General features: G+C 43.1%; 1 protein-coding gene and 1 long non-coding RNA gene across 2 annotated transcripts; one reads left to right on the top strand and one right to left on the bottom strand.

Moving 5' to 3' along the window:
* Positions 1-12,938: 12,938 nt before the first annotated feature.
* LOC134430667 (uncharacterized) lies at positions 12,939-15,640 on the bottom strand. The gene is made up of 3 exons (XR_010030891.1): positions 15,602-15,640; positions 13,165-13,237; positions 12,939-13,058 (listed from the first exon to the last, which is right to left on the bottom strand). It is a non-coding gene; the product is annotated as an uncharacterized LOC134430667 (long non-coding RNA).
* Positions 15,641-30,334: 14,694 nt separating this feature from the next.
* NDRG1 (N-myc downstream regulated 1) lies at positions 30,335-70,757 on the top strand. Its single transcript, XM_063174461.1, has 16 exons — positions 30,335-30,380; positions 43,774-43,852; positions 46,488-46,523; positions 53,929-54,034; positions 55,439-55,559; positions 58,189-58,251; positions 59,833-59,893; positions 60,350-60,436; positions 61,597-61,653; positions 62,586-62,689; positions 63,079-63,135; positions 63,936-63,987; positions 64,759-64,806; positions 66,344-66,379; positions 67,685-67,736; positions 68,901-70,757. The coding sequence occupies exons 2-16, from the start codon at positions 43,790-43,792 to the stop codon at positions 69,164-69,166; spliced, it is 1,209 nt and encodes a 402-aa protein (XP_063030531.1). The 5' UTR covers positions 30,335-30,380; positions 43,774-43,789; the 3' UTR covers positions 69,167-70,757.
* The last annotated feature ends 739 nt before the right edge of the window (positions 70,758-71,496 follow it).

Genomic DNA, 71,496 nt, shown 5'->3' with positions numbered 1-71,496 from the left:
AAAAAAACCCAGCAGCTGGAGTATGTCGTTAAGCAAAGTCCTTTCTCCCTGTTGGTATTTGACTTTAGTGTTGTGTTTGGACCTTCCCGGGATGAGCTATCAGCTGTTTGTGTCCATCTGAGTCTGGCTGCTTCCTAGGGTGTACCAGGTGTAACAGGGATGCTTTGCAGACATCCAGTGTGCAAATGCAGAAGCACCTCCCCAGCAGGAGCTGGGGAGGATTAGGGCTAGAGACATCTTAACTGGTGTCCTTAAACCCATCCAACTCTTGAGGTTATTTACCCTGGAGAAAAGGAGGGTCAGGGGAACCTTTTCACTCTCTGCAACTCCCTGAAAGGAGATTGCAGCCAGGTGAGAGTCAGTTTCTTCTCCCAGATAACAAGTGATAGGAGAAGAGGAAATGGCTTCAGATTGTACCAGGCAAGCTTTAGACAGGGTATTAGGAAAAAATTCTTCACTGGAAGGGTTGCCAAGCATTGGAACATGCTGACCAGGGAAGTAGTAGAGTCACCATCCCTGGAGATGTTCAAAAGACATGGACGTGACACTTAAGGATGCAGTTTAGCAATGGACTTGGCAATGCTGGATTAATGGTTGGACTCAATAATCTTGCAGGTCTTTCCCAGTCTAAACAATTCTGTGATTTTAGAAAGCTTAATATGGCTTCAGGCAGCCTGAATGCTGTTTGCTTTGGAGGCACAGGGTCTGCTGGCAGTCCCATGGGCAGTGTGATGGTCAGGTGTTTGTGAGGCCTCCATGTGGATTGAGGCTCCTTGTGGATTGAGGCTCCCATGCTCACCCCAAAGCAGCTCTCTGTGGGAACAAATAGTTCATATCTTACAAACTCCTGCATTCATGCCTAATTTGTTAATCCCTGTCTCACACAAACATTGAACAAACAGCACTTGCCCCCAGACCATATGACTTTGTCCCTTTGCTGTCATAGCAGTGTCACTGCTGTGTAAATATTTTGAGCATTTATTTGGTCTGAGTGTTGTTTGTGTGCTACATCCACATCCATACTGACATCACTGTCCACGAGTCCACTTTCTCTCAACCCTTCCAAAGTCCAAATTAACCCTCTTTCTGCCAGGAGAGAAAAGATGTCCCTGTGCTCCCCACCAGATTCCCAAACATGTGCAGTACTTCCAGTGGCACACTCCCAAGTACACATCCTCATATAATGCCAATGGACAAAGTCCAAAGGATTCCTTCTGTTCACCATCCTCCCGTCCATGTGCTCAAAGCCCTTGCTCCAGTAAAGTTCATTGACCTTGCCAAAGCCTTTCCTGCATTTCCACTCTTGTTTAGCTCATGCTTACCTGCTTTTTCTCCCTGTCCCACCCTTTACCTCCTGACACCTGAGTCATACAATCATTGAATCACAGAATCCTTAAGGCTGGGAAAAATCTGAACAATCATTGACTCCAACCATTAACTAGCACCACTATGATCACCTTTACACCACATCTCCAAGTGCCACATCTACACATCTCCTAAATATCTTCAGGGATGGGATTAGACTATCATCATTAATCACTCTAGGACAGATGATGAATCCTGGAGTGATTTATGATGATAAATAAATGTCTTTCCTTCCCCTTCCTTTCCTTCCATTAACAGACTGCCTTCCCTGGGCAGCCTGTTTCAAGGCTTGACAACCTTTTAGCAAAGAAATTGTTCCTAATATTCAAACTAAGTCTCCTCTGGTTAAATTGAGGCCATTTCCTCTTGTCTTATTCCTTGCTACTTGGGAGAAGAAGCCAGCTCCCACCTCAGCACAATCTTCTTTCAGGGAGTTGTAGCAAGTGATAAGGTCTATCCTGAGCCTCCCTTTCTCCAGAATGAACACCCCCAGCTCCCTGCAAGGCCCCTCACAAGATTTACTCTCCAGACCCTTCCCCAGCCATATTACCCTTCCCTGGATACACTCAATGCTTCAATATCTTATTTGTAGTGAGGGGCCCAAAACTGAGCACAGGATTTGAGGTGTGACCTCATCAGTGTCAAGTACAGGGGGTTGATCACTGCCCTGGTCCTGATCCCTGGTCCTGGTTCTGTTTCTGATAAAAGGCACTGCTTTAGGGCCCTTCTGGGAAGCTCCTTTTTGCAGGACACTGATCAGTTCCATGTCATGTCAGCACTGCTTTCAGGTTGTTACCAAATCTCCACTGTTCTTCTTTACCAGGCCTTCTTTTCCTAACTGAGCTTCCTCACTTAGGTTTCATCCTTGGCAACTGCAGACAGCATTTCATTTCAACCAGCAGTGGCAAAGAGGGTCAAGGTCCTCTTGCTGGAGTAAATCAAATAACTAAATCTGGCATGCTGCTGTCCAAGTGGAAAAAAACAGGCCTGTGCACAAAATACTGCAGAGCATGGAAGTTCAGTGTGCCGTGCCACGGTGAAAGCCATGACCTGTGCACCTCATGTGATAGCAGGGCTAACTGAGCTCTGAAAAGAGATAACTTTTCTAGCAGCCTCCTAAAGGATGTGGGTGGCAAAACAGCAACAGTAATCAGCAATGCTAATTGCAGTCACACATCAGTTCTCATTGGTGTTTTCCAACTTTTCACATAAAAGACATTGTTCCACTAGAAAGTGGAGGTCAAGTTAGCTAATAATTCACAGCGTGTTTACTTTCTCCCAGGATTGTTTAGGATGAATTGTATCTTGTGCTTTAAAGCTGTTTGAAGCAAAAAAGCCTGGAGAAAAATAGTTCAGTTTGATTAAAGATTTTTATAGCTGAGCTGCCAATCAAAGGGATTCAGGTGACTTGCTGCTCTTACTGTCTGGTGAATGAGACTCCACTGTGTTGTTGATTAATGTGAGGGGAGTATCTCTGAGCAGTTGATCTGCTTTTTCCTAAAATGTTGGTGCCAGTGAAATGGTGCTATTAGGCATATCTAAAACCATCCACTATGTCTGTTGCTAAAAATCATGGGACTGTGAGTCAGTCATCCTGGATGACTTATGGTTCTCTCACTGATTCACTGAAAATGAATGTCTACACAGCACCCAGCATGAACCAAATGGAAGCTCAGATGCAAAGAGCAAACAAACTGAAGGCCAGAGGGTTTGTCCCTGGCTAATTAGGGTAAATTATAAGTCTATAGTTTCATAAGTCTGTTTTATTAGGTTAAGGTGTTTCCAGTTAGGAGATGTACTCATTCAGAATGGACTGGTTCCTTTGCAATCATGTGCCCTAGGTTATCTAACCATATAATGGGTGAATAATGCATTTTCCCAGCTGCGAAATGTGCAGACATGTTAAAGTGCTTTGAAAGGAGTGTTTTAGTCATTGCATTGCAGTGAGTTATTTTCTCCAAGTTATGGAACATGACTTTAATAGGTAAATGGGGGAGATTAAGCTTTCAACCACAACATATCTATTTATAACCTAAATATAGAATGGATTAAAAAACAATCAAGCAAACAAACAAACTATAATTTGTATTCAACTATAAGACCTGGTACAGCACTCTGCAGTGAGGACAGTTGGTGATTCAGCTTTGTCAGCAAACTAGACCATTTCCAGCCTCATTAATGACATGGGCCCTCTAATGCCACCTTGCATAGACAAAGGTACTTGTCCCAAATTTGTCAGCTAGTCATTAGCAGCCACTGAAGGCAGAACTCTCGCCTCCAGGACTCTTCTGGGAGTTCAGCACCAATCCTGGTGCTGCCCCTGTGAAGGGCAAAGCTTTAGGTCAGATCATTGCTTGGCTTGGCCTCCTCTCAGGGTCTGCTCCAGCTCCACCTCACCACCCTTTCCCAAATGCCTTTCCCATTCCCTTTTGCTGACATTGCCTCCCAGCCCAGCAGAGCCCCAGGAGGGAGGGGCTGTGCCCTGCAGGAGCTGCCCAGGGCAGGCAGAGGAGCCTGGGCAGCTCTGCCCAGCAGTGAGCAGTGAGCCAGCACCAGGGAGATCCTGCTGCTGCTGCCCCAGCACCTCCTCCGTGTCTGGGCCACTCACTGCTGCCTTTCTGCAGCAAAGCCATGAATATTTATTTCTTTTAGATGAACTGGCACAGAGCCCAGGCTCGTATGTCCTGCAAAAATTAAACACTTAAGCTCTGCCTTTCTTTAACCTCCCTATAACTTGTCCCTAGGGAAGTGATGGCTTGGCCCCCCAGGCTGCGCACTTCATAGTGCACCACCCCAGTTACATCCATACACACAGAACAGGGGCAGAATTCACACCACATTTTGCAAATTGACGTCTTGTCAGGACACAAATAAGGGAAACATTTCTCATCCAAGTTCAGGTCATATGCTGGATCTTTGCTTGGACCCTTGGTGCTGAGTGACTGACTGTACTGTTATCTTTTATGGACCTGCTGTAAGGACCCTGGGCAGTGGAGCATGTCCTCCTGTGCCTCAGAGGAGCAGCAGGCTCTCTGCTAGAGGCTTTCTGCACTGAAAGTCCCTGATGCAAAGGGAACCACCCCCTGGTTTGGCTGGGACCCAGGGCAGATTGGAAGGACTGGTTTCAGGACAAGGTGCCAGGCAACTAAACAGGCACAACTGGAACTTCATGTGCTTTATTACTCAGTACTGTGATAAGAGCTTTCCTTGCTTGTTCATGTCCCATACCCATGCACTGCCAGTGCTGCCCTCGGATGGGGCAAGTGCTGCTGTTGGTACCACGTAGTGCTGGTAGGGAACTGGTTCTTTAAAGCCTCTGTGCTTGCCTTTCACGCAGACCAGTCACTGAACTAGTTCTGTGGTCAGGCTGATTGAGAAAGCAAAACATTGCTACTACAGGCATCTGTTTGTGCCTGTGCTTGGCACAATCTAGAGGCAACACCACCTCCCAGATCTTCTCTTCCCTGCATCTTATTTTTAATGAATTTTTCATTTCCTGTCCTGCCCCCCTCCCTTAGCAAACCTCTGTTGTTTCATTGCCAGAGAATGTCATCAATCCCATCTTGAATTCAAAAGGTATTTTTCTAATTCCAGTGTATTCACCTTGCTCATTGCCAAAAGTCTTTATGAAAATCATGAATGTGTTGGAGGCTCAGAGGGTAAACCAACACATGGGAAGGGGAAAGAAACCTTCTCTTCTACCAGCTCTGGAGACTGGCAGAAGAACTGGAATGAACATTCACCTCTGCTCTCAGCTATTCCTTTCTGCAATGCTCCTAAAGCAAATTATGCAGGACAGTTCCAAATGATTATCCCTTGTGTTCACATTGGGCTGGGAAATGGATTCCAAATTGCCATGGGAGAGGAGCTGGACACTCTTAATGCCTTGTGGTTGCCTTTCTTGAACCATTTTGGCCTCAAAAATACAAAAGGCTTTGTTTTGCTCAAAAGAGGCAGGGCAAATCTTTGAAAAAGGCAAGTTTAAGCCAACTGTACTGGTTTTAGTATTCAGCGCAGCCCACAATGCAGGGCTTTGTGCAGACTCCAAGGAGAAGAACACATGTGCACATTTCAATGGGAACTGAAAGAAATGTCCTGTCAACTGACCAGGAGCTGGAATGTTTAGGGATCAGCTTTCCAAGTGAGTGCCATGGCATAAGAGCTGTTAGGAGATGATTCAAACCAACCTGCAGAGCAAAGCTCTCTGAAAGAATCTTGCCCTGGACAGATGATCTCAACTGAAATAGATCTCCTTCTGAAGTGTGTTTGAGTAACAAATGCATAGGCAGGAAAGGATGTCTGATCTCTTTTAGGTTTTGCTTCTCCTGGAAACTCTCCCAGAGGAGTGTTTAGGCACAGGAGAGGTTGAGAGAGACCCAAGCAGAAATGTCTATCTGGTTAGACACACTGCTAGGATGCACTTGTATCAGTGGTTACTCCTCCTAGATGGAGTCTAATCATCCACTGCCAGTCTACTGGATGATGCATTTGTGGGAGGGACTGTTGTTTCTTTTTCTCATGGAAAACCAGCTGAATTACTTTTATCCTTCAGCTTGAGCTGATTTTCATGAGCAGATGACTGAAGAATGCTGCCACATACTGCTCTGCCAGTAGGGCAGTCATTGACAGCCAGGATATCAGGGGAAGGAAGGTGGACACAGCAGAGTCCAATGAGATCTCAAAAATGTGTAAAACCACCAGCCAAAGCCTAAAAAAAAATAAAAGAAACCTTTCATTCCCTCACTTTGCTCAACCCCTGCAGCTCCCCAGAGCCTTGTGCCCCAAGCTGTGAGTGGAGAACCTTGATAATTGGCACAGCCAGGGCAGACTGAATCCTGTGATCTAGGGATCTGGTAGGGAGAAGAACACTCCAAGTTCCATTTGGGCCATGGTGGAAAGGCAGGCAGAATCTCCCTCAGACTGTTTCACAGCTCTTCTGCATGACTCTTGTTTGCCCCAGAAACACTGCTACACCATGAATAATGACAGACATCCTTTATATGGAACACCTTTTGTGTAGCACATCCTCTGCCTGTCTGTAAAGTACCCTAAAAATACCCTAAACAGTCATTTTTGAATGGGACTCTGCTCCAGTACTCCTCTGGAGTGTGGGTTAGGGTACAGCCAAGATCAGAAGGTGCCTGGCTCCAAAAGGAAACCCCATACACAGGAGTCATCAGCAGTCACCTGCTCTCAGGAGAAGGCTCTGCATCCTCAGCACACAGTGATGGCTCCATTTCTCTTCTGCTTCAGGCAGATCAATCCAGGGTAGGACAGCAATGCAGCAAAGCCATGCACTTCATGTTCCTGTCAGGTGGCAGCGCTTGTGTTGGATGTTCAGATCACGTTTATGCACTGTTTATGGAATCTTATGTCTGGATTTCATGGTGAGGTTGGGCATGTAAGGCCTGAGCCTTGGCACTCCTGAGGCCAATGACTGGCCACAGGTCCCCTAAGAGAGGTTGGTTTTGTTTTGTTTCACCTCTCACTGCATGATGAAATGTGCTTTTGGTGCCTTGTGTTAAACACCAGAGTTAATACAGAATCCCACCATGTGACAGTGTTCACAGGGGTTCTTGGACTGGGGAAGAGATGAGGCTCTGACTCCATGTTTCAGAAGGCTTGATTTATTGTTTTATTATATATATTACATTGAAACTATACTAAAAGAATAGAAGAAAAGGTTTCATCAGAGGGCTAGCTAAGAATAGAATAGCAAAGAATGATCACAAAAGTTTGTGGCTCAGATCTGTGTCTGAGCCAGCTGACTGTGATTGGCCATTAATTAGAAACAACCAACATGGGCCAATCACAGATGCACCTGTTGCATTCCACAGCAGCAGATAATCAATGTTTACATTTTGTTCCTGAGGCCTCTCAGCTTCTCAGGAGGAAAAATCCTAAGGAAAGGATTTTTCATAAAAGATGTCTGTGACACCACCATGGAGCATCATGTCTGTGATGGGGAAAACCCTGGGATTCAAGCACAACTAGAGCCCATCTCAGAGTGTGGTTGGTCAGCTACTTTCCACAATATTTCTGCTGTGCATAGAACAGTTCTTGTCCCTGTGCAGCTGAAATATTACACAGACCAACAAGCTATTCCTGGCCTTTCCTCAAATGTAGGCATCCCTGCCCACTGCCTCAGGGTGTGTGCACATCAGAGGGAGAAAACCTAAGCTGGCAGAAACCATCTTTCACAAATTCTTACCTCTCTCCTGAGCAATTCATTGTGCTTGCAGCCATCACCACATCAGCCACACTGTCACTGAGACATGAACACCACCTCCTTCCATTGGCTGCCCACCTGGAGAATGAGCTTGGCTGCTTTGCATTGCATGGAACAGTGACAGTCCTGGCAAAAGGAAGAGCTGAGATCAATCCCCCTGATTGCCAGGGGTGTCCCCACCTTGACCCTGCACCCACAGACGCTGAGATCTCTGGGCCACAGTGCCATGGCACTGCTTACCTGCTCAACAGCAACACCAAGAGCCAAGGTGTCCATGGAAAAGGGTGTTTCTAAACTCTCTGCAAGCTGTTCTTCTTTCCCAGGCTAACATGTTGTCAATTACATGGACTTCAAAAAATGCTGAGAAAAACATGTGGTTTGCACATGTATCTAGAAAATAGGCACCTCCCTTCCCCAAAAGCAGTCTATTCCTTCTTCTTCCCCATGCCTGTGAAAATCTGTTTCTGATTTCCATTAATTTTTTTCACAAACATTTGAAAATCAGAAGTTCAATACTCTGAGGTTTTTCAGTCCTCTGGTTTGAGTAACCTGAGGAGCTGACCCCAGATCTGTACACCTTGTTACCCTAGCACATAAGAATGAGGTTGTGAGGTTAGCTCTCAAATTTGTGCTTACATGCCTTCCAGAGTTCTGTATTTCTGTTTGAAAGGAAATGTTAGGCTGTCCTTACAAGGCTGTGCCCCTTAAAGGTGAGTACACACCATAAAGCCATGCTACCCGGGGGCCTTGTTTGACTTGCAGACAGTTTTCTTCCTTGCATCCCTCCTAGACATTCTTCTGTGTCTGACAGCAGATGGACAGATAGAATTTGCCTTTGTGCCCCCAAATGCCCCAGTTTCACTGAAAAGTGGCCCATGCATCAGGCAATCAGCTCTGCTGCCCTGTGGGGCACCAAAAACTTATTTCCTCTAGGAACTGATCCTTGTGTCCTGTCACAAGGTGCACCAGGGTGGTGATTGTAGAATATGAACCTGAGGGTGCATTCCTAAGGAAAGCACAGGAGCCTGGGGATTGAAACACAGCAGGGATGATGACAAAGGCAATGTAAGGCACCTGGCTTGGTCTCACCCTCACTGCATGTGGGGAAGGCTTCTTGGGGGAGCTGCTACCCACACCAAGCCAAACTTTTGTCTTGGGCAGAGCTGGTTGGGCTGTTCTCTAACAGATCCTGGAAAGAAGAAATAGTCCTGCAGTGTGGGCAGTCAGAGTTTGAGTTGCCTCAGTTTCTTCTCTGGATAAGTTTTATTTTTATATAACACCAGAGCACAGGTGGGAGATCAAACTGTTCAGAACCCACACCACAGTCTCAGGGACAGACAAGACACAGTCCCTGGTTTTTGAAGGAGGCTCTTCTGCTTAAAGTAATCACCCCTGTTCTGAATTTTTAGATTCAAAAGTGAAGCACCAAGTATGGGCCTTTTTGGCTACAAAAAAGCCCATCCTTCATGCTGAAGGTACCCTTCCCTAAATGATTTTCCTTTCCTCCCTCTTCTGCAGCTGGTTGACAGAAGGCCTTAGAGATTAGCTGCGTTCCTGTGAGCTATTTATACAGAAATATTTTGTGTTGAAAGATGTAAGCCCTTTGTTTCCTCTGTATATACACAGAGATCCCTGCAGGCAAGCAAATCCTGCTTTGTTTTGGATCAGATGCTCTGTGAATTGCTGTTGTAAAACAGCCCCAAGTGCATTTTTATGAGTCAGTCTCACCTTTTTGCTTCCACATATCACCAGGCACTCTCAGATGTCTGTGCAGCTTTCCAATTGCAGATTACCCTAGTTAAAACAAGTCTAATCCCCACTTGGGATGATGCTTCCAAAACATTTTCTCTGAAACAATATTTCTTGATAAATTTTCCAGGCAGAGAAAACATTTAGCTCCCTGGTTGAGCAAAATAGGAAAGCCCCCAGTGACATGCTTGGCCAATTTGGCTGGCTGATGTGTTGGATTAGGCAATCCTCATAAGTAATGGAATCCTCAAATCCTAAAATAAAATCTGTGGGATCATACAGTATTCTCTGCTTGTGTGAATGGAGAGGGACTGTGCTTCCACACAGCCCAGGTGAGAGGGTCTCAGAAAGCAAGTGGAGATGGGAATAGCACAGAAATGCAGGCAGACAAACATAGGGATGGATTTCACCCCAGACATCCCTGCCCTTCCTCCCTTCCCACAGCAGAATGGCTCATCTGCTGGAGCACAGTCAGGCTCCTATGGAATGAGCAAACTCAGGGATGAGACCCTGGCAGAACTGCTCAGATGGAGGTTTTTCTATTTATCTGTGCATTGTGGAGAGCACCAGCAATTTGGGAATCTGAAAAACCAGTGAGCTCCACACTGAGCCAGCTCGATGGGTCCTGAGACCCTCTAACCAAAACTCCCACAGCTTTCCAGCCCCATAAGCAAGGACTTTGGCACAGGAAAAAATTCCAGAAGCATGAAGCCTGAATACTGGCTTTGGAGGAGAAGTCAGCTGGCAGCTCAACATGGCCTTTCCAGTCTCCAAACCTTCTTCTTCTCACTCCTCCACCTCTCCTCAGTCTGACAGGAGCAGAGGTGATTGGCACAAGCTGAAAGACAGGATAATTCCATGGATATAAGAAATATTCCTTGCCATGCAGGTGACTGAGCTCTGGCACAGGCTGCCCAGGGCACTGGTGGAATATCTCCCTTTAAGGGTAACAAAAACCAGATCCAATCCTGGGCAACCAGCTCTGGGGGCTCCTGCCTGAGCAGGGGGAAGGACCAGGTGACCTCTGGAAATTCCTTCCTGCCTCCATCATTATCTGTGGTTCTGTGAATGCACAGGAAAGGTCCCTTCCCCTGAATGCCCTCACACTCTGTGGAGCAGCAGGGAAGCTCAGCATTAGCACAGACCTCTGTTACAGCTCTGACTGGGAACCAGCTTTATGTGACCCAGGATGAGTCACTGGACTCACAGGTCCGTGGCCAAATACTTCATTTTGTTACACCCATTTAGTCCTGTGGGCTTCAGAGAGTGGGAGGGTAATGGAGCTGCTCCAGCTACATTTTATTAGAGCAAAACTGCATCTTGGTCCAAGCTGTTTCAAAAACACTCAATAAACAAAGCACACTTTATTATAATGTCCTGAAAAGGTCACAAAATCCTATTCCTTTGGGAAGATAATTAATTTAAATAAGACTTGGTTGAGCAATAATAGCATTCTAAAGGGAATTTTGCTTTTCCTTGGACAATATAGGTTGCCATCAATTGCTGAATCCTTCCTCAGTTGCACAATTTAGTGATACAAACATAAACTGCTGCTATTTACTGGGCACTATTTACAGTTCTAGATCCTCTGAAATGAGGTTTTATGCTAATGGCTTCCACACTTCACTGGAATTTGGGTTGTAAGAATTTATATTTGAAGACTTTTCACCTCAGCTTTGATTCAAAGATTTTATTTTTTGTTGCTTGGAAATTATCTGTACCACACTCACTAGGCGTGCTGCAGCTTTAAAGGGCTTCTTCAGATCAACTCAAAGCACTCTGAACACTTTTCCACATTTTTATGATATCTTTGGAGAGTCAAGGATGATTGTTTTCCACATTGAGACAGCAATATGTTCCAAATGTCTCCATCCCTCCCAAATAAATATCCCAACCAAACAAAAAACATGTCTATAAATCAAGTTTCATTATATGGTTTTTATGAAACTTTTTAAGGCCAGCACAGATGAGGAAGGATGGTGGATGACTCTGGCCTGCAGTGGAATTTTATTCTGTTTTGCAAAGCAGAAGTGCTGTAGGAAAAAAATGTCACTGTTGCTGCCAATGTTGCCTTCCAATAACAAAAGTTAAATTTTAACCAATAGGTTTGTTATAATTGATTCTTTTTACATGGAACTATTCTAGGGAATGGCTGATTGTTTTGAATCAAGCATATTTATGGAGAGTAAAATAAAATATATTTGTGATTTGCAGTTTTTATTTTGCTAAGTGGAATATTCATACTCATTCAATTTCTTATTTCTATCAAAAAGGGAAAGTCTTACACTTTGAAAGACAATAATGCCTCCAGCTATATTTATACAGAACCCAGACAACAACTCCACATTTTGTCTCTTGAGTTTTCTTCCTCTGTCTTCTTCCTACCTCATATATTTTATATTCTTGTAAGTCTAGCAGCCCTGATTGCTGGGATCATGCCTGGCATTAAACATTTAACAGAGACCTTTTGTTGCTCACTGAATGGTTATGACAAATGGCAGGCTGTTACAGCAGGAGCTGTGTTATCAAAAATCAATCAAGAGCGTGCCAAAACCTCTGACTCCTTTTGCAGAATTCCAGTGTGGAACAGGCATTGTATAGATTGGGGAAAGAGACAACTCATGAACTCCAGCCAAATAAAAACCTTAGGATGAATGAGGAACACAGAGATGTGCAGCTGGAGCCAGCAAGTGTGTCACCAACTGTGCTCTTTTTCACTTGATTTTGCATGAAAAATCCCTGAAAGAGGGAGCCTTTAAAGGCTGACTGCAGTAAGGGCTGGTGAGGGTGAGTGCCCTATCTGCCTTTAAGGAGGTGGAAGTGAGGAAGAGGAACAAATCCAAGAATTCAGTTGAATGTGGAAAGCTCTTGGAATAAATTATGCAATGGCCTGTGAGCAGTTGGAAGAAAATACAGTGCTCAGAAATGGCCAGCAGGGTTTTGTCAGGAGCAAAGCATGTTAATGGAATTTAGCTCCCTCTCTGACGTGGTGCAGGGCTCATGTGGTCAGGTTTTGGAAGTCCAGGGTTTACAGGGGATGCTTCTGGGAGAAGGTGCCAGAATCTTCCCACCTGTCTGACAGAGCCAATGCCAGCTCCAAGATTGACTCAGCACTGGCCAGGCCACCAGCAACAGTGGCAACTCTGGGATAATGAACTAAAACAGGGGGAAAATCTTCTGTGCAACAGCAGCCAGGGGAAAGAGGAGAGAGAGAATATGTGGAAAAACAGCCCTGCAGAAATCCAGGCTGATGGAGAAGGATGGGGAGCAGGTGCTCCAGCCACGGGAGCAGAGCCACCAGAAGCTCAGACTTGGTGAGGCAGCTCTGCCCCTGCAGCTGTGGAGGTCCATGGGGGAGCACAGATCCACCTGCAGATATGGAGGTCAGTGATGGAGCACAGATCCACCTGCAGATATGGAGGTCAGTGATGGAGCACAGATCCACCTGCAGCCAGGGAGGTCCATGGGGCAGCACAGATCCAGCTGCAGCTGTGGAGGTCCATGGGAGAGCACAGATCCACCTGCAGCCCATGGATGTCTGTGATGGAGCACAGATCCACCTGGAGCTCATGGAGGACCCCCTGCCAGAGCAAGGAGATGTGTCCTGATGGAAGCTGAAGCCTGTGAGGAGCCCAGGCTGGAGCAGGCTTCCAGGAGGACCTGTGGCCCAGGGAGGGGAGTCCACACTGGAGCAGTTTACCCTGAAGGATGCAGGCTGTAGAAAGGAGCCATGGAAGAACAGTTCATGAAGGATAATTGTGTGATTGGACTCCATGCTGGAGCTGGGGAAGAGCGTAGGGAGGAATGTGGGATGAATTTACCTCAACATCCATTCCCCATCCCCCTGGGCTTCTGAAGGAGCATGAGGTAGAGGAGTCAGCAGTGAAGCTGAGCCTGGGAAGGAGGATGGAGGGAAAGTGCTTTTAGTTTTCCTTTCATTTCTCACTGTTGTTAATTAACAATAAACTAAATTAATTTTCACCAAGTCAGGTCTGTTTTACCCATGGCAGTAACTGGTGAGGGATCTCCCTGCTCTTATCCCAGCCCACATAATTTCCACCTCATTTTCTCCCCTCATCCTGCTAAGAAGGAGTGAAAGAGCAGCTTGATGGGCCCTTGCTGGCCAGCCAAGCTCAATCCACCACACTCAGCTGATGACAGGGAAGCATTGATGTAATTCATTACATTAATAATAAAGCTTTGGTATAGATGGTCTACAAAAACTCCTATAATGTAACCACAAAATTCAGTGATATGCTCATAGCAGGGTGTAAAAGTTGCTACCCAACAGAGTTGGAACACAAAATAGCTCCTTTCAGATTGTGATTCATATCACTAAAATAGAAATCCAATTTACACAAGCAATGGGCATCAACATGTGCAGGCAGGTTCAACACTCAAACTGATGTCATTAAGCAGAAGAAAGGGCCTAAGTTAGTGAATTTATTAAAAACATAGAAATCAGAAATCATTGACTAATTAGGAGAAAAGAGAACCTCTCAAGGCAGCAGTAACAGAGAATAGGCTCTACAAACTGAATATGAAAGAGAATGATATTTGGGAAACCAAGCAAACATCACCCTGGGCTGTATTAGCAGAGCTACTGTAAGTCAGACATAGGAGGTAAACTTTGCCCTCCATTTATCCCCTTTGAGTAACAAATCCAGAGGACCCTTCAGCACTTCTGAATTCCAGATTTCAGTGCCAGCTTTGGATATCAGAAGTTAGAAAGGATGTAAAGAAAACAGAAAATGAAAAACTGTGATGCTGGCATGCCCTTTAAGCAGCAGGACTTATGAGGAAATGTTTTAAAAATAAAGTTTGTTGTGCTTTTCTATACTAAAAGGGCAAAAGAACCAGTAGAAACACCACAGAAACACACAGAGAAAGAAAGCCTGAAAACTGCTGGCCTTCCCGTACTTGGAAATGTTATCAAGAATATTACATATTAGAAGGAAAGCTTGTTCTCTATTTCTGGAGGATTTTAAAAGAGGTTTAAAAAGTGTTGATAAGCAATGGTTACATTTAATTGACCCTTGTTCCAAAGAGGCACAGATTCCCATTCTGAGTTCTCTTCAACTCTAGCTTTCTATAATATGATATGAAAATACATGTTCTTTCCACTAAGAGCTGCTGGCAGCATTCTCACTTTAAGGGGGAAAAAAAGTACTATTTGGAACTGCTGTGAATTTCTTTCCAACTCTGGTTTCCTGTAAATAGACTAAAGCCTTGATTTTCACTCAAAGCCTCAAGGCTAGTAGCCTGGTTTTTCAAATGTTTACAGTAAGTCAGTACTTTCAGTAGTGTTTCCATCTAATATCTTTTTAAAATCCCTTTTTATGCAGCACTACATTGCTTTTGGTACTTTTTTTTCCTGAAGTTTTTTTCTGTTTAAATGGTCACAAAAACAAGAAACCGCTTGAGCTTCCCTAATCCTCTTTCTATAGGAAGCTGGATGAAAACCTTCTTTCAGTCCTTTAAAGGGTCACATTCCATTTTCCAGGGTGTCTGAGCCTCCCTTCTCCACATGTTCTGGTGATGTTTAGGCTGTTTTCCTTCTTGAAACATTTACACCATTAATAAACTGGTCACAAAGCAATAATTAAATATTTGCACTATGAGGAGGTTCAGCACAAAGGAATAAGCGGGAAAAATCATATTTAGCTTCCAGTTACTTGTGTTTTGTCTGCTTAGCACAGTGATGTGTGCCCATGTTGCCCAGAGCCCTTGCCAATGGAGCTTCCTGGACTTAAAATCATCTTAAAAGCAGTTCAGGTTTCTGAAACCCAGCAGCTCTGCCATGTGTTTATCCTTAAGTGAGAAACAGTCTAAAGAAGATGAAGTTGACTTTTACCTCAGCTACCAGATCCCTCCCACCCCTTTTTTATTCATGCTTTCTGCTACTCCATCCCTCTCTCTATGACCAGAAAAACAGGAATCTGTTCCCATTCAAAAAAGGATTGAACAAAGAACATTACAATGCCCAGGTTTCCCTCTTAAATGAAAGCACCTCAAATCCTTTCTCAATCAGTCAGACTGGGATAGATATGCTGTTCCTTTTCCACTTTTATAAACAAACCTCCTATATTAAGGAACTGATTAAAGCATTTAAACAGAAACACACATCAATGGCAACCATGAATCATTATTGTTATTTAACTGCAGAAAGGACTTCGGGTGTCATAACACAAGTGAGTGTTTATGAGAAAGAGGTGTTTTAAAATAGTGGTTAATGCTATCCTTAAATATTTACCAGACCTGCAGGCTCAGTATCTCGCTCCGTGCACTGGCTCAGCCTTTCTGCAGTCCCAGGGAACATTGGAACTGAGGCCCCTTCAAATTATTCCAGGGAGGTTTGACACTTGGCCAGGAAAAGTCCTGAGTACATAACAGAACTGCTGGATGTTGGCAGTGGGCACACAGACAATGTGGCTCTAAAAATGTCTAGTTCAGTTCACTGCAGCTGCTGGGGGAAAAGGACACTTCCCCTTTTGGTGAGGAAAGTTCTGCTTTGACAAACTTTTAACAAGAGGCACTGGCAGCTGCAGAGCCCAGGGCACTTTTGGTACCAGCAGTTATCACGGGACATTGTTTGGGCTTTTTTCCTGCCTGGGGTTTTAGTGTGCTGCTGGTACTGTGTGATGACACAGGCAGAGAACACAAGCTACCCTGCAGCACTGAGAGGCTGGTCCCCAAGGGCTGGACACTACTGTAAAGCCACTTGGATACAGGTGAGGATCCATTTTCCACAGCACCTTCCCTAGAACAGAAATTCTCATCACCTACTCTTGCAAATTTGCCTGAAGGAGGGTCCAAACCAAGGATGTGGATTGTCCCATCTAGAAAAAGCCCTGAAGGACTTTATCATAAGGCAGATAGGGTTACAAATCTTGTCCTTTGAGGATAGAACCCACCAGATTCCTCCATCACCTGAGTGTTTATCACTTGTGAGTGATAAACCTGAGCTCTTGCCTGAGGTTATGGAGAGGTGGGAGATCAGACCTCGATGAGCTTCCTGCAGGTATCTCAGGAATTCTTTGGGACCCTTCTTGGAAAACCATCATACACACAGAGAAAGAACAGATGTGCTCTGGCTTTCATGTCTTCATCTGGAGCTCTCAGCATGGTCAAGACCAGGATTAAGCTAAAACCTGATGAAAACCAATCACTAATGGGTCTCAGGCAGCTCAAGTCTGCTTTCAGCCTTTGTCTTGAATTTCTAATGGTGGCAGACAGAAAGGTCTAGAAAATCTCCTTTCACCATTGAGAATAAAATGCTGTAAAGCAGCTTCCCAGCTGCCCAGGGACGTGGGGCAAGAGCTGCTCCTTTTCCCAGCCTGCATCAAATGCCATAGAAAGAACACAACATTACATTTGGCTTCTGTGGGCTTTTGTGTTCTGGAACTAATGACAGTGATAACCCAGCAGGAATAATCAGATATGGCATATTTGCAGTGAAAAAATCTAGGTAAAGTTTTTTTATTATTTCCATGCTACCTAAAAAGAATTTTTCAAGCATATTCCAATTTTACTGTAATTCCCAATTTTAAATCCTGCTGCAGATGGATCATTATGATTTTTAAAATGTGTTAACTAGTTATGGTCAAGGCTTCCTTTCTCAGTTTAGAATTGTTTTCAGAACTTATTTAAGTTTCTATCAAGATGGGTTTGAAATGCTGTCCAAACATAGCTTGAGATATCATGTTTGAAAATTGACAGTAAAAACTGCAACAGATTTTTGCCCTCTTTTAAACTCTGATAATTTTTAAAGAGCTTCTTCTGAGGTATAAATAACCTACGATGTGTGGGACAAACAAAGCCATAAATGAATTCCATCAGGGAAAGCATGCTAACAGGAAATCTTACAGTCACTAACAAATATTCTTAATTATTCCCTTTTCAGTTTGCTCAGGGTCTTTCAGAGCTGAAAGGACACAGAGTGTGGTACAGGCAGACTTTTCAGATACAGGGCCTTTAAGCATGAACTGTTTTGTTTCAGTATGTTCACATTGCTCTCCCAGGGTGATGTTGTATTAATCATCCTGCTCAGACCCCTGCCTTCATTGCTCAGATGTGTCCAAGCTCCATGATCCATGGTTATTGTATTTGTGGGTGCCCCAAGGAAGGCAGGAATGATGAATCTGACTCCATGTTCTCAGAAGGATAATTTATTATTTTATGTTACTATATTATATTAAAGAATACTATACTAAGTAAATAAAGAATACAGAAAGGATACTTAGACAATGCTAAAAAGATAATAATGAAAACTCGTGACTCTCTCCAGAGTCCTGACACAGCTTGGCCCCAATTGGCCAAGGAGTCAAAACAACTCACAGCAGAAACCAATGAAACAACCACCTGTGGGTAAACAATCTCCAAACACATTCCACATGAGCACAACAGAGGAGAAGTAAATGAGATAAGAGTTGTTTTCCTTTTTCTCTGAGGCTTTTCAGCTTCCCAGGAGAAAAATCAAAGGCAAAGGGATTTTTCAGAAAATGTGAACGCCACACATGGTGCTGTTTGCTGGGATGGATTCTCCCTTTCTGCAGGGCTGCCCAGTGCCACAGACCATGTGTGGGCGGATTACAACACTCAGGCCTTTACCCAAAGCCTACGTGCACTCAGAATCTGCTCATCCCACAACAATAATATTTGTGCTAGCTCCAGTACTTGTAATTACCAGCAACCTCAAAGTATTCCAGTCTTATATTCTGGCCTTGGCTCTCAAGCAGAAAAGGATAGGGAATTTCCTCACCACTTCAATAGTAATTTTTGTCACAAAATGTCTCTCAAGATTAATTTTTAGGAAAATAACCTTAACTTCGTAAATTAACCTTAGCTTACGAAATTAACTTTAATTGAAGAAATTAGCCTCAACTTAGTAAACCAGCCTTAACCTAACCTTAGCTCTACCAAGCAATGTAACAACAAAATTAATGAATAATAATTAGCCATGTTTGTAAAGCTTTGCTGCGCACTATTAAACACCTGTGGCCTTGCATCCTTTTATGTTAAGTCTCAGCTCTGGGTGATGAAAAGCTAAATTCAATCCTCAGCCATGCTGGCAGACACTTAAAGAGTTCAGTGAGGTAACAGGGATCAACATACATTTCCTGAAAAGATGCTTTTTTCATTTGGCACCACTGGTGATCAGCCCACTGCAGTGAGGACCAGCAAGCAGCAGCAGGAATAACTCACTACAGACTGTGGGAGCTCCTGCCCCCAGGCTGTGATCAGTGCTGGGCATCACCTGCTGTGAAATGAGCTGTGAATTAAAGAGAAATTATATGTCTGAGCACTGGATCTTCCATCAGGGCCATTTAGGATACAAGCTATAAGGGCTGTGCTTCATAGAATATAAATACAAGTAGCCCTTTAAGATGCATTTTTCCAGCTGCTGTTAACACTGCTCTGGTTGTTCCTTCTTACTCTGCTTGATCTGTACTTTTCGTAAGGCAGACCTTAGGATTTTTCTGTCTCTGTTCATTGGATACCCTCCAACACAGCCCTGAAATTTCCCAGTTTTTGTGACATCCTTGTCCTCAGCATTTTCACCAGAACTCCTTCCTGCTCCAGCCTGTGCTCTGCAGTTTGATGTCTCTGAAGCAAGTTTTATTTACAGTGAGCTCTTACCTTTCCAGTGACAACTGGGGCTGGAAAAAGGCAGTGCAGCTGCCTCCTAACAACAACTTTAACTAATGTTTTCTCATCTAAAGCCCATCCTTAGCAGTAGTTCTGTAGTGTTGACCACTTACTTGTTCAAAAAAGAAATATGATGTTTACAGGTTTTAAATGACATTGACCTGCCCACATTGACCCTCAGATGTTTGCTCCATTAGATATTTGTTCTGAAGATTAAGAAGTAGGTCAGAAAGAACCATATTTCTTCCAAAATTAACAGAGACCTTATGCCTCTCATTTTTCCCTAGGTTTTAAACTCTAAGCCTTCCTCCCATATCCAGAGGACATGCTGTACAGTAGAATTTCTGTCCAGAAACTGCTTATTTTTCCAAGTAGGTGGAGCCTCCAGAGTTCACCTTTTTAAGCCCTTTTGGCACCCTTCACTGTTGACTCTGTTTTACAGTGGAGATCCCAGCACTGCTGTGATCTACTCCATGCCCTCCTTTCCTTTGGGCCTGCTCCTTCCACTGAGCAGAACTTATTTCAGTTTCCTTTAGCTTTTTGTTACTGTCTTAAACATCAGATTTATCTCAGCCTCCCAAGCCATGATTTGTGTCTGTTTCCCCTTTATATTCTCTGCCACTACCAAAAAGGGTTTGTCCTCATCATCCCTCCAGTTTCCCCTCACACAGATGCAGCTGCTGCTCCACCATCCTGAGTCTCCTCTTGCAGCACAAACAAGCTCAGCTCCCTGACCTTCTCCTTGAAGATCTTCAGCCCTTCCATAACTATATTTGCAGCCCTTTGATGAGCTTTTAAAGTTCTTGACATCCTGGTAGGTCCAAAACTGGTCTCACCAGGGGTGAATAAAGGAAGCAATAATTTCCCTGAATCTCTTTCTCCTAATATAGCTCCATGTGCTGTTTGCACCACCTGTAATGAGAGCAGAGTATTTTCTCTTTACACATTTTGGCATCCAGATTCCCTTTTATAAAGTCTCAGCCATTCAGTTCCCAGCCTGTGCTGATGTGTGGGGTTATTCCACCCCAGCACAGAACCTGAAACTTATCCCTGCAGAATTTCAGGGAGTTCTTGGCAGTTTTCATGTTTCTCAAAGTTCTTCTGGGTTAAAGCTTTGCCACTTGGGATCAATCATTTTCCCTCACTAAGCATCATCTGGAATTTGCTGCAGGGTGCAAACCCCTTGTCTCATCATCCAAATCACTGATGAAGACATTGAAAAATCCTGGATGCCCTTGATACTCCATTTGTTACTGGCCTTCAGCTGGATGTTAAGCCACTGATTTTGACACACTTCAGGCCTGGTATCACAGCCTTTTTTCAAGCACACTCATGCATCCTTCAATACTTTCTCAACTTGAAAATAAAAATGCTGTGGGTGAGAGTGTCAAAAATGTTACCTGAGACAGGATATATTCTCACTGTCTCTTTATTCACATAGCCAGTCTCTCCAACAGCTGTCCTTTTCTAAGGACAAATGTCAGGAACCTCCCATGAATAACAGGATGCTTTGCTGATGGCAGACATCAACCTGGCAATCATCATTCATCTTTGATGGTTCTTACCGCAAGGAACTCTCTCCTTCTTTCGGCCTTAGGCTGAGGAACGCTTTCTTGGAGGTATGATTTGGATTGCAAATGTCTCTATTCTGTGGCATCTTGAGAAATTCTTCATTTTTCTTTTACAATTTGTTTTCCGATAACAATACAGCAGTTATGTTTTATTTACGGGAGTGTCTGTATTCTGTTAAAAAAAAAAAAACTTATCAGAGCTGTTCTTGAGTTCACCGAAAGCTGTTAAACATATCAAACATTTCAGCTACTGTGAGAAATGAGACTACTGCCTTCCTTTTGGCACCCAGTTTCAGGCAGATGGAAACTGAAACTTCCCAGTGTTTTGCACCTACCCAGAGGCTGTCAGCAGAGGTGGTGCTTCACCTGCTGTAATTCTTCATTAGCAAGTTTTTGAGGGCTAGATAGGTTTTCAGGAGTTGTCTCTGCTCAGTGTTTAACTCCAGGTGGATGCTTGTGATAATAAAACCCACAGAGGAGCCTGCTCAGTTCCTCTGGATGTGCAAGCTAAAAGGGACAGGGTGTGAGCTCATACCCTTGCTTTCCCACATGGTGAATTTCTGTTTTTCTCCTTGACTCTGGGCTGCCCTCTCCCCAGGAGCTGCCAGCAGTTTGTGATGACCACACTCCAGCCCACACAGCCTCCCAAGGCTGCCCCATCCTCATGCATACCCCGGGGGATGCAACACACCCCTTCAGCTTCAGGCCATGAATACATCACTCTTGTGGGTTGCAACCCCGCCCTTAGTTTTTTTTCAGAGCCTTTGTACTCAAAAACACAGTAGAGAAATAAAGATAAATCTTAGGACCCGAAGGGACACCACTTGCAGCACAGAAGGGAGCCAGGGCCAAGTGCCACACAACTTGTGGGGTCAGTCTGACACAGAGGGCTCACCCAAAGACTGGAGCCAGGCCACGTCACTCGGGGTCAGGGCCAGACACTGGGGCTGCCCATTTTATATTTAGCAGAATGGACACAGCATCTGTTTGAGAGGCAGCTTGTACAGGCCAAAACTTAACACCAGAGTGGGATTTTTTTTGTAACTCTTTTGCTCTGCTAATCTGAAACAGATTTACCATGCCTTGTTTAATAGGGAACAGCCTCTAAAGCTATTAAATGAATGAACTGCTGATTTAGAGCTGGCTCTTTGATTCTGAGCAACTGTTTTGAAATGGCTGGCAAAAAGAGCATGTCCAGTGTTGCTGCAAGGGCTACAATCAGCTTACCTATTGCTCTCTTCTCCTGTCCCTACTCCCTCCATTGCTTCGTCTGAAGGGTACACCCAGTATTTGTCAAAAGAAGTTCTTTTAGATTGCAATCAGAAACTGCTGCTTGTGTCCTATCCATGCTCTCTCTGGCATCTTCTTCCTTGAAATTTTTGTATGAAGCCATTCAACCCTTGTCTCCTCTGCCTGAACAGAAATCAGGGAAGAAACCTGAAGTCTCTGTTTCATTGGTGTTTGTGTTTTATGCCCAGGAGTCCAAGAACAGGAACGTGGTCTCAGTCCTGTTGGTGTGGTCAGCTCTGAGTATACATTGCCAACCAGCAATATCGCTTTGTGTCTCCTTGGTTCAAAGTTCTAAGACCAGCATTTATGACCAACAACTTCAGAAAAAAACAGCAGCCATCTAGCTAATCACAAGTGACACATGTCATTCAGGGCCTTGAAGGACCAGACTTTCTTTCAGTGAATTGCTCAGCTTTGCACTGCTCTGCTTTGCCCCTGGGCAAAGAGGCACACACTTTTAAGTGCACTTTCAAGCAGAGGGCACATGATATTTCTGTGTGAGGACGATTAGACACTGATCAGGCCTTTTACCAGCTCTTCCTTATCAGACATCAGTGAGGACAGAATTCTGACTTGCACTTGCTTAGCTGCTCCTCAAAGTGATAGGTTCCCTTCAGCCTGTTCTGCTTGATTTTGAGCTATGTCAGCCTTGGTGGGTTCAAAAGTTCAGCTGAGATGTGAGTTGGATGTTCCTTCAGTGAGACTGTGAGAAATGGAATGGGAAGGATTCTGGTACACACAGATGAACCCTGGCTACGTGTTTGTGTGGAGCAATGCCTCAGCCAGACTGAGTGGGAGGAAGAGGTGAGGGGGGAGGGAAGCACTTTCCAGATTTCTAGCCAGCAGAGGAACTTCTTTAAAAATATAACAGATAAAGATGGGGGCAAAAGGGAGAGAGGAGGGCAATTGCACTTCAGCTTTGGAGCAATTTTTCTCAAATAAATAATGACCACACATAATCAAAAAGATGCCAAATTGCATTTGGTGCCTTCTGCCCTGGTCAGTATAGGAACTGCAGGCAGCTCAGCTAAAGGAATCTGCAGAAAACTGTTTGAAATCAGGTTTCCTAGTGGCTTCCAATTTCTGTGATCTCTTGTTTCTAGCAGCATAATTTATCAGAGCACAGACTCATACACAACACCTCTTTGGCCACACTTTCCTGCTAAAGAACAAGTTGCTGCAAAGTCTGTTTTACATAAATGGCTTTAAAAGTCCCCTTCAAGTTGCTTATGCAGCCCAAGGTGAGCTCTGTTGGAACATCCCTGACACTGAGCCTCCAGGGAGGATGTGAGCAGGGTTCATAATGGTCAGGTTCATAGAATCCCTCCTTTCTAGTATGTGAAAGCTGCTTTTAAGGAAGGCCAATTACAACTTACAGGTACTTCTTTTAAATTTGCTGTTGAATTTGCAGCACAGGACAGTATTTGCAGTGGATGGTCAGTCAGATTCTCACTGAGCAAACCACAGGATCACAGAACTACAGGATATACTGACTTGAAAGGACCCACAAGAATCATTGAGTGAATGGGGAGGGAGTTCTGGCACACCAAGGTTTTGGCCAGGCAGACAGGGAGGATTCAGATGAAGAAGTTGTAGATGGACAATTGTGAGCTTTAGCTGGGCTGTTAAAATCTCTGCTCATTCAACCCCTCAGAAGTTTAATTAGTGGTCTAATTAAACCACTAATTAATTAATTAGTCTTCATCTTGTCTTCTTGTAGGCTGTTTTGGAAAGAAAAGTTCAACAGGAAGGAATGTCAAAGGCTAGATGTTAATGATGACAGCATTACTTACTAATTCTATTTCTTTAGGCAGTGGAAACTCCATCTGAACAAACACAACTTTCTCATTGGGAATGGGGTAGAGAAGGGCACCCATCTCTGAGAGAGCTGAGAAAAATCCACACATATTTAAAGCCTTTCGAATTTCCATTTCTCCCACCTCTGACTGCTGTGTAGGACTAAGGCACTGCCTTTAGCTCACAGTTAAATTGGTTTCTGTACTTCCTTGCCTGCCCATAGTTGAATGCAAAAAAATCCACATGAATGGAAAAAAAAAATATATCATGCCAGCTTGGAAAACTACATCTGTAAGGAACTTATTGTGTATATTTAGTGTAGATCTAAAGCAACAAACTGTGCAATTGTCCACAAGGTGTGTACATGTGTGTTTAACAGGTGGACAGGTCTGAAGAGTATGACATTCCTCCAGAATGAGCAAACAAACTCAAACTCAAGCAAACCCAGTTCTCAAATCCCCCATCAGCCCCAAACAGCTTTCTTTTAGACCATTGGACAAACACGAGGGTAGGTGAGCAGCTGGTCACATCCTGCTGGGGCCACCAGGGATCTTCATGGGCCACAGTGGCAAGCAGGTGACAAAGAAGGTTACACAAACAACCCATCTGAGCAGCCAAACTGAGACTAAATCTGTGTGTTACACTTTGGTTGTGCTGAATTCACCTGAACCTCAGGGAATCCCAGAGGCACAGGATCACAGACTGGGTAAGGCTGGAAGGGACCACAGTGGGTCATCTGCTCCAACCTCTCTGCTCAAGCAGGGTCATCCCAGAGCACATGGCACAGGATTGTGTCCAGACAATTCTCGGATATCCCCAGTGAGGAGGCTCCACACCCTCTCTGGGTAATCTGTGCCAGTGCTTGACGGCTGCACAGTAAATAAATTCTTCCTTATATCCAGGTGGAACTTCCTGGGCATCAGTTTCTGCCCATTGCCTCTTGTCCTATTGCTGGGCACGACTGAGTAGAGCCTGGTTCATCCTCTGATACCTCCCTACAGACAGACAGACATTGATGAGGTCCCTTCTCTGTTTTCTCTTTCCAAGGCTGGACAGGCCCAGCTCCCTCAGCCCTTCTTTGGAAGAGAAAAGCTTCAGTCCCTCAATCATCTTTGTTGTCCACCACTGGACTCCCTACAGGATCTCTACATCTCTCTTGCACAGAGGGCTCCTGAAATGCACACAGAGCTCCAGGTTTGGCTGCACAGGGCTGAGCAGAGGGGCAGGATCCCCTCTCTGACCTACTGATGCACCCCAGGGTACCTCTGGCTTTCTTGGTTCCCAAGGACACTGTTGGCTCAGGGACAGCTTGTTGTCCACCAGGATCCCCAGGTCCTTCTCCACAGAGCAGATTTCCAGCAGGTCAGCCCCTAAGCTGTACTGATGCCCAGGGTTATTCCTGCACAGGTTCAGGACCCAGCATTTGCTCCTTTAGTCTGAAGCACAGGTGCCACTGAGACCTATAAAACCCAGTTGTGCTGCCACCAAATCAGGATGTGAAACCCCTGCCACCCTAGGAAAAGGAGCTGCTCTTGCTCCTAATTGAAACCCCAACTGGGATTTCTTTCCTTTCGTCTTATCCTGCACAAGTTTCAGGATAATCCCTGCTGGCTTAAGCTTTGCACAACAGATAGATCCAAAAATGAAGGCTCTCTGTGAGTTTAGTGTGAGAGAGAGGTTTTCATCTAGATATTGCAATTGGAGCCTTTTCTGTTTGGAGGAGGAGTGAAAGTATGCAGCAAATCCCAATTCCCCTTCCAACTGCAGCAGGCATGTAGAGCTATCTCTCTGCCTTCACAATGACATCTGTGAGCTGCAGAGCCAAATTCTTCCTTTTTCCTGTTTGGCTTGAAGAACTTTCATTATTTTTACAAAATGCATTAACTCCTTCAGGAAGGATTGCAGGCAAAGCATTGTGCAATGGATGTACCCCCACCCCGGAGGCTGTGGCTGAGACATTTTCCTGGTTAGCAGAAGAGCTGTGCTCACACACAGCTGAGTTTGGGATCTGACACCAAGCCCCTGGTTGCCTGCATCCTCTCTGGGTTACAGATTGTGAGGCAGCACAGAGAAAACTCTCAGTGACCATAGGTATTCATCTGAGAGGGAACTCACAGTCAAAAACCTTATGTGGAAATAAACATAAAATCTATTTTAGACCTTGTCTCTCTTGGCTTTTTCTCTTGGCTAGCTTTAATATTTACCAGTCATCATGCTGGCTTCTCATAAACCCAGTTCTTAGGCACTTATTTGTCCATGTCATGGGACCAAAGGCCTGAGTGGGGAACGTGGGGCTGCGTCACTGAGCAGCCAAGTCCTGCTGCCAATGCCACTCACAGATTCCACAGCAGCAACAGAGCTTCCTACAGAAATGCTTCCATGGTAAAACACTCCAGAAAAACTTCCTAAAGGCACAAACCTGTTCAAAGCAAAACAGATCAACCCCCCAGCCCCTCCATTCTTTACAGAAAAACACAATATTTTCAAATATTTTTAAAAAAATCCACTTCCTTTGCAAATGGCAGGAAGTTCCTAATGCAAGACCAAATAATGACTCACCCCCTTCTACGCTTTTGCTGAAACAGCTAAACCTGCCAAAAGAAGTTTCCAAACTGGAAATAAGTACTTAAGTGGGGATATGAATAATACCAGGCAAATCTCTGACAAATGCATGTGAATCTTCAGTCTGTGGTGTTATTTATTTACATTTTTAATTGAGGTCAATGCCCTTGGTTCAAAGCTGCATTGAATAATTTTTGGAAGGACAAATGATCTGAATGGCTACATGTCAGCATCATCCAGGGATCCAAAGACAACAACAAAAGACTATAGTAGAATTAAATTCCCAGTGGACAGGGTGTGATATTTGATGGGTCACACAGGGAATTCTTTTAACATGAACCAGCAAACATCAAGTATATTTTTCATAAAACATGTAGCTTAATCCAAAATTATCCCTCCTGTATTGTTAGCGAGAACAAGGGAACACCCAGTTTCTTTTGCAGTGACTAATAATATTACCACTGCTTAAATGTAAACAGTGTGCAGAGATCTTTCTAAACAAATGCATAATATCTTTTGCAAAATATAACACTGTACTCCAACTTTATTTAACTCTTTTTTCCTTCTTTGCTGTTGCAGCACAACCACTGAAATTTCCTGGATTAATGTTGGCATGGCAAGAAGTATAATGTCAAGGGAAAGAGGAATAATCTCATAATTAACACCTGTTTCCATAGCATCAAAATTGATGGAATTGACACCCTTTAGTGGACTTTGGACCAGGTCCCTATTCTGGTGGTTCTTCATTTGCACCATACTCTTTTCCCTGGAGCCTTGTTAGCATTGATTAGTTAATGGCTTTAAAGTGCTATTTAAATGCTGAAATATTGTTACTGCCAGATACTGGAGCACATAAGCAGGTTTCTGCTCAGCATACGTAATTAGTCTTGCACTAGCATGGAATTATGGCCTTTCATTCTTTGGTTGTGTGGATACCTACAGCAACATATTTTAGTAAAATAAAATAAAATAAAAGAAAACAGTAAACCAAGGACTTGTTTACTTTACTCTTAAATAACTTGAAAACCTATGCTGTGATCTCAAGTGAAAGCACCAGCAGCACAGAAGAGGTTTCAGGTTTGTGATGGTGTTCACAGGGGGTTTTGGATGAGGGAAGAGAAGGTGATCTGACTCCATGTTTCAGAAGGTCTGATTTATTATTTTATGATATATATTACATTAAAACTATACTAAAAGAATAGAAGAAAGGATTTCATCAGAAGGCTAGCTAAGAATAGAATAGGAAAGAATGATCACAAAGGTTTGTGGCTTGGCTCTGTCCGAGCCAGCTGACTGTGACTGGCCATTAACTACAAACACCCAACATGGGCCAATCACAGATGCACCTGTTGCATTCCACAGCAGCAGATAACCATTGTTTACATTTTGTTCCTGAGGCCTCTCAGATTCTCAGGAAGAAAAAATCCTAAGGGAAGGATTTTCCACAAAAGATGTCTGCGACACAGGTTCGTTTGCACAGCCTGTTTGCTGGCATGGGAATGGAGATCTGTGTCAGGGCAGCCACCCCTCCAGAGATGCTCTTCTCAAAAGGACAAGGGCCTGCCAGCTGCACAGAGCTGGTTCATTAAGTGAAATAATATTTACAACAGAAATACCCATTAGGATTTCAGAGGGCACACATGGGTGGCAGCTTGTATTGTCTCCCCAGCCCGGTGGTTCCTAAAGTACACACGTCTGTACACGTACAGCTGCTGCTGCAGGAGCCATCCAGCTGCTGTGGGAATGCAGTGAGAGCAGTTCTGCAGCCCAGCATGGCCTGAAAACTCACTGAGGCTGAGTTGTTGCACTGTCAGCAGTGACACTGGCAAATTAAGCCTGGAAATTCCTGTTTTTCCAACCTGTCTTCTGCGCAGACTTTTTCAAGCAGAGAGGAGTGATGTTCCCTCAGCTTTCAGCTGTGCTCCTTTCTGGCACAGGTCAGAATTTGATCTCTGAGTGCAAGCTTTATCAATTACATCTTTACACAGTAAAATACTTCCTAACTTGGATTTTTAGAATTACTTCATTTTCTTTCGCAATCCACCAGTCTCTCAGAAGTGACTGTAAATCAGGTTATCCTCAGCCACAACTAGCAAAATAGCTGGGAGGAGTGCATGAACTATGGAAGGCTCTGTTTGGATGCACAGATTACCAGGCTTTCCAAGCAACTACTCCTTGGGATTTCTACATGCCTGCCTTCAACATTTTTGAAAGTCCAGCACTGCATGTGATCTAAATAAACTGCAAGGCCAAAGTGAAAGAAAACACTTCATTTCAGTTTTCCAGTCCATTCCAGACTCAGCACTTGTTTTTTAACAGCAAAACTCTGCATCTGGTGAGCAGAGAATAGCTCATTTTATCTGAATCTCTGAAGCTTTCAGCCCCTTCCCCAAAAAGCAGCCAAGCACAGCACACTCTAAAACTGCTTGAGGATGGGCCAAATCATACAATTCAGACACTGCCCCAGATCTGTTTTCTGAAGAACTGAATGTTTTTGAGTGAGGATATTGTTTCATGATCAGATGAAGGAAGGATTATTCTGTTGGAAAGTTAGTCAAGCCCATGTTCTCGTTCTAGCATTTGCAGTTGTTCCATGACTTGGGTACACTGAGCTAGACAGAGCTTCCCTAACAAACACAGCATGCCAGTGAGCTGATGACGTCATTTTTGAACATATGACTTCAAAATAAGCTCAGTTGCAAATGAAATTATTTGTGATGGTTTCATTGGTTTCCTGGCATCACAGTTTAAAACAATCATGAAAAAGATTAGGCCTTTTGTCATTGAAAAAACCAAAGAAAGCACATAGAGAACAGTGCTGTCTTAGGATGACAAATGCTCTCATGCATTGTTCAGAAATACTTTTCATCCTTGCAGACATTAATTAATCAGAGGGAAGAAAGCAAAACATTCCCTTTATTCTACACTTGGTAATACTGCAATTAGAGCTGCACAACATGATCTCCCATAATTTTGTGGTGAAAAAGGAACCAGACTTCCAGGATTACACTTCCAAAGGCAGCAGTTTCTGACTCAGGTGCAGAAGCTGACTTAGGAGGAGTCATTGCTTCTATTTAAATAGAAGCAAGCTTTTGTAGACTCAAGTTAATAACCTTATATAACTGAGAAAACAGAGGCTGAGAGTTTAACAGAGTTTCAGAGTTTGAGGATTTTCTGATTTCCTCTTCAGGCCACCTCATAAGGGACAATGACAACATGCTGTGGATTTCATGTGTTTGGGTCACAGTAACATGCCATAAAAGTGAAGTTTGTTAAGTGAAATCACACACTTGGGGGAAGAGTGTTTTACAGTGAAGTCAGAAAAAGCAGCTGAGGCCGTGACAGTTTAAAACGCCTCTCGGCGGATGGCTGCACACAGAACTGTGTGTACAGAGATACTCTTTGCTCAGCAGGCCAGGGCCTCTTTTTTGGAATAAACGATTAGCTGCACTTCTTGCCAAAGGGCTGCTCACTGGGAAACTCACCCAGCACTTGCAGCACCGGCTGCACCCTCTGAACCTCACCAGAAATGTGCAAAGGCATTTTTCCCCCCTGCAATTACAGTTCCTTCCTAGTGATCATTTTAATGTGTGACTATAAGATTTTGTAACTCTGGTAAATAGACTTTATATCACATAGAAGTAGTAGGAGTTGGGACCAAGACCACCTGTGCCAGGTCACCGCTGTCGCCTCTCTCAGCTCGGCTTTTCCCAAGGCGGCAGCTGGGTCCTTAGGCAAGCCCTTGCACACATTCCCTTCTCCTGGCCGAACTGCTGGAAGCCCCGGCTAACGGGGAAAGCGGGACGGGGCTCTCCAGCCCGCCGGGAGCGCGATGTCAGCGCTGAGCCCACTCCGCCGGGGCCAGGGAGGGGCGGCCGGGCTTGCGGTGGGTGTCGGGGCTGCCTGCCGGTGTCGGCGCTGCCTGCAGATACCGGGGCTGTCTGCCGATACCGGGGCTGCCTGCCGATACCCAGGGCTCCCTGCCGATGCCCGGGCTCCCCACCGGGCCGGGCACGGGGGCGCAGCGGCCGGCGGGGCGGGCGGGGCGGGCGGAGCCGGTGGCGGCGGCGGCACCGCCCGGCGGGCGGGGCAGGGGCTATAAATGCACCCCGGGCCGCGGGCGGCCACCGGAGCGCGGGGCGGCAGCGGCGGCGCACGGACAGCGGCAGGTAAGGGAGCCCCGTCCGTCTTTCCGTCCCTCCTTCCATCCCTCCGTTCACCCACCCTCGCAGCCCCTCGAGCTCGCATCTTTGCATCACCCTCCCGCTTTCCCTTCGAACGGAGCCCCTCTCCCCGTGGCTCCGGGCAGGGCTGTGCCGGGACAGCGGGGGCTCCCAGCGGCTCGATCCCCCCAGCCGGACCCCGGCCCGTCCCGGGATGCTGCTGCTGCCGAGCTCCGGGTTCCCGGGAACGGAGCAGCGGGGTGGGATGGGATGGGCTGGAAAACAGCTGTGGAGCCAAGGCACGTACTTTCTCTGAGGAAGTTGACCACTGGTGATTGCTCGCGTTTCTCTGCTCTCGCAGCTCTGTGCTGCGTTTGGAGCCCCGGACAGCACTCGGGGTCCGCTGTGTGTCTCAGCGGGGCTGTTGTCACCGTGTGTCTCAGCGGGGTTATTGTCACCGTGTGTGGTGACAGGCACAGTTCGCCATCCGTCCCCCGGGCGCTGCCGGGCTCAGAGCCCCTGAAGGGAGTGTGAGTGTGTGCACTGGGCTTGGTGAAAGGAGGGATTGCGCTTCTGCTGAGGAGGAGGTTTTGGTTGATGTTTTTCATCATGGTTCAGTTTTCCTATGAAACACTTGTAAGTTGGCGCTGCTCACTGCATAACCCACTGTTTCACAAAGATCACAGCGCCCTGCTTGGCACCCCATCCCCAAACAGGACTTTGACAGAAATATTTCTCATCTACGTTATTTTGATGATTTTCTTTCTCTGGTTTAAATAGGAACCATATTTTGAACCTAGAAAATGCACTTGTAATGACATAGAAGAGGTCAAAGACAACCTGAAGCTTTCTGTCTAGGTTCTCTGCATGGTGTTTTGATTGTTTTGCTTTCTTCTGGCTTTTTATTAACTTTTTTTGGTGTGTATCAAAGTGTGTCAAAGATACACAACTGCTGTAAAACTCACTGTTGAGGGCAAGCAATGGAAATGAGTGTAAAGAGGAGCTATAAGTGATTCAGGCAAACATCTGAGGAGCCTGCCTTGCTGTTACAGGTATAATTTACATCAAAACTTCAGCCACTGGCATTAAGCAGTGCATTTGAACTTGGCTCTGGGAACATATTTAGTGGTAGGTTTTTGTGTTTTGCTTTTTTGTTTGTGTTTTTTTTTTTTTTTTTTTTTTTTTTTTTTGCAGGGGGAGGGTGTTTTTTCTGTTTTGGTTTGTTTTTGGTATGCATTTTGTTAAGGTTTTTTTTTTTTTTGTGTGTGTGTGTGGATATTTCTTTCCTGTTTATTTTAATTTTGTGGTCTTTTAACCAGAGTCTAATGTAGTTTGGCATGGAATGACTGTGTTTTTATCACAGGTACTTGAGTAAACAGCAGGCAGCTAATGCTGTATGATGTTCTGTGCACAGCAAGAATTTAATGACTTTGGATGAAATGCTAAAGCTCAGAGTAGATGCAGCACAAATTGTGATTCTTAAAGGCCTGTACAGTTCCCAGAGTACTAATGAGTCCCAATGAGTCCCAGGCCCTCAAAGAAGAGTAACTCATGAACGTGTTCAGGAGGACCTGGTGTGTTTTGATATGGAAAACACAGATGCAGTGGAAGCAGGTTTTAATGTAGTAATGATGGACTCCTTGGGGTTTGGCTTTTACACCTAATATTTTTCAGTAAAAACTGAACAGATGCCACAGCATAATGGTTTGAGGACCTGGAAGGCCTCAACTTCTGAGTTCCTTGTGCAGCAGAAAACTGAAGGGGTTTGATTTCAACTTTGAAAACTTTGAACATTTCTACAAGTACTGAACTGTGAGATCACAGAATGGTTTTTGTTCAAAGAATATCTATTACAATTTCCTTACCATGGATAAGAACACCTTCAACTAGATCAGGTTGCTCGAAGCCCCATCCAGCCTGGCCTTGAACACTTTCAGGGATGAAGCATCTACAGCTTCTCTGGGCAGCGTCTCAGCACCCTCACAGTGAAGAATTTCTTCCCAGTATCCAGCTAAAATGGACCTTTTTTCAGTGTAAAACCATTCCCCCTTGTCCTGTCATTACATACTCTTGTAAGGAGATGAGCTCTTCCCCTGAGAATGGGCACTGCAAAGTCACTGACCTTGAACCAGACTGGGCAAGAAGGGTCTAGACAAGCTCGGGTTTGCAGTTGTTTCCCATAGAAAGAAGGGTTTGTGTGATTATTTTCTGCATTCGTTGGCCTCTTTACCCAGATGACAGCAGGATAGAGATGTCAAAGTGTCAGGTGTCCAGAGAATTAGGCAAAGCCAAAGAAGTGTCACCCTGTGCTGAGGGAGCTGCCACAGGCACTGCCTGTGTTTGGGAACCAGCACCTGGGCTACCAGCAAACAAGTTCTTAAGGTTTTCACTTTGTGCCTTCCACAATGGCTTTTTTTACACTAAACTAAAACTGAGGCAGACCATCTGGATAGATTGTATGAATGCTCAGTAAAACCAGCAGGATTCCCCCATTGTCTTCCCTCTAGTGGGAGGTACTCTGCTCTTTGGACATTCCTTTTTGGACTATGACAATTATGTGGGGAGATTACAGGGCACCTTTTGGAACACTTTGGCAAGGGAACCTGATCCTTAGAGGTAGTTATAAGGCAATTAAGTAATTTACTCTTGTAGTTCAGGTGAGATTAGCAGTGAAGTGTTGGGAGAAAAATTCTTTAATTCAGATTTTAAGCCTAAGTGATTAATTTCTTTGACTGAAGTGCAACATAAAACTTCTCATGAGCAGCTTAAGAGATTTTGACAAACTTCCAGCTTCCCACAGAAAATACTGGTTTTTCACTTACCTCATTAGAGCACAAAACATAGAGCATATATGTAACGAGATATTTCCTGCTTTTATTGTCTCAAAATAGACAAAGAGTAAAAGAAAAGATACAGAAGGGGTGAAGCTGCCTTGAAGCTCTTCAGAACATGAGCTCTTCAGAACTGCGAGACTCTCAAAAATAATACAAATTCTGATTGTGGTGGATCAGCAATGTTTACATCATGTGCACAGCTGGAAGCTTAAGGCAGCAAAGCCTGTTTGCTGTCAGGGAGAGCAGAGCCTGGGCAAGCAATGGCCTGGAGCAGCTCAGTAGCAGCAATGACAACATGAGTGACTTTCTCTAAGTGCCACGGTTTGGTCAGGAAAACCTTCCCCTATACAGGAAATGCAACTGCTTAGCATTAACAAGGATGAAATACTGGTTCTGGAGATGAAGTAAGACCTTCAGATGACTTTATTAGATCTAACTTTCAAGTTCAGTCACAGCACTTAGAAATACAGAAGTACAGAATATCCCAATTTTTCCTGTCACTGTGTTGCTAAAAAGATGGCACTGCACTTACAGACTGCCCTTGGCTTCAGCTCTAGGTGTGAATTTCAATGTTTGCCTAAAGCAGGGTGGTGCTGTCCCTGGAGCTGTCTCTGGAGAATTTCCCTGGACAGTTAGGTGGGGACTGATCTCCAGTTTCAGTGGCTCATCATAATTATGATTTTATGATGAGCCACTGAAACTGGAGATCATGTTGGAAGGGACCTTTAAAATCTTCTGGTTCCACCCGCTCTGCCATGGGCCACCCACTAGATCAGGTTGCTCAGGTCCAGGAGCAGCAGTTACCCCTCTGCCTTCTGTCAAAAGCTTTGTCCCAAAAGTTTCAAGTCAATTACTTGCTACTACTGGAAAGTTAGGGGAAATGTTCTGCAACTGTTTCAAAGACTAAGAGTAAGGCAAACCCATTTTCAGGTTCAGTGGTGTGTGTTCCTGTGGATGACTAAAATCTGGGTTAGACATCCTGGAAATCAATGGCTGTGGATATAATGGCTATTGAACTTGGTATTTCTATCAAATGGTGGCAGCTTTTCTCCCCATCTGTGTCATTTCCAGAGCCCTGGGTGACTTCAGTGAGGGACAGCTAGTGGGAGGTAATCCCTGCCGGTAATTTCCTCTAGCTGTGGTTTTAAAGCAGCAGTAAGGAGCCATTTAGAGCTTTTCCTGAATGTGTTCACGTATCATTGAAGTGTTACTATGAAATAATTAATCCCAGTACTGAGAGCCCATGGGAATCAGTACCATTGTCAGGCATTTAATCCAGAACAGCGAGAGTGGAGTACAGAAAAAAGGAAAGCCTGAAATTGTCCAAGTGTTGGACTTGAACGTGCAAACTCTTATGTTGGGTGATGAGGGAGAGGAGTTTAGTTTTACTTTTGTCTCAGGGCTGCTGCAGGTTCAGGTCTATTTCATTTCCCAGCTGGCAAGAGAGCGTTGCCTTTGGATAATGCCCAGGAGTTTGTTGTCAGAGGAGGTGTTCTCCATGCAGAGGTGTTCCATGGTGTGCTTGCTGATGCACAGCTGGACTGCCTGTGCTGAGGAAATTTTCCACAGCTGTATCTCTTTGTACTAAGCAGGATGTGTGTCAGTTTTGCTGCTCTTATTTTGTGTGGCTGATCACGTTTCCTATGTTTCTTCTGGGTTTGGGGCTGCTTCCTTTCAGTTAGTTGTCAAAATTTTAATATATCTTTTTCATCTGTCAAGGTTTTTCTCTTGGTAGCTGGAAGTTAGTCAATATGGATCTTCCTTTTCAAGACCTGTTTTTAGAACTGGTTGTTCACCACTTTTCAAAGCCATCAACTGGCTGCTTCCTGCCTGACCTAAGTATAGCTTTGAAAGTGTAGCTTTTTCAGCTTATTTTCTACCATGGATGTGTAGGGCCAGTCTGCTAGACCTGGACAGATGATGCAGAAATTAGTGGAAACATTAGGACTTAGTGCAGCATGAAAACCCAACTCACTGCAAAACAAATCTTTCCATTTGCTTTCAACCATTCCTTGGCTGTTTTCTGTATGTGTGTGGCTTTTCTTGCCATTTCACCATGTTTACAAATGACTTTTCTTACAGAAATTCTGAATTTTAGGAAGCACAAACTAATTAATAAGGATTTTCAACTCTAATGCCCTCTTGAAGACTCTGAAGGTGGAGGCACTATGACAAAAAATCTGCTAGTGTGTTTACTAGTGGGCATAATCTGTAATGGAAGAGTAATCAGCAAAGTAGGATGCAACTTTCAAAGGAACTTTTATTTGTGAACACAGTAAACAGACATCCAGATGGGAAATGCACTGTTCAAGGAAGGAAGGATTGCTCTTGCTGTGGGTTTTTGTGTTGCTTCCTTAAGGAAGATTGTGTGCACCTTGTCAAATTATGTAATTTTCCTACTGCCATAGTTCTGGAGTGCTCTAAACATGCTTTGCATGTGCTGTAACATATCCCTGCTAAATTTTAAGATGTATTTTTATCCTTTGAAAAGGTGTGGCATTTTGGGCTATGGGACTAATAATGCAGTAGAAGCACTGCAGAATTTTATGATGACCTTTTATATTTTCTTTCCTAGATGATTCAGTTTAAGAGCATCACGTTTTTTCCCATCTGAAACACTATGAATTTTATGAAGTTTTATGTAAAATCCCAATGCTATATAAAAGCTTGGACATGTATAACTCCCACCCTTCTTGTAAACACAGCCTGGAAAGTGATAAGAGAGTTCTCTGCCTGTGATGGGCACTAACCTGGAGTGTAGATAGGTAACGCTTTGAAATAAGTCAGCGGAGGATGGTGAATTGTCTTTTGCCCACTTTGAAGGGTTTTGAACAGGCTTATTTTGAGAAGCAAGGAATATTCTGGTGCTGGATGGTGCTGATTTAGACCCTTCCTCAGCAGTGCCACCTGTTGTGGTACAGGCTGTGTCCTCAGCCCTTGGGAAGATCATATTATATATTTGGGTGCTGATGCTTGCAGGCAGTGAAAGACTTTTGCCCAGATGTAGTCCCACATAATTCAGCATGTGAAAATGCTTACATTTGGGTAATTTTATAAAGGGACTTGCTTGGGAAGAATGAAAGATATGTCTTAACACAATGGCCATTTGTGCAAAGTTTGAGTTCACATTAAGCTCTGGAAAGCTAAAGTTCATCCTAGAAAAGGGAACTGGCTATGCATGGGAACAGAATAATATCCATAAATTATACTTTTCTGCTCAACAAACAAGGAAAAATCCTCATGCACTCATCATGGAAAACTTCAGCCCAGACATTTTGGCAGGGGTTAGAAAGAATTTGTAATAGCAATGACCAAGCAATTTTAATAGGCGGTAGAACAAGTCGCCTATGTACTCAGAAGCTGCAACCTGTATAGTACAACCTCATGAATAAATGTAAATTAAGAAATGTCATCACCTTAGCTGTGATGCTTTGTAACTTAAGTTCTCATCATTGCAACATCAATATGACAATGCAAAATATATAAAAATGCTCCACTATAATCTTGTGAGGGTGCAGCCTAGAGAGCCAGACAGCATTCCTCATCTCTGAGTATACTGTGAGCCTCTCCCTTCTGGAATAATCTCAGTGTGTTTTTGCCTCTATCTTTGACAGCACCACCCACTTGCAGAAGCAGCTGCAGCTGGGCAGCAGCTCTGGGCTGTTAGAGCATGGCAGATTGAGAATAGAGGGGGCAGGGAGCATGTCCTGACACTGAGCTGCAGGAACAATGGCTTTTTTCTTGTCTGTTTAGACTGTAATCTTTGTGGCAGGAGCTGTGTCTTCCATGTTATGAAATATCTAATCCATCTCTGCCCCCCCATAACATCTCTGTTATTTCCTCTGCCCCCAGAGCCCAACACCCCAGGGCAGAGCAGGCGCCAGGTCCTGTGTCAGTGCATCACCTTCAATCTTTGTTTCGGACCCTGGTGTGGGTCAGTGGAAGGAGCAGAGAAGGGTGGATGGATGCAGAGAAGGGTGCTGGGGAGTGGAAGGGACAGGTTGGCTGGCAGGGTGGGTGTGAGGAAACAAAGCCTGGGAAAGCAGCTGATTGCTGTTCATCCTTCCCACCCTGCAGTGCTGCCACCCGTGGCCTGGAGCCCTTTAAAGCCAAAGCACAACACTGGCACCAGTGCGAATGGGCACATCTGTCTTTTTTAAAGATCTGCTTCCAACCTTTCTTCCACTAGGCCAGGTTGCTCAAAGCCCCATCCAGCCTGGCCTTGAACTTTGCATTATCAGACAGAAGCACTTGTCACAGAGATGTGCCCCGAGGCAGTTTCAGGTAAACATGAATTTTTGAGAACTGCATTAGGGTTTGTAATCTGTCCCTCGTGGAGCTGTGATGTTATAGTGTAGGTAACATTAGGGATTGCTACAATAGGAAAAAGCCCTAAGGCATTGAAATCTTTCCATTTCCCTGCCAGCTAGGAAGAGAGAGTTGCTCATTATATTGAGAGGGGGTACACAGCAGGAGTACAAAGTGGTGATGGAGACAGCGGGGGTACAAAGTGGTGATGGGGACAGCAGGGGTGTCCTTTGGCCAGCTCACCAACCCTTCTCACAGCCAACTTCTGCTCCTGTGCAACACAGAAGGACCTCAAGCTTTCTAAGGAACATTCTTCATCTCATCCCACAGAAAGAGATTGTGCAAGCTGTATTGCAACAGCTTCCTGCTCAACATCTGTCTGTGGGGTAGGCAGAAGGGCTGTTCCAGCTCCTGTGTTTTGGTGCTGCTCTCCATGTGCAGCTGCCAGCAGGGTTCATGGGTGGTGACCAGCCCCTGGTGTGAGGGACTGGCAGTTTCAGGGCTGTGTCTGATCCCAGAGTGGCCTCAGCTGAGCTCTGTCCCTCGGGCACTGGGGACAGTGGCACGAGAGGAGATGAGCCAGGGGAGGTGTGCTGGAGCTGAGCCTGGGGATCTCCTCCCTCACTGCAGGACGGTGTCCCAGCTGCTGGCAGGTGGGGCTGGGGGATGCTGTGGCCCCCAGCTGTGCCTTTGTGCTGGACAGCTGCTGGCTGTGTCCCTGCAGCTTCACCCAGCTGTTCCCTGGCACAGGGCTCAAGTTCTTGGCTGAAAGGCCTTGATTTCCTAATCAGATTGGTTAGCACGCAGCATAAGGGTGAAGTTAAAAATGGTTAAAACTTAAGGCTCTTCTTGTTTGTTTTTTTTTTGCTTGAAACGAATCACTGTTATACTACATTATCCTCCTAAAAACCCACATATGGGGTTTTTTTCCCTTGGATGCCAGCTCTCATTTTCAACTAGAGCCTTCATGAAAACTTGCTGGTGGAGTAACTCGCAAACAGGGCTGAAAGAAAATAAAAGTAAAATAGTTAGAAAAAAGAAATGACATTGAGTATCAGCAGTGTCCTGTGCTTGAAGAGAGCAAGGTGATAGAGCTCCCAGGACTGCCATCACCTATGAACACCTATCACACCTGTGACCTGGAGACCACCAGGCAGCACAACTGTTTCAGTTCCCTGATAAAATTTGGTAATATTTGGTTTAAGGCATTGATTCCTGGCCTTTTCTCATTTGAAACTTCAGGCTATTTAAGGGCTCTGCTTTGAAACTTTGTCTCAGGTTTTTAACTTCTAGTTGCAAATTGCGATAATGTGTAACCGGAGGCTAAGGAAGCCTGGAGAGTCCCAGGTAGTAGAGCGTCTTCAACTTTTGACACTTCCTGCTCAAAATGTTTGTTCAGATCCAACTTAAATGTCAAAAGTAATTTGCCTTTTTTAAAGGGGAGGAACTGCTGTAAAACCTCTTTCATAATTTATTGTGTGGAACGATGGCAGAGAAAAGCAGTAACTGAGCACAAAGGACCTCGTGATGCAAGGCCTGTAACAAAGAGGAGTTTAAACAGGGCACAGTGGGGGCAGATGCTCGTGCATGAACTCTTTGGATGCTTGCAGATGAATCATTTGGTTCACAAACAGGAAGATTAAATTTGTCAACTTTGATATAAAATACCTGAGATGTAAACTGCACTTAGAGATGCATGATGGCCCAAACCCACACATGGGGGCTGTGAGCTGTCTTGTCTTGCTGTGCACTTATCTCTGTTTAGTCTCTGCTTAGTGGAGACTAGTTTGGTTTTTTTTTTTTTCAAGATTGCCTTCAGTTTGCAGTAACCATGTTTATGTTAGGCCAGTCAGACAAGTTTATAGCATTTACTGTTAATGACTGGAAGAGGTCTAATTGACTGTGGAAGGCTCAAAGGCTGTTTGAGCATCGCAGTAACTTTCCCTCACTGTCAGATGCCTGAGATTGGGTTTGTTTTTTGATGTGGATATTTGCCAATCAACTTTTTCAGAGCTTTGGAGGCATTTCAGCTCTCTCCATTCTTGTCTCATTCTTGCATAATTGTTCTGGGAGCTGCTACAGGTGCACAAACCTCCACCACCCCTGTCCTCCCTGCCTTCTTTGGTGACAGTGCAGAAGACACCCATCGTTTCCAAGGGATGAAGGGCAGAATGATGGGACAGCCTTGGAAACACCTCTCACCTGTGGTTCTGCAGCACAAGTTTCACATGGTCCCTCTCTCTCCAAAGAGAACAACACCCGTTCTTGGGAGCTGGCACCCTCAGTGACCACAACTGTTTCCCTCTCTGCCATTAGATGCTCATGAGAGTTTAATCCCCCATGCAAAGTGATTGTTGTCCCTCCTGCTTGCTCAGCCTGCAGAGATGGAAATGCCATCAAGATGCTCTGGTTACCCTTCTACACACCAGTACTCAAAAGGAGAATAATCTCTGCTGCCAGTGTTTAAACAAGCAGTTTTGAGGAAATTGCCTTCCTTATGAAACTCAGGCAAGAGCTTTTTGTTGCTTTTTGTTTTCTATGACAGCATATGAATAAAAAATGGTTGGGTGTGAGGGCAGAGAAATGCTGTAGAGCCAGTAGCAGTGTCCCCAAGCCCTTTGTGGATGTGAGGCCATTGTGTTTGATTAGATACCCCATGGCACAAGCTTGGACAGACCTGCACGTGCTTTCAGAAGCAAGAGGTTTGAAATGGGAGATCTTGGAAGTTGTTTTGCTTCTGTGCTTGAAAGGAATTTCGTCACACACATGCATATTACCTGATGTTCGGTATTTGTCATTGCTGGGGTCTGAGGATGGCCTGATGGGTGTCTTCTTAGCCTTTTTGCTGGGATCTCTCTTATGCAAAGCCAGGCTGCACATTTATCCTGTACCTTCTGCTACCAAAACAAGGCTGCAGCAGTGATTGTCCCTCCAGCAGTGATGCAGAGGGAGAGGGGATGTATTCTGAACTTTTAATATCAAAGTAATCAGAAATTCCTGGGCTACTGGCCAGTTGCTGCAGTGGATTTGCAGTAGTGGGATTGGGCTAGAAAGGGTGTATAGAAAAATCTCTGAATGAAATTAGCCAACACAGATGACTTCACCCTACCCCACACCTTCCTTGCTTCCAAAACTCTGATGCCTTTCCTACTACTTGGCAAAGATAGATATGCCATCACTTTTAAAGCATTTTGCCATCTCAAATATTTTAAACATTTAGTTTTCTCTTAAAGTATAATTATTTTAAGACAGGTACCTGGGTACAGGTTGGTGGTAGTGGTTTGTCCTGGAGAGGAGAACTTGGGACCTCTCCGCAGGCTGAATTGGCCAAGCAGAGTGAAAAAGTTGTTTTTCTCCAAGTTGGCAACTTTACACTATTGCTTCCAGATATAAATGAACTTTGTCTTTGGAAGGCATCTGTGAGGGAAGTGCTTTGAAATGTGCATAAAGGGATGCTTGTATGGTTATCTATTTAGGAGACTTATGCAGCTACGTTAGCTTTGAGATGCCCTGTCACATAACAGAGGGCAGCACAAAGCACCTATTTAGAAAGTATAAAATTTGTGCTGAACAAGGGTGGTACAAAGCCACTTCCCCATCTTTCTCCCTAGAAAAGAAGATGTTTTTTACAGTGCTGTCAGATAGCAGGGCTTTGTTTGGCAGTCCTTGTGAACAAACAGCGCATTGTTATCCCGCCTTGACGCAAGGTTGCCGCTCGCTAGGAGCGTTTCAGGTGTTCCTGATGCACAGACGGCAAACCCAGAGCTTGGAAATGCCTGATCTGAAAACACTGTGGCTCCAAGATATGATATCTTTCCAAAAGTGAGAGCTTGGTGAAGGTAGGGCTTTTGTTCAGCAAGCTTGGTTGCAGTCGTGCAATCTGCTGGTCAGCACTTCCTAATGCCGGCGCTTTCGGAAACACAGAACAACAACTTTGAACTACTGTGAAAACAGGATTGTTTTTAAGGCTATAAAAAGCATCCATCTTGTTCTTTTTTGGCACAGTTTTTTTTTGCTCATTTGTAGTCAATGCTCTGAGTCCCTGAAAATCCAAAACTACCCCATGTAAACAGCTCTATTCCACATACAGTGGCCGTGGCTTTGTTCCCTGAGCAACTTCTTACTGGAAAACTGCAGGGACCTGCCTTCTTACTCTCCTCACCTTTGGGCAAACAATAGAAAAATCTCTTGCACTTCTAATCCCTATTGCAGAATTAGGTGCAATATTAAGGTAATTGTCTTAACAGAACTTGCTGAATTAAGAAAAAAAAAAAAGCTCTTGGGTGCAATTGCATATGACTATTTCAGTCTCCAAATATTGCAACAGCATTTATTTTTCCTCTCTGCTGTCTCCCATGGCCCACCATGTAGAATGGCAGACTACATAGAAGGCTGTAATCACAAAAACATGTAATGTTTGCTAAAATATCACTTGCTTTTTTTCAGAATTTTGCCTTTCTTTTTCCTGCTTATTCTTTATGATTAAAATTTGTAATGGACAAAATACAATGGAAAACCTGGAGAAAAGGGTGAATCAGAGTCACTTGAGTCCCCTGATTGTTAAAGTACCTCTGATGTCATCTTGTAAATTTGAACTACAAAGCACTAACACTAGGATTAGTTTTGGTTCTGTCTTCATGCCTCAACTGATGGTGTAAAATATTAATGAAAAATTTCTCTAAACTTAAAATCCACAGTCTAATTTTTACTTAAAATCTCCCCAACTGCATAGCCAGCAAGAAGAGTTCCTAAAGTCCAAAGCAATTTGAATGTGAATGGACACCCATGTTTTTCCAGCATTAACTCTTCTAGTCTGAGTGTGTCCCTTCATGGCTTTCTGCAGCATCCAGCTGTCCTGCAAAGTGTCACCAGAGCATCTTTGCCCAGGGACAAGTGCATTGAGTTAACCCATGAGGCAGAGTGAAAAATAATGCTGCTGCCACTGCCTGGATGCTCCTGTAGGCTTCACAGCCCTTCCTGAGCCATCAGGTCATTTATGTACACAGCATGATGGGCTTAAATCAGATTTAAGTCAGGAGATGGGGAATCATGCTTTAAAGAATCGATGTAAATTGTATTCTGTACTTCTATGCTTATTTTCAGAAAATAATTAGAATGTGTTCAGTTACACTTAATCAATAATTCCTTTAATATATTTCAGGCTTTTGGCTTGCTTTGAGTGCACTTAATCATATGCTTTACTTGAGACCATTCTAAAATTTTCTTAGGAAGTAAATATTTAATTTGTTTTACAATTGTGTAGATGTACAAAATTGGAAACTTATTTAAGATGCCTAAACCCTATATGATATGTATTTCCAGCAGACTAAAGGATATGTAGTAGATAGACTTTGACTTCCCTGTTTGCTGCTGCAGCAGTTCTGGGATCTCTTGAGAACTGCTCCTCATCATTCCTTAGAGCTTCACAGGGAGCAGCCTGCATGTGACTCTGGTCCCTTATCTTTGCCAAAGGAATGAGAAGATGACTCCCAGTCTGGGAAATGCAGAAGGTGCTCTGCGCCTGAGCATGACCTGTGACTCTGTTTGCCTTGGCCATCACCTCTGCTGTGCTTTGCTGTGTCTGGGTTCCCAGTTAAGCTTCTGCAGCTGAGGGCTGCACATCACAATGCCAGTCCTGTCCAAGAGCAGGATACAGCAGTCTTGTCCCTTCCTTTGACAGTCTTGAAAAAAGCATTATTGCATGAACCGTGTTGGTGTCCACTCTAAGGAGTCTCTGATTTTTATCTGTCCCGAAGAATGGAGCACATCAATCTGACAATAAAAAGATGCTAATGAGTGTCCAGTTTGATTTTCTCACTGTAAAAATCTGGGGAATAGTGAGGAAGCCTTTCATACACTGGAAAAAAAAAAAGGTTTTCAGAAACTGTTCGAGCACATTTCAACAGGCAGTCATGCAGATTCGGCTATGTCTTCTTTCACTCATGCAATGACAGTTTCCATGGTTCTCTCTGCTGTCCCTACCCTGTTTTCTTCAGCATTCTCTGCTTTGAAGCTGCCAAACTTCTTTTTGATCTTGCAGCCTTAGTATTTCTTTAATCTCATATTGTGCAGGAGTGTGTATATAAATAAACCAGGGAGGCATTTTACAAGAGATTTACAATCTTCTAGCAGAGGTCTTTTAAACTATAACCTGAAAGAGTGGGGCATTGTGGGGGCTGGGTGGAGCAGGATCTTTTCTTGTTCCTGTATTTGATCTTTGATGCAAGCTGAGAACAAATCTCTTTTCCTCTTTGCAGATATCAGCTACTGACCATGTCAACAGAGTTCCAGGATGCTCACCTTGCAGAGGTGAAACCTCTGGTGGAGAAGGAGGAGGTAATTAATCTAAAGCTTTTCAGAGCTTCTGTGTTTTCTGTCATGACTGCTTTTGGAACTGCATGTGTGTTCTTAGATTGCCTTGAACATATTGTGTGGAAGAAGAAAAGAAAAACTGGAGATAGAATAAGAATAGTTCATTGGGTTGGTTTTTTAAATAATGCAAAACTGACCCTAATTATTTGTTCTTGTTTGGTTTTATTATTTTAATATGATGGTGACATTTTCTTCTTCTCTTATTAATGACAGCTCTGGGTGTCTTTATCTGTATCAAATGATGCCAATTGGGCAATCTCGTGTACATGCCTCTACAACTACACATTTCTCAGTGTAAAGACAGACTTTGCTCTGTCAGCTGCCTCTCTCAGAGAGAGCCTTTTCATTTCCTTTGGGCACAGCTGAATCCAGAGGTAGAGCTGAGCCCCTTCTTGTCCTGAGTGCACTGAACTATGAGTTGCAGCCAGCTGGGTGTGTGCAACCCACAGACTGTTTCAGCCCCTGGGGTTACAGCACAGAAACATCATCCTAGCCTTTTATTTTTTTTTTTTTAACCTGTTGTACTACTTTCCACTATTTATTGGACTTTTTTTTTAAACCCTATCAACAACATCTGGATTCAGTGTCTGACTCTTGGTAGCCATACTCTGTGCTTTGGTAAGTTCATGGCAAAAAATTCACTGTAATACGTAAAGAAACATCTCAGTGTTTTCTTGAAACAAAACTAAGATTTTCTCTTGTTCCCAATGACATTTTTTTCTTGACAATCATTTATATAAATGTGCTGGGGTTTTTTTCTGGTCTTATACACTAGAATTCATTGCTTTATCTACTGCTTTCTTTTTTATTCCCTCCCTCTTTTATGTAAACACTTCAGAAAATAATTCCCACTTGTGACTGCAGTGAAATGGCTAGAGAAACTTTAAACACAGCTCTTTGCCAAGGACATTGCATGAAAGCAGAGCTTGTTTGGATACCACTGAATGCAGTGCTCAAACTTTTCAGCAGCTAAGACCCCTTTTTAATGCCCATATTGTTCAGAACTACCAAAGCAAAGGAGATTCTAAGATTCAGAAATCCTGTTGGTACTGGAATATGTTTGCTTCTAAGTTCAGAAATATCTTAAAATACTGATTAACTTCCTGGGATTTGGTTCCTCGTGGGCCAAAAGTTGGAATCTTAACAAGGAGCCCTATATACTGTTGTTCATGAGGTTGCCTTAAATTTTGTCTGCATAGCGAAAACTAGGACAGAGTTTGATTTCTTCTGTGATCATTTTAACATAGGTGAAAGATGTTAATTTGTTCTGAAAAAGTGGAAAACGTTGCCTTGAATGATGCTCAGCACCTATTGAGATGAACAGGGGAGCTGGTTTTGAGTGGGTTATTGGGTGAGGCTCTCTGGAGTTGTGTCCTGGCTTGCTGTGCTTGGGTTTCTGCTGCAGCCAAGTCTTTGTTCCCGAGCAATGATCACCTCTATTTCATATGCTGTTGGTGCAGGTGCCAAATGCACTTATTCCTTTCAGCCCTCAGTCCCATGGGAGCAAACAGTGGCTGAAATGTTTTGTTTAAAAGATCATGAGACCAACAATACAGTAAGAGTGAAACACAGCATATTGTCTAAAGCTAAGGCTGTGCAAAATGATTTCTGCTCGCTTAGATCTTAGGTAGTTGTTTACATGTCCAAAATTTTGCCTAAAAGTTACAACTGAGAATTACAGTTTGTACTGCAGTGCTTGAGGGTCCCTCGGAAAGTACCTGTGGTGCTTCTGACATCTGTCCTTACTTTATCTGGGCTTCTGAGGCTGAGTGACCTCCTTGCCAAGATTCTAAGCTTTCCTTTTTAACTCAATATTATTTTTCAAGCTTTGGCCTTTTGCACTTTGCAGCATAAAGTGTTTGCTTGGCTGCTCTTCCCTCTATTTTCTTTCTCCAGTGGAAATAGGAGTTTGACTCTTTTCTTCTCCCTTAACAAAAGGAGCTAACTATAAGACATTTCCTCCTTTGAAGCTATAAGCCTTGGGGAGGTGGGGAGGTTGTCACCTAATTCCTTTCCTGGTGGAGACCCTTGACAGGTGCAGGAAATTGTCAGCGGCAGCTATGGCAGGTGACAGGGTGGAATGGACCTCTGTGTGTCCAGCCTGCTTCCCAAACACTGCAATGATGGATTTTGGCTGGAATAAAACCCTTCCCACTTTCCACATCACGGAACCAAGTGCCAGTAATGACTGCTTAACTGAGTTCCAAGTGTTCAGTGCATTCTTGAACTGAGACTTCCCACCCCAGGCAGGACTGAGGCTGTTTGGCTGTCCCATGGCTACAATAAGTGATGCAGAAAAGTTCAGTTTTACTGCTCCTTGTGAATGTATTGCTCAGAAATTTAACAATAACTGAGGATGCAGCAGCTTTTGGCCTTCATTTTGCTGGTCTGTAATCTAGTATTTTACTGCTTTCATTTCTTCATGAAGATTAGTGGCTTTAAAAGCTCTTGGGTGAATTTTGATGCTCGTCAGAAGAGCTTTCATTGAATGGACAGAGAGAGCTCTCAGCTGCAGAACTGGGGGGCTAGAACACATATCCAAGCATAGATTTCCACAGCTCCAACTTACTTCCATTAATGTTTTCAAATCTCTTCACAGGCCATCACTCGCCTCCTTCCAGACTTTGATGTTCAGGCAAGTAAAACTATTATTCTTTCTTTTTTTGATTCTTCCATTTATTTTCTTTTTGCATGAAGGGAGATTGAATTGACATTTGAGAAAACAGCAAGATGTGACCAGAACGGCCTGCCTGCTTGCCAGGAATGCTGTTACTGTGGGAGAGGGTTCTGAATGGGGCTGTGCTGTGGCCATGTGAAGGGGACCACAGGGGGCCTTTTCAGGCTAGAGCTGAGAAAGTTTCGGTCAAAGGGGGTGGCTGGTTTGCAAGCAGTTCTGTTCTTGCTAGGAGAATGAGAATCTTCAGCAGTGGTGGTGAAAACAATATATTCCCCTCCCACATGGGCACACACTTCCCCCAGTTAATTTGCTTTCATTAGCAGTGAGCGTGCATTTCCTCAGAGGAAACGTTCCTCTGGATGAATCCCATTATGCTGTTGAAATTTTCCAAAATATTCCTGAAGCCTGTGGGGTGGTGGAAGGTGCTGAACAATCAGTATTGTCAGTAAAAGGAGTGATGATATTTCTATATTTTTATTTCGAGACAGAGCATGCAAGTTCATAGCACAGCACTAGGTCACATGGAGGCCCTTCACTTTCCCTGAGTGTCACGCTTTTGACAGATGACTTGGTCACTCTCCTGCCATTTTATTGTCATTTGGGCTTTTGACTGAGAAGTTTGTCCTTGCTGATTCTTAGCTGAGACCAAGGAATTGCATGGCTGCAGGAGCCAGGCTGGCATGAGCTGGGATGGAGATCAGGGAGGGTGAACCTGCCCTGATGCTCAGTGTGAGTGCTGTTTTCCCACCTGAGATCAGGGAGGGTGAACCTGCCCTGATGCTCAGTGTGAGTGCTGTTTTCCCACCTGAGATCAGGGAGGGTGAACCTGCCCTGATGATCAGTGTGAGTGCTGTTTTCCCCCTGCTGAGGATGAGGATTCTGTCCTGGGAACAGAGGCTCACTGGGTGTCTCATTTTTATCAAGGTGTGTAGAAATGGAAGCAGACTGTGCAGAACCAGGGAAAGCTATTCAATTGTTCTAGTCTCTGTCCAGGTCCTTGAAGGAAATAACCCTTTTCTACTTTATTGAATGTTGTGTTTTATTAGCACCTGTCTATATTTTTAATCAATGTTGTTCCATTTTCTTAAAAAATACAGCCCAAATTTGAGACTTTTCCTTGGAAACCAAGTGAGACAGCTCTCTTGAATTTTTTTCATCTTTCAATGTTTCTTACTTCTACAACAAAGCTGTAGTTTACACTAATCCTGCATCTTGCCCCTATTTTTTCTAATGAAATCTACTGCCTGAGGTCTTGATAAATGTAAGTTAAGATTGTCACCACACAGCTTCTGGCAGGGCTGTGCACAGCACAGGAGAAGCTTTCTGTTGGTTCCAGATTGATCACTTGGTCTAAATAAATTGAATCCCAGATTAAGTCTGCTAACAGGAATACTACAGTCTTTTGATTAAGAATCCAGAAGTGACCCATATTTCATTTCTATTCTTGGAATAAATTGCTTGGTTTGTAAACCATGTGTATATATAGATTGTTTTAACTTGCAAGATCAAATTCTCTAAGCCTTTTTGCTTTTTTTTCCTCTCCATGTTTTGAATTAACTATCACTAATCCAGAGCAGTGGTTCTTGTCATTTAGCTATGTTCTGCCAGCTCTTACTTTTTTTAATGATCTATCTTTGTTAAGAGTTTAATCTTTGGTTGTTCTAGTTCAAGAAAAATGTGGAATAAGTCTCAATGCATTTTGTTAAGAATTGTGACTGCAAAGGAGACCTTTCTTTGGTCCTTAAAGCCACAAGTACCCTCCCTGTGCTTCTTGAAGTTCTTTTGTGGTTGATTTGTGGAAAAAGTGGTTTGGAGCTGCTATGAGAGATTTGATTGCTTAGTTCATTAGAGAAATTCCTGTGTGGCCCTAGAGGACCCAGGTCACTCAGGACTGAGTGAGGCTGAAGCTCTTAGGGAGCAACTTCTCCTATGAACTACTTGGGAAGAGGATGGACCTGACCAGGGAAGGAAGTTGTTGGTGCTTGGCAGGATGGAGCTTCTTATTTAATGCCTGTGTATGGATGTGGATGTCCACTATATCCACTGCAAGTTCCTCCATCCTTCTGGGAGCAAGTTAAGCAGTGTCCAGTTAATGACTTTGTTTCTGCCACTAGTGAAAAGAGCTGTCTGTGACGTGTTTCCTTTCCAAAAGTAAATTTTACCTAGTTAGTCAGATCTGGAAAAATTAGATTCTTACCTCACATGCAGTTCTAGACAGACTGGAGTTAAACACAGCTTTCCATTTTTAGAGTATGCCCTTTATAGTGGTATATTGCCCTTCTGAAAGCACATGTTGCAAGGCATGTGTGTGGTTATTCTCTGGAGGAAAGTCTTTGTGAAGTTACTAGGGGATGGCCAAGACAAGAGATAAAAGAGCTGACAGCTCTGAGCTGCCTCCAGTCAGCAATTTGTCTGTTATGATGTCTGTGGCACCCCCTGAAAATTGCAGTAAAGGTCTCCCGTGTCTCAAGCAGGGAATGTTCCTGGCCAAACCTGGTTTAGGATAATTGATGATAAACGGTGCAGGGCACTGTGCCCTGGGTGCCTGTGTTGTCTTCATGCCAAGCACATTTTAATTGCATTTCCAGTTTGATATATGTGTGTAGTCTCTAGCTCAGTAGCTTTGGAGGCAGTGGAGCCCTGGCTCCTCTCACTGTGCATATTCCTCCTCCCAGCTGTGTTTCAGTCCATCAGGACTCTGCTTCCTCAGTGGCTCAGCAGAACTTGGTGCTCCAAGTTCTGGTGTGGCAGCTGCAGAGATGAGTTTGTCCCCTGCACTCGTGGCCATCTGTATCCATAGGCAGGAAAGATCTGTTTCTGCCTTGCTTCCTCCTCCTCCTGCCTGTTGATGGAGAAGGGAAGAGCTGCAGGGGGGATGAATCAGCTGGAGCAGCCGGCAGGAGGGGTGGGATTCCCAGGTTTGGGGCATTGCAGTGTGCTGTGTGCATTTCCTCATCCTTTGGGACCCTGAAGGGAAGGGAAGGGGGTGGCTGTGGTTTGCATCACCAGAGTGAGAGCAGAGCAGGGTGACCCCTGCTAATCGGACTAGGAAGGATCCCTGGGCAGAGCTGTCGCAATGACCTGCGTCAGTTCCTGCTGCAAAGTTTTTGTTCTTGGCTTCCACCTTAGCAGGGTCACTTACGTTTACATCTGAAGTATCATTCTTATTAATGTACCTGACTCCCTGCCTGATTTTGGGAAACCTTTTTCTTAATATTGCTAATTCAGAATAGAAATGTTAACTAATAAAAAAAAAAAAAAAAGGAAATGTGGGCTTTGGGGTTTTAGGAAAAAACAAGCATAAGATTAATTGAAATTATGTTTTAGAGTAAAAAAAAATCTATTGAGAAAATGCTAAAGAACTTCAGGGCAAAGGGAGTTTGAAATTCAACATTGAAATAACACATTGAATTCCCAAATAATTTTAATCTCCAAGAAATTGAAAAAGAAAAGTGAAAAAATAGCTTATACAGGTATTGCTATAATAAAGCTTTTAAGTAATAAGCATTTAAAATATACTTGCTCCTAGAAATTTAAAAGCTATTTAAATCTACTTTAAAAGCTCCAAAGCTTTTCCCTCAGTTCTAAGGCAAGAGAAGGGAGGTGTATTTGACAGTCATAATATCATGAATTAAAATAAAAGCATGAGATTTTAATTGAGGATTAAGTATATTTGAAAGCTTTAAAATAATCTTGATGGAATGCAGTATTGTACTTAAAATATAAAACATGACGTATTTAGCAAAATGTGCAGTGTGCATATGCAGTTTTCCTTTTTAGATATCTGAGATATTTTGGTCGTGTATTCCATACTTGAGAAAACAACTTGTTCATAAACATGTTTCTCCATCCATGTCTTACTTACCCAGGGTAGAGGGGAAGGAATTACTGTGCCCTCCTGTGTGATAACAAATTGTCTTCTCCTTCAAACCTCATAAAAAAAATTAAAAGGTCACTTGAAGCAAAAATAAAATCTATTTTAGGATCTACCAGCTCCTCCAAACTGAGACAGCCTCCCTTAAATTGCACATATTGAAAGTATTTTTATGTGTGTGTTTAGTGCACTGAGATAAGACTGCACCTCTGTTAAAGTGAGAGATGTGAACAGATGGTGTGTTTGTCTTTATCCTTCTATCGGATTAGTGTACCTTGGATTTTTTTCCAAGACAGTGTTTTAATACAAATCAGTTGGTGAAGAGCCTCTTACTATAATGTTGATGTTGATTGGGATGTGCTGCCATCTGTTTTCAGTGCTCTGCATTTTGAAAACATCCATCCCTACATCACGTAGACAAATCTCTTGATCTTTAATAGGATCAATAGGGATGTGAAGTTGTTGATGTCACCAAACAAACTGGTTTGAATTGATTGTTTTTTAGAACCTTGTGTGCATTTCCCATTAAGAACTTGTGCTACAGGAAAACAGCACAACCCTATTGAATTAGGGGAGTCTCACTGGGACAATAACGAGGAATTGAGCCAATTGTTGAACTGACTGTGTTGTGCCACTTATTGGGAGCGTGGTCACCTGTTGTCTCTGAGCTATTTTTAGCTGACACTGAGTTTGAACTGGATCCAGGTTTCCAGTTCCGGAAGAGTTCTCTGTGGCAGTCAGTGGGATGTGCAGGTTCAAGGGTTTGGTTTTGTCTACCATGAACAGACCTTTTCTTTCATGCATGAAGGAGGTTGATCCTGAATCTTGAAAGTGCTCCCTGCAAAGAAAACAAGTCCTGGATTTTCACTGTTGTTACTGGAAAGCTCTAGCAATAAAATCTGATTATATGAAATGCCTATTAGTCTCTAACTGAGGAGAAAATAATTTCAATATTCCACACTCAGCAGGCGGTGTGTTACACAATAATGCTTACTCTCATTACAGTGCTGAGGTTGCCAAATTATTATTTCTTTAATTAGCTAAGCATAAGAAAGTAGAATGTGGAAAATATAAATTGCCATCATTATTAATTTCATGTATTATTAATTGCTATATACTGGCACTGCAAATCTCTTTAGGACTATTATATAATGAAAGTACCCAAATATATATTAATGATATAGAATGTTACTGGGGCTCTGAGCAATCTGATTTAGTGGGTGGCATCCCTGCCCACAGCAGGGAGTTGGAATTAGATGATATTTAACATCCCCTCCAGCCCAAGCCTTTCTATAATTATATTTTAATAGTATATGTTAATGAACCACCCAATGTATAATGTACAACACCATATTTTCCACCAAAAGCTGAACTTGATGACATTTGTGGGTGATGTAGGAATTCTGTAAACTAAATGTTGCTGATCTACTTTGGAAATACTAGATATCAAGCATTTAAAAGGCCTTGTTTTTTTTTTTTTGGTTCAGAATCATTGTGATTTAGACTAATTTTTCATTATTTTGCATTTACTGAAAAGTTTAATCCTGGCTTTTAGGAAAGAACTCAATTCTGATTCAATTTAGCATAAGTTTGGGGTGTTTTCAGCATTTCACGTAACAAAACATTAAATGAAGGTAAACGTCTCAATCTGATGGAAACAGCAACAGGAAAGGCTGTGCTAAATCCCAGGTCAGAAATTTGGCACTTTGTACATTGTGTGGCAAGGACTTAGTTCATCTTTGATGTCTGACCTCTGAGTACATTCTTCCCCTGGTCAAACCTGGCTCAAATCCTATTTAAGAGTGACATCCTCGTGATTGAGTCTGTTTTGGTTTCCCAGCTGGGCATGATGGGAGTCATAAGCCTATGTAGGAGAGCAGCTTGTCTATATAACCCAGTTCCCTGCTGGGGCAAAATAAAAACCTGCCACCCGTCCTCTGTGTGACTCGCTGGATTTGTCACCCTGTTTTGCCTAAGGATGGTCCTAGATGTGGAAGATACAGCTTACCTGATAAGTAATGCAGTGAGTATGCAGAGGAATGAGTCTCTGAGGAGACAGAGAATCTGAAAATTAGAGTTTTGGGGTGTAGTTCAGAGAGCAGTGATGTCTTGTGTGCAAGGGGGGATAGATCGTGATTTACTGCCTCAGTTGTAACTTAAAACTGATGTAATTGTGCAATTAAAAGAAAAATACGTGAAATGTAGAATGGTGTTGCCTAGAATCTTTATTTGCAACAAAATGTGCAGGGCATTCCTTGTATCAAATTAAGGAGCTGAGATTTAGATGGAATTATTACTTCAGATATTGGAACGTAATCAAACTTTTTAAAAAGATTTTTTGCAGAGGCTGTACATCTCTGATATCTCCGGGATAATTTTTTGATAGATTTGAATTTAACTTGGACTTTGCCTCCAAGTGTTACTGCATGGAACAAGTCAAACAAGCCCTGCAGCAGTAGGCAGTGCACTGCACTGAATGCCATGGATCATATCTGTGTCCTGTGCTGTAAATAAAGGATTCTGGGGAGATGCAAAGACTGGCTACTGCCTCTGTAATCCCTTGATTGTTATGTGAATATAGCCATACTGTAAATAAGTGTCAGAAATAACTGTTGGTTTGGGATTCCTTTGATACATGTTGGCAAAATACTGAATTGTTTATACCCATCTGAAGTTCAAGTGGAAAAGAAACAAAAAACTGTTCCATCTATTGTGTTAAGTCACATCTGATTTAGAGACTCAAAAGATGGTGCTCATGGGGACTTTGGTTTGTTAATGAACGTGTCCTTGACTTTGAGATCAGTAAGCAGTATAAACTCCTGTTATGCCAAATAATAGCAGTTTACATTTTAATCTTTTTTTCTGGTAGCCATCAGAGTAATGTTGTGGTAATTTTGTTCTAATAGGAAACTTTATACAGTTGGGTTTATGCTCAGGTCTGTACATCACAACCCATAAAACAAACACATGTGGCTGCTGATTTTATTGGGGAGACTGCTGCAATCACAAGGCTTCACAGTGTAATAAATCCTTATGGCAGATAAGCATGTTCAAGCTGCTTAATGCTACTTTCTTTGGGGAATAGTCATTTTCTCAGCTAGAGTTCTTTTCTAGAAATCAGAAATATTTTATCTTAGTGACTTGTACTTTTGCAAATGTTGAGCGTCATAGTTGTAAGCTCTTGGTATTCTAGGTGTCATTACAACAAAACTGCTTTCTTTGTTTTCTTATTCTGCCTTTTAATGTGGTTAAAAACTGTTAAACTGTTCCCTCAGCATCTGGTTAGAGCTAGCAGCTTGAGTGCTTCTGTAATTGTCTGTGGAGGAGGTGACATCAAATGTGAAATGTACCATGGGGCAGAACGGGGGGTGTCATGGTGGGATTGCAGGGCAGACCCTGGTGTGGGGCAGGACCTGTGCTTGTGGTCCATCAGGGTCTGCTGCAGGAGCACTTAGACAAGCCCTGACAGGCTGCTGTTGTCCCTGGCAGGAGCAGGATGTGGAGACTGTGCACGGCTCCGTGCGGGTCACCATGTGCGGCACTCCACGCGGGAACCGCCCGGCCATCCTCACCTACCACGACATCGGCCTCAACCGTAAGTGGGCTCTGCTTGCAGCTGCACAGCTCCTGGGACAGCTCTGCCAGGCAGCAGCAGTGCTTGGGAAACCCTCCCCAGCTCCTTGCTTCTTTGAGTGCCCTGGAAGCTGTTAGATGGTACTTAACCCTTACAGCAAGTGTAGTTCTCAGATTATTTTTTTTATCCTTGCTCAGTAAATAATTGGAATACTTTAAAGGATCTCTGGTAGTTCACAATTATTGTGTATTAATGCTGTAAAAATCTCAAGGGGAGGCTGATGGTGTATTGCCGACAGGACTGGAAAAAGAACTCTGCTGGGGCTTTGGGTCCTGTCTGATCAGCAGCCTTGTGCTGCTTGGGTTTTTATACAAGTCAGTATGAAATGAGTGCTGGCTTTGTGTCCTTAGCCAGCATTAGGAAAAAAAACTTGAGGTGCCTTTTATCTTATCTGTCATATGATGAGTTAATAGCCAGACCTGCCCTAGTTTGTTCTTTTGTCAGTCCTATTTGTTACACACAGTTCATGGTTTCTTAATCAGTTATCAATATTTAAAAGCACCTGCTAATCTTTATGGGCTGGCTATTGCAAGGGGGTGAATATTACTATTAAGACAAAAAAAAAGCTTCATTTATTTCCAGGAAACACATTGCCATTGTGTTTCCTGGAAGTGTCATTAATTTTGATTTTCAATGAATCAGCACAGAGAATCTATAACTTAGCTTTAAATTACACCTTTTTCCTTTCCAAAGTTGTTCTGGATTTGCATATTCTTCTGGAGTTGATTTAAGCTAAAATTATTTTATATTCTGCCAAAATTTTGCATGTGTGTTTTGTGAGGACATTCAGAAGCACACAGAGTGCTGAACCATTTTCTAGGCATCTCAAAGATGGTGCTTTCCACCCCAGAAGGAAAAATATGCTAATCCTCTCCCTGTATTAATATTGCTTAAAAATCAGAAATCATATCATCTCAAGCCCTGGAGCCTACAGCACTGAGTATCCCAAAAAGATGCTTTTGTCTTGAGCTGCAGGAGTTGATCACATAATGTTCTATTCGTAATATTTGGGCAAAAGCACAAGTCACAATCTTAGCCTTGAATATTTTTCCCTCAATTTGTGTTGACACAACTAAAGAAAAAAAAGAAAACAGACAAGGAAATGGATCATTTAATCTAAGACGAATGGGATGAATATCCTTGGCTAAATTTTGTTAGTATTTTAACTTTTGCATAAAGGATATTTTTTTTAGGAATTAGGCGTACCAAGTAAATACTTCTAGTAGGTACAAAAATAAGATGGAAAACCTTAGCTGACCTGATTGATTCAACTTTTTATTAACCTGATTAATAAATTATTTTTGTAGCTGCAAACTTAGTATTTCCATCAGCATAATTATTTAATATTTTCTTTTTCTTCCCAAGATAAAACATGTTTCAATCCTCTCTTCAACTTTGAGGATATGCAGGAAATCACCCAGCACTTTGCAGTCTGCCATGTGGATGCACCTGGCCAGCAGGATGGAGCACCATCTTTCCAGGCTGGGTGAGTTGTCAGGGAATCAGCCCATGCTTTCATTGTTACCTTCTTTTTGGGAAAAGAGAGTCTTGAGCTGCAGTTTCATTAAAAAGTAATTGCACTAAGCACAGTAGTTGGCTTTTGAACTTAAATCCTGACTCTGTTTCTAAAGCAGTGGAGTTTTGGAAGCTGTTTTGTTGTGCCCGTTCACATCAGACTTGGTGGCTGCAATTCTGTGTTTTAGCTCTGCTAACTTGTAAAGCAGTTCCTTGACAGATATCTACATCTTGTAAATTTAAGTATTGACTTAGCTTGTTTTGTAATGACACCCTGAATATAAATACTGAATGAATACTAAACAAGACAGGCATTAACCTCTACATCATCTCATTGTAAATCTGTGGTCTTCATGAAGTGGCAGCATGGTAGATGTTAAGTTGATAACCCACCTGGAAAATGCAGGTTGTTGGGCAGTAACAGGGTGATGATGACCCCCACAGAAGGTTTTAGAGAGGCTTTTTGCACTCCTGACTGTGCCATGTATGATGCTGTAACTCTTGGAAACCTGGTGGGCCATGAGCACTGCCATTGCCAAAATGCTTTACCTGTTTAGGGCAGGTGGGACAGGTTTACCTTGAGGCGCCCCTTGGACAAGAAGCAGCTTGGCTGAGGAAGGGAGCAGCCAACATGCCAGGGGAGGGAACAGGGCAAGGAGCAGTTGTTCTGTAAGAAATGCGTATTAAGGAGCTTATAAGTACCCTTAGTGCATGAGCCAGTCTATTTCCCTGCTTAATATTTAAGCTGGTCTGATGCTGCTGTTAGCTGCAATGGCCCAGTTGTCTGTCAGAGCAGCCTACAAAGCTATTTCAGTCACCCTGTCTTTGCATTTGTTTAAATCATGAGCTTTTAAGTGCCTTAGCCCTTGTGTCCTGAGCGAGTGTTAACACTTCTGAGTTGGCAGCTGCAGAGGGCAACCATCCTGCTCTGGGGCTGGCAAAGACTTAGTGTAATCATGGTGGGCTTGTAAGAAGCTCTATTATCTCTACCTGCCCTTCAACTGGGAGACCAGAATTCCCAAATTAAGTCATAGAATCATGTTTTGGTTTAGAAGGGAAACTTGCAGGTTACCTAGTCCAACCCCTCTGCTGTGAGCAGGGACAACTTGATCAGATTGCTCAGAGCCCTGTCCAACCTGATCAGGAATGTTTGCAGGGATGGGGCAGCCACCACCTCTCTGGGCAACCTGCTTCAGGGTTTACCACCCTCATTGTAAAAAAACTTCTTCCTTAGATTATAGCTGTGCTGTGAGGAATGATGAGGAGGACTCCATGGATATCAGAAGGCTAATTATTTACTTTATTATACTATATTATTCTATACCTCTAAAACTGAAGCTGCCAAGCACTGGACCCTGCACACAACTCTCACACTGCACTGAATCCTGTGACTGTCACCCAACAGCCCTGACACACACACACTTGGCCCTGCTAGGCCAAGGAAACAAAACCCCATCTCTTTGGGTAAACAATCTCCATATTGCATTCTACTTTGGCACAACACAGGCACAGCAAATGATAAGAATTGCATTTTCTTTCTCCGATGTTCAGAGAATATGAAACCCAGAAATATTCTTGGGAAGAATTGTGCCTTGCTTTTCTCTGTGAAGAGAAATATGGGGCTACATTAGATCTACTTTAAATCTACCCTCTTTTAGTTTAAAACCATTAACCCTTTTCCTATCACAACTGACCCTGCTGAAAAGTTTGTCCTCCTTTTTCTCATAGGTCTCCTTAAAGTACTGAAAGGCTGCAATAAAGTCTCCCTGAGCAAAGCTGTTGCCGTGACACCAGCTTTTGTCATGTTAAGGTTTAATTTCCCAAAAAGAAAATCTAAAAAAATAAAATGTTTCACAGTTCTTGGTGGTTTTTGTTTGGTTATATTTTGGCGACTAAATTAGAGAATAATTAGGTATAAGAGAGATTTAAATACATCCTAGGCAGATGTTTTCCAGCTCTACTCTGGATAGATTTTTTTTCCACATGCTACTCAGTTGAGATTTTGCTCAGAATCTCCTTCTCTCTAAGTTTTATTTCTGATTTAAGAAGACCAGGAGCATTAACAAACAGCTGTTTTTATTGAGCCTTCATCATCAGCTTCATAGTCTTTCTTATGCCTTCATTTTCTTCATCAATATTAATGGAAAGCTGTTCTCATTTATCCTATGGTAATATTTGTGTCCCTAAAAACATGCATGTAAGTTTTTTGCCAAATATCTAGAAGGCATTTCTGTGGTCTCTGATTATGCAATACTGGGAAAATTTTGTGGTGGACTAGAAATACAAACATAGTGAATGTGGTTGGAAACTCATCTCTCTTGTTCAAAATTTCTCATAAGTTCTAAGTGTAAACTTTCCTTGGAAAAGATGCTTTGTAGTCTGCTTTGTTCTTTCACATCTATTTTCTTGTAACATATAGAATACATATATGGATTATGCTCATATTTCTGCAAAATTGCTTGTGCTTGCTCCTGATTTAAATTCAGCTCATTAATTCAGTGATATCACACTGACCACATTTGGTACTAGCTCTACAGTGATCACTGTGTCTCTTAATAAGGATGTGGTGTAGTAACTCCTCAAAAACATGCTTGTTTCAGGTATGTGTATCCCTCCATGGATCAGCTGGCTGAAATGATTCCTGGAATCCTGAAACAGTTTGGGTGAGTGCAGAATTGTTTACTTATTTTTCTCATTCTCTCTATGTGGCTCACTGAAAGAGCAGGAATTTGTTTTAGCTTGGCTGTCTGGCATTTTGTTTGCTAGAAATACACTCGTGGTTCTTTTGGATTCCTCTCTTATAGATGGGTTGCTTTTGCCTTGGTTTCTGAAAGAGCTTCTTTTTTGGCCCTTTTTGAAGTGTCTGGTTATTTTTAAACAGGAAGCAACTTAGGAGAAATCCCATGAGCCTAATTTAGGGACTTCCTCCTATATTCTGTGTGCATATCCCTCACAGGGGCAGGGCACAGACAATCTGTTCTTCCCACTGTAACAACCCACGTTTTCCTGTGTGGTTAAGCAGGACAAGAAAAAAACAGAAGCACTGTCCCATCTGAAGACATCTACTGTTTTGCTTCTGTGGCTTGAGTGTTCTAGGGGGTCAGTCTGACCTCCCTGAGCATCTTGTACTACCAAGTGCAGATGCCAAGTCACCAGTGTTGAAAGACCTAGTGGCAGTGTTCCTGGGTTGTCTACCTGCACCAGATTTGGGGATTTGTCCTCCCTTAAAGCTCAGCTTTAGCAGGAGCTTTAGCTGAGAAAAATTCATTTTCTGTGGAGCTCATGCTCCTGGCTCACAGTGGAGAGGGCAGGAGACACCTCCAAGAGGTTTTTAGAACAAGCAGAGAAAACTTTGCATTCAGAGTTAGGCAGCAAACTCAGGCTGAACCATCTCCCCAGTTTAGACATTGCACAGTTATAAGCAGCTCTTACAGCACTGTGGACCAGGTAACCTCACTCCCTCCTTAGGGGGTGTGTATTTTTTGAACTGCCTGATTTCAGGCACAGGGTTGCCAGTTCTGTTGCACTGCTCAAAAAAAAATGTGACCAATAACATCAGTACCTTGGAAATCAATGAAACTGGAGTGTATTTACAAAGTCTTGATTTAGTATTGCTAATAAGAATTAAAACTATCCTCAGGTATTTTCCTAAAAGCATTGAATAACCTGTTTTTCTCAGTGGTTTTGTCTAGCCTTCCCTGCCATGTATTTTCTCTGACCTTGAAGGTGATGCTTTAAATCTGATTTCAGTAAATGCAAATATTTGGTTTGTCTCTGCCCTGTTTGGTTATGAAGTTTAAACTTCATCACCCCAGTGGCTGGATAGCAGGAGATGTTTCCCTGCCAGGCTCCTGTTAGAGAGGATCCAGTGCCCCAGTTGGACAGCTGGGATGGGGGAGCCTGGGGAAGGGGAGCTTTGTCTTTAGGCTGCAAATTTCAGGTCTGTATCTTATAAGTTTTTCTGTCAGAGTCTAACCATTTCCTCCCAGGATCAGAACAATGCTGTGGCTGCTCAGTATATTTACTTAAAGATAAGTGAGGATGGCTGCTGCCCTGCAATGCAGGAGGACCAGGGTGCTGCAAATATTCCTGGGGGCACTGACATGGCTGGGGGTGCACAGCCTGCCCCAGCTGAGCCCTCCCCTCTGCAGATACACTCTGGCATGTGAAAGAGGAAGGCTACTGATGTAACTTCATTTTCAGCACCCTTCCTCATTTTTCTCTTCTGTTTTTTTGCTGGGCAGGCTGAAGACCATCATAGGAATGGGAACTGGAGCTGGTGCCTACATTTTAACCAGATTTGCTGTAAGTTTTGTGGCACTTCCCTAAAGCCTTAAACCTGATTTTCCTTACACATTGTTGTCCCCATAGTGTGCATGGAGAATTCCTGCTCTGCTGTGCCCAGTTAAGCATACAAGCCGAGCTTTTAAGTGAAATACCACAATCTGCAGGATAGCTAATCCAGAAGACATAGATTTTCCATTTTAAGGCCTGGGCTCTACCCAGTTAATTTGCAGAAGGTTTTTATAATGGGAGTTCTCTATTTAAACTGAGGGTGGAGAAAAAGTTAAATCCTAATGTTCTCCAGCTGCTCAGTTGAATTGCTTTAATGATTTTTTTTCCATACATATGCTTCTTTTCTGCAAGATAAAACTAGACCTACCACTTTCCTCCCCATGCCATAATTTGCTAATTTAATTTTTTTGCTGACTGTTGAGCTGCAAAGGATATCTGACAAATTTTAGATCTTCTCTTTTGCAGTTAAACCATCCAGAGATGGTGGAGGGATTAGTTCTCATTAATGTAAACCCTTGTGCTGAAGGTTGGATGGACTGGGCAGCAACTAAGGTAAATATCTTTAAGTTAGAAAAATAAATCTTACAGCAAGCCTGTGGGATGTGAGGATTTTGGCCATCTTGTATGTCAGGCATGGCTGCAGATGCTAAACATCCTGGGCTAATTCCTTTTGGGTTTATTCTTCCATTTGCAAAAAAACTTCATACAGGGCTAGTGATAACAATAAATCCTTTGAGAAAGCAGATACATGTGGCACAGTGGAGCTACTGGGACAATTCCTAGCAGCTCATAACTGCTGGGGAGAACAGTTTACCTGGACATGGTAGTTTTGGAAACAACTTTCAAGAAAACATCAAGTGTAGTGTAGCATTCAGTGCTTTCTTCTCCATGGCTTTGTTACCAACACAGCCCAAAATATGAAGCAGGGCACAGAAAAATGTCCAGAACAGCATCCTCCATGTTTCAGTCACTTGTGAGTCTTAGATGCCAAAAAGACTTAGAAAAGAGCATTGGCTGCAGATGGTTTGTACAACCAGATGATGCTGGCATAAAATAAACTCCTAGGAGAAACCTGCAGAGCCAGGATGTAACATTCTTTCAAGCTTAGTTACTAAATACACTCCCATATCAAACTTATCAAAATAAAGTGAGAAACAAACTTATTTAAATGAAATGTAATAACTTTTCTATGCTGAAATGAACCTCCTGACCCATTTGATTCTCACCCAACGCCTCAGTGCATTAAATTCTTCCATATCTGTGCCTCTGCCTTCCACCTCTCAAGGGGAGTACTGCTCACCTCAGGAGCACAGCAGGTGCCTCATGTTCTTGTGTCCTTCCAAAGCAGGAGCCTTTACTGTGGGTTGTGAGCTTTTGGTCCCAGTTCCATTGCATTGTCAGGGAGGAGAGTGGGCAGTGGGGTTCAGTGACACCCACCAGGCTGGTTTGCTTGATGTTCCTGCAGGGAGTGATTCTCTAAACACCTCTTCCCCTAGCAGTGTGTTCCCTGTACAACCTCATCAGTGAAGGCATCTGATGAGAATGACTCCAATGCCCAATGGTGTTCTAGTTGGATTGAGGGGGGAAAATATCACTTCAGGATATTCTATATACAGAGAGAGCATCCATTGGTCTGTTTATGGGTAATTGGGAGGTGTTATTTGTCCAGGGGCTGTGTTAATAGCAGATACTTAATTGATCTTGCTGTTCAGATTTCAGGTTGGACGAATGCTTTGCCAGACATGGTCATTTCACATCTATTTGGAAAGGTAATGTTCAAAAGATTCTTCTGATGTATTCAGTCATGTGTATTTACCTCCTGGGGCTGGGAGGAGTGCAGAAGCTTTCAGTCAAACAACAAAAGATGAATTAAACTGAGATAGGATTCATACTTGTCCCCAGCATTTTGGGCAGTATTCTGCCTTGGGATTTTCTGTGTCCTGAGTACTCAAGTGCACCTCAATTGTGACAACTCTAATAGGGGCAGATTCCTGCCTAGGCAGCCAACAATTAAACATGATATAAGAGTTGTATATGCTCATGTTCTGAGCTGAAAAACCCCACAGATTGTTTTATATAATATACTTGTAGCTCTGTGACAGCTGGTTATTGGTATTAACAGTGCTCTCCAGTCCAGCACAAGCTTAATGTAAAGTGCTGGACTGTTTTTGAGGCTACTTTGCTGTGCTTAAAATTGTTAGTGAATGCAATGGAAAACTCCATTCCAGCAGAACAAGGAACTAATCTATAAAGACTTTAGAACCCAACTGTTTGATTGAAGTCCTCAAAGCTTAGTTATTTACTATTGTGAAATTGAGTTCCACGTTACATGTTTTTGTAAGCTTTCAACATCTGCTTTACTCTGGAAACATTTATTAGGCTTCTTACCCTGAATCTTCTTCTGTTTGTTTTAAAACCTCACACTTGTCTGACTGTAACCATCTGCACTACAACATGTTTTGCAATTGTGAGATTTAAACATTACAACATATTTGAGTTTTCAAATGAAAATTGTGGTGCTGCAATCAGAAGCCAGTATTAATTCTGGGTGACTTCACTGGGTGCGGAAAGCTGTCCCTTCCCTCAAGGTGCACTCCTGTTGTGCATCTCATATCTGAGTCTGATACACAACTACTGTGCCATGTCTTCAGATCCTTTCAGAAAACAGCCCCTGTTCTGAACAATTCTGTCTCCACTTTAGGAAGAGATTCACAGCAACCATGACCTGATCCATACTTACCGTCAGCATATCATTAATGATATGAATCAAACCAACCTTCATCTCTTTGTCAACTCTTACAACAGGTAAATACATTTACCTGATTTCTAACTGGAAACTTTTAAGAGGCTGTCCAGCTCTTTAGAGACAGTATTTCTTGTGTGGTGGGATTACATGTGTTCCCCCAGTATGAAGTTCTGCTTAATAGTGCCTTTAGGGATCTCAGGTGGCTTGCTTATTAGAGAAGGACCTCGTGCATTTGTGGGGTGAAAGGTTGTACACTGGGACTGAACTACAACATTGATCCTTCATTCTAAGTATGGTTCTACATCAGTTATGGAGGCCACAATGCATTAAATTGTGATTAAATTAAGTCAATTAAATTAACATGTGAGTGTTTGTGCTTTCCCTAAACTAGAAGAATATAAAATTCCAGAGTATTAAAAGCCTTTGTCCTCTCTATTTTTTTTTTTAGTCGACGAGACCTAGAGATTGAGCGCCCTGTTCCTGGAGTGAATGTTGTCACCCTTCAGTAAGTATTTTATTTCAGAGCTTACTGCAGGTTAGGGACTGTCATTAGGGAGAACTCTCTTCAGACCTGGCAAACATATTGAAATTGAAAGTTAAGTAGTTCCTGTCACTGTTCATGTAAAAATTTGGGCTTACAAAGTACTTGAAGAGTTAGTGTGTTTAGATTCATGCAGAAATGTGTTATAGTTAATGGAACTATACCTCTAAAGGCACTTGAGCTGTGCTTATACAACCAAGAATAAAGAAAGCCCAGCTTAAAACCATTTAGAAAACCAACCAAACAACAAAAACTCCCAGGAAGACAAAGCAGGAATGAGAATGACTGATAGATCATCTGGCTTTTGCTTATGCTCCAACTTGTGCAATATAAGTTGTGAAGTCCTTCCTAGCTCAGCTGCTGATAGTTATACACAGGGCACTCTGTTCCTCTGGCAATCTGTTTGGAGTTGGATGGACAGAACCAAAAGTTGGAGCTCAGGAGTCTGGGGAGTGGTAGGCAGGAGGCTTTGATGCTGATACTCACATTCAATTTCTTATAAAGCAAAGAAGGAATAAGAGCACTGGCAAGGGCTGGTTTGCTGCCAGCTGGGGAAGAGAACAGGTTCTCAGGCAGGGAATCAGAGCATGTCACTAGATCTGCACCCAATGCAGGATTTGATGTATCTTTAAGGTGCCTGGAATACAAACAAAATCATTTCCACACTCTTCACTGTCCCACCCTTCCAAAGACACAAAATGCAGCTCAGGGCAAGTCTGGGCTGGGTGGCAGAGATAACATCTCTCATGTGTGCTTCTTTGCAGGTGTCCTGTCCTCCTGGTGGTCGGTGACAGCTCCCCAGCAGTGGATGCTGTGGTGGGTACCTCGAGCCCTCTTTGTCACCCTGCTGGGGATGGGTGGGTGAGCCAAGGGGCAGCAGGAGGCCAGCAGAGCCCCTGCCACCCTGCAGCCCTGCTGGATCTCAGTCCAGCCCAGTGGCTCTCCTCTTCCAGACCACAGGAGAGCTGCCATTAATTCCATGCTGTTTGTCCCTTCTGCCTGTGCACTATTATTTAATAGCTACCACGTTAGGAACAATCACCACAGCAGTTGCAGTGAACCACAAATATTTTCCTTTGGAGAGGAATCTGCTGCTGGTATTTTAACTTGCTGTGTGGTGCTGGAGCTGTGCCCTGGGTCACTCTGCAAGTGAAGAGGTTCTTTTTGACCATTATAACTCTCCCCAGATGACTGGATGACTTCAAATGTTGTGCCTTAATGGGCATGCCCAGTCTGCTGGCTCGTGGCCACATGGCTACTCACCACTTGGGACGCTACCAGATGACCCCAAATCACAAGATAAACAACACTTGTTGCCATTGAAGTCCCAGAAACAGATGGGAAAAGAAAGTCTCCAGTTCCCAAGTATGGGTTTGTAACACGGAGAAAATGCAGTTAAAAATGTGAGCTGACTTACTTGGGTTTAGAGATGTGTACATGTATACACAGAGTCTTCACACAGAATCATAAGACACTCAGTTTAGTCTGAATTAAGCCAGAAAACAAGGTGTTGGATCTGTTTTCATATAAAAGTTCATACCTAAAACCTTGTGTGCAATGCCTTTATGCTGCTTTTCTTTTCTATAGGTTGAATGCAACTCAAAGCTGGACCCAACAAGGACCACACTTCTGAAGGTAATAACAAAAACTGTGCTTTTCAAAATAAACATTCCTCTCACATAAAACCAGATGGATTAGCTAAAAAAGCAGAACTAGAGTGATGTGTTGCAATACTGATAATACAGTGCGGAGCCAGTTCTGATTTAAAAACACAGTTCCTTCAGGGTGAGAGATTTTAGTGGGATAAACAAGACTAGGGGCTTCATGTCAGAATTACAGCAAGGAATTTCTCAGCTCCTCCATTTTTAGAATAGTAGAGATGACAGTTGAAATGTTCAGTATTTCACATACCCATAATGAATTTGACTAGAGCTGGCAAAGATGATCTTGAGATATTTTGAAAGGTTTGAAAAGCTGTGAGCAGAGTAGGAGTGCAAACCAGTTCATTCTGTTCCTGTGCCTGCCTCTCAACAGCAGTGTCAGATGAACCAACAACTAATCTATCAGCCACAGTTTGGTCAACCTGCCTTTTATGAGGGTACAGTCTAGGACATCTTACTGCTAATTTCCAGAAAAATTGATAAAATGCACTTAAAAACAGCAGAAGATCAAGCAAAGGCTTTGGCTGATATTTGGCATTCAGAGTATGAGTGTAATCTTCAGCTTGTAATGAAGTAATGATGAAGTAATAGCATGCAAACAGTGAAACAAGTTCGGTCATGCTTTGCCAAGAGCTTCTACTGCATCTCTCTTTAGTGAGCTAGTCAGTGAAAATTATAATAAATAAAAAATATTTAATTTTTTTTCCTCCTAACATTGAAGAGTTATTCTGCTGCCCTATAATGTGGGTGTGGCAATCACCCTAAAATCTGACACTGTCTCAGTCTTTGTATCAGTGGCCAGCCTTTGCTTAGTCCAGGGATATGCCTGATGCCAGATCCTGCTGCAGGCCTGTTTTTCTGTTAACTAATCCTAGATAGGATTTGGGGTTTCCTGTAATTTACAACTCTACTGTTTTCAGCTTGTAGTGTTCCTTGGAACAGGACTGTTTTTGTTGGGTTGACTTTGAGGGGTGGAGTGGCAGGAAAAATGAAATGCTCCAAAAATATTTCATGCACTCAAGATAGCTTTTCTCATTTGGCTTTCCCTGCTTCCCTTGGCAAGTCAGGCTGATGCTTGCCATCAGCAATCTCAGCAAATAATTTTTCCCCTTTTTTCTCTCACCTCTGAGCTTTAGGTGTTTGTTTTCCCTACCCTGTTTGTCATCCAGGTCAATACACAGTCATGTTATTGGAATTCAGAGCTGAGCTTGCAAGCAGGACTAATTGGCTGGTTTCTAAGAAACTAGTAATTGCTGCCCAGCAAAAAGCATTTGTAGCTCCAGCTGATGCTTTCCCTGAGCATCAAGAGCCTTTGTGGTTTTCTGGGGTGCAGTGGTAACTTTATAAACATTTAACAGCTTGCTTTGATGCGTTCATCCACATGTATGTTACTCACACAACAAAAGGAAGTGTTCTTCTGCCAGATAGCTGAGAAGGTCATTTCAATATATCCTGAGCACAACTGAGTTCCTCTGGCATTACTCTAACTGGCTGTTCTCATCCCATTTCAGATGGCTGACTGTGGTGGGCTCCCTCAAGTTTCCCAGGTAGGATTTGCTGTCGGAAATCCTACTAATCATGTTCTGCAACAAATGGGTGTTTTCCTGTAGGGTACTTGCTGTTCCCAAATGTCAGCCAAAAGGATGGTTATGATTTCATGAATAATGATGTCAGTTGGTCGTCTGAGCTTTCTTTTTTCTTTAAAGAGCAATGAAGCACAAAATTAACACTGGGAGGGGATATTATTTTCACTGATAGTTTTAACCAAGTAAAGAACTGAGGTGGGAATGCAGAGGTATTACTTTATGCCTATTCACTAAGTTAATGTGGATTAAGGCTTTAACCACTGACATTTTAACAACATTCTTACTTGGACTATTTATAGAATATATCAGGAAAGTGGAAGACAGGAAATAACAATGCTAGGGTATTGCAGACACTGGCTCAGCTTGACTGTGGATGAACCGGAGTTTCTAGAACACATTTAGGCATAAGTTCCAAGCTGCTAATAAAGCCAGGCAGGCAAAGTTAAAATTTACCTATGCCCTTGTGTTGCTTCACTTAAAGAGCTGATTTGTAAATCAGCTTTGGAATGTGATCTAACATTTAAACAGATTTCTAAGAAATATAAAGTGGTGTTTGTGAACTTCAGGAAAAGCTAAATTTGTAATTGCCTGCAGCTGAATCCCTATACAGGCAGTGTGTGCTCCAACAGTAGGAACTGGGAAAAGGTTTTTTAAAAGCCACGTGGTAGTATGTGCATTGCTTCTGTTATAGGGAGTCCATTCTTTGCAGTGTTTCAGAGAATTTTGCAAAAAATATTTTCATGTGAAATATCTGAGACTGTAAAGCTGATGTGGCCACTGTTAGCAGAGAAGAACAGGGAGTGCTCATTGCAAGAATTTTGGTTGTGGGCAGTTGTGCTGGTGTATGCCTGGTGAGCTTTCTAGCCCTGTACACATAACTATCAGCTCTGAATAGCTGAATTTGTTCTCTACTGATAGGAATTACTCAATTACCAGTCCTGTATGAACTGCCCTGTACATTTTGTGAGGACAGTTGTTTTACTTTGGTTCACCTGCCTCAGTAACTGCGCAAGTCGAGTTTTGAGCCAGGTTTAGACCATTTGTGTTCCCTGGATCTCAAATGCATGTATCCATTTTGTAAAATAATGGGGGGATGACTAGGGAGGGGAATGATGGAATTTTCTTATAAATGAAGTTTTCATGCACTCAGTAGAACCCAGATAATATTTAATATGTCCCTGTTAAAATAGGGCATCTGTGGAATATGTAAAATTGTAATATAATCTACTGAGCACTGCCTACGATAACTCTGCCTCTCTTTTGCAGCCTGCCAAGCTTGCTGAAGCTTTCAAGTACTTTGTTCAGGGAATGGGATACAGTAAGTATTGGTTTTATTGAATGGCTGATCTTGCTACTGAAGTTAATTGGGCATTTAAGCACCCAGAAGTCTCTGATCCCAGATGTGTCACTCTTTCCCTTTTGGAAATGCATTTTCAAGGGGAAAAAACACATGCTGTACCTGGGCAAAAGGTTTTCAGACCAAGTGATGTTATTAAATAGTAGAGTGCTTTGTAAACAGCTTATACCCACAAATACCTCTTTTACTTCATCTCAATGTTGTTAAGGTTGGCTATTTGTAACTGTCCCCTTGTGGCATCAAAGGATGAGGTTCATCTACTGCACGCAGCATTTAAAACCTCATTGGTTTTAAATGAGGTTTAAAACCTCATTTAAACTTCTTTTAGTTGTAGCTGGGTTTTTTCCACATATTTGCCTCAGATAGCTGCTGTGAGGATGCACTGTGAGCCTGGGCTGCCAGCAGAGGCTGAATACTGGAAAGTAATGGGAGGGCTGATGAGTCTCTTCAGTTTCCCTCTGGATTCTTGCAGGCACAGCAGTGTGCCCTAAAGTTTCTTGAATCCCTCAGCCCTGGCCACTAATTCCACTGTAGTGATTTGGTCTCCTTAACCACATGCCTGGAGCAGGGGAGCATGTGAGGGTACCCTGAAAGTATCTATTCCATTATGAAGGCTCCTCCAAGGATGGTTAAGGCTGAGGGGAAGGCAAGTGTGGTGGTGTTCGCAGAGGTCCCAGGATGAGGGGAGAGATGAGAATCTTGACTCCATGTTTCAGAAGGCTGATTTATTATTTTATGATCTATATTATATTAAAAGAAAATGATCTATTAAAACTTATACTAAAAGAATAGAAGAAATTATATCATCAGAAGGCTAGAAAGGAAAGATAATAAAATCTTGTGACTGACCAGAGAGTCTGAGACAGCTGGACTGTAATTGGCCATTAATTAAAAACAACCACATGAGACCAATCAAAGGTGCACCTGTTGCATTCCACAGCAGCAGATAATCATTGTTTACATTTCATTTCTGAGACCTCTCAGCTTCTCAGGAGAAAAGCTCCTAAGGAAAGGATTTTTCAGCAAATATGTCTGTGACAGGCAAGGGCATTTTTCCATGTCCATGCAGCGAGGTGTTAATGAGAGGCGTTAATGAAAGGCATTAATGAAGGGCTCTTCTTGCAGTGCCCTCTGCCAGCATGACCAGGCTGATGCGGTCCCGCACGGCCTCTGGCTCCAGCGTCACCTCCTTGGACGGACAGAGGAGCCGCTCCCACACTGGGGAAGGCACCAGGAGCCGCTCCCACACCGGGGAGGGAACGCGGAGCCGCTCCCACACCGGGGACGGCTCCAGGAACCGCTCCCACACGGACACGCGGATCGAGCTGACGCCCAACTCGGCGAGCAACGCGGAACAATCGAGCCCCAAGTCCATGGAAGTGTCCTGTTAGATGGCTCTGGGAGGTTCAAAACTGGTCACAGTGTGAAAAAGTGATGGATGCCCCCTGTGTATTGCAAAAACATAACTGGTATTAATCTCTAGCTATTCTGTAGGATGAACTCTGTTCACCAGGGTCTGAGAGGGACCAAAGAAAAGAAGCATCTCATTTGCTCTATCGTTATTCTTGTGTCTCAGACAGCTGCTGCTATTGTGCCCTCCTTCAGTGGATGCCAAATTCTAAAGGATACTTGCCAAAAGCTGATGTGGTTGTAAACACTTCAGAGTCAAACCAGAATTGCTCAATACCCTCCTTTAAAATCAAAGCTGTTACAAGCCCCTTTATTTTATCTCTTCTTCTCTTGAAGTAAACTGGCACAATTTGAGATGAGTTTCAAAGCAGGGGAGAAAAAAATAAGTGTTAAGGATGACTTTAAGCAAAGGAAATGAAACAAATGTGTTATGGCCTCATGTTGAAGCTGGAGTTGAATTCATTGTATATAGCTTGACTTCAAATGATAGAGAAGTTAATGTATCGTGCATTTATAGGCCTTCTAATTCATTAGTATTCAAGCCTGTTTTCCTATGTACAATAATATACTACTAAAATAGGCAATTTTAATGTGACTTTGAGATGAACTAAATCTTTAAGGTTTTTCATTTCACTTTTTTGAGATTTAGTTCCAGTCTTCCTTTCCTTCCCCCCTCCTAGACCCTAAAACCTGCTTAGCCAAATGAGGACAGGATTTAAATTTGGTAAGCAAGGTAGGATTTCCTGTTTGGGAACTTGGGCCAAAGGGTTTACCAAACTCCAGAAGTTGGTGTAGTTGTAACAAGTAGGGTAGCTGTATATGCCAGCTAAGCAGAAACAGCTTGATATTTCCTTCAGAAAGCTTCTTATCTTTGCAGCTCAAGTTTTTTTTGTGTCCAGCACAATTGTCATAAATTTGGAATTCTGTAAGCAAAGACAGATCCAGTTGTTCTTTGTCAGGAGAGATGAATAACTGTGGGATGGGCATGTAATTAGATACTGTACATTCAACTGCCACTAATTACTAGATTTGAAACTGATGAGATTTCACTGGTGCTGAGAAGTGTATTCCATGAAGTGGTGGAGCAGCAACACTGCATGTCTGGAATGCAGTGTCTAATGACTCTGTAAATGTCATGATCTGCTGGTTCTGCATCTTTGCATAGCCTCCTTGAGTTGCTTTCCTTGAAGCTAGAGGCTTGATACCTTTCTGCCACTCAGAATGTCACAGCTGGGTGTTCTTAAGTTTGTCCTTCCATAGCTGGTGGGACAGGATTTCCACAGCTCCAGTGCATACCTGCTGAATTGCAGTCCTCACAACAGACAAAAAGCTCAAATGCTGAGCAGTTAAATAGAAAATGTTAATACTTTGGGATTGCTTGTTCAGAAGAACACCATCTAGGTTACTTTATATTGACTAACTTCAGCTCTTGTGTAGAATATCCATAACATTTTGTGGGAAGAACAGACAATTTCCAGAAAGAATAAAGCTATTGTGTAAAGTCTATCAAGAAAAGTTTCTTAATGAAGTATTTGTATTTATTTCAAAACAAATAAATTTGTAACTTTGCAATGTCTGGTGTCTTCATATTTTACCAGGAGCACAATAATCTTTTTCAGTCCAAATATATTCTTGTCATCCCTTTGTATCAATGAAGTTTTTCTGATTTCGCTCAGATCTGTCATTCCCTGCTTTTGTACTCAGAGCTTTCCCTCCTCCAGCGTACTATTCTAAGAAAACAGCACACACTTCTTCAGCTTTTTTGTTGACTATTTTAGTACTAAAGGATATAGAAATGCAGAAAATTATTGAGCTATGATACAGAATACTATTTGCTGTTTGAAGTTTTTTTCTGTCTCCCTGGCTAAAGTACTGTCTAGTGCACAGATCTGGGGTCTGACTTCCTCACTGGAGGTGGTGCCACAATCATTGCATCCTTTCTGATATCTAAATCCATTGATGTGATGAATTCCCCATGCATATCTGGAGTTATTCAGGCCTCCTGACTGAAATTGCAGATGCCACTTGGATTTTTTGAAGGTGGTTCTTTTTGGAGCTCTTACAAGAATGTAACTTCAGGAAAGTAAAGATTAACCCAGTGACTTACTTAACATACTGGAGTTTTCAGGGACAGGTGCTTTGATGACTTTGCAGGGACTATTTTGGGCTGCTCATTCCTCCTGTAGCTCAAAAAATCCTGTGATAGGAAGATGCAAAAGCAAATATTTGTCATGTCTGAGCCAAGGCTCTACTGGATGTGATGATTCAGCAGTCAGGACTGGACTGATACCAGCAAAGGGCTTGACAGCCA

The sequence above is a fragment of the Melospiza melodia genome, chromosome 1 (genome assembly GCF_035770615.1).
Source record: "Melospiza melodia melodia isolate bMelMel2 chromosome 1, bMelMel2.pri, whole genome shotgun sequence".
Taxonomy (NCBI): domain Eukaryota; kingdom Metazoa; phylum Chordata; class Aves; order Passeriformes; family Passerellidae; genus Melospiza; species Melospiza melodia.
The sequence above is the reverse complement of the archived record's forward strand: the minus strand, read 5'-3'. Positions and strand labels throughout refer to the sequence as shown.

Coding starts and splice junctions, on each gene's coding strand:
- NDRG1 (XM_063174461.1), top strand. CDS start 43,790: ATGTCAACAGAGTTCCAGGATGCTCACCTTGCAGAGGTGAAACCTCTG. Junction 61,654..62,585: donor TTTCACATCTATTTGGAAAG/GTAATGTTCAAA, acceptor TCTCCACTTTAG/GAAGAGATTCACAGCAACCA. Junction 63,136..63,935: donor GTGAATGTTGTCACCCTTCA/GTAAGTATTTTA, acceptor GCTTCTTTGCAG/GTGTCCTGTCCTCCTGGTGG.